Source organism: Hyla sarda, chromosome 11 (genome assembly GCF_029499605.1).
Source record: "Hyla sarda isolate aHylSar1 chromosome 11, aHylSar1.hap1, whole genome shotgun sequence".
Taxonomy (NCBI): domain Eukaryota; kingdom Metazoa; phylum Chordata; class Amphibia; order Anura; family Hylidae; genus Hyla; species Hyla sarda.
The window spans coordinates 11209977-11282065 of record NC_079199.1 but is presented as its reverse complement, the minus strand read 5'-3'; the positions used below and the strand labels follow the sequence as shown (position 1 = coordinate 11282065).

At 42.2% G+C, this 72089-nt stretch overlaps 1 long non-coding RNA gene across 1 annotated transcript; it reads right to left on the bottom strand.

Moving 5' to 3' along the window:
* Nucleotides 1–24879: 24879 nt before the first annotated feature.
* Nucleotides 24880–49970, bottom strand: LOC130295841 (uncharacterized). The gene is made up of 3 exons (XR_008849022.1): nucleotides 49840–49970; nucleotides 49573–49746; nucleotides 24880–25276 (listed from the first exon to the last, which is right to left on the bottom strand). It is a non-coding gene; the product is annotated as an uncharacterized LOC130295841 (long non-coding RNA).
* Nucleotides 49971–72089: the final 22119 nt, after the last annotated feature.

The following is a 72089-nucleotide window of genomic DNA, read 5'->3' as shown; positions in this document are numbered from 1 at the left end:
CATCCTGAATGTAGTCATTAGGTGACTACGTTCAGGTCATTAAAGTGCAGGGAGCCCCCCTGCAGTATGCCACAGTATAAGTTGGCATCCCATTCTTAGCAGGATGCTGATGGATACCAGTGAGGTAAGGAGTAATGCCTAGAGCAACACCATACACCTTCTGGTCACCATAGACATTCACTGGGTCCAATACATAACACCTGGCCCAGTTAATGTGATGAGTGGGATGTGATTCCTACAGCATTCCCCTACTGGCCAACACTGCCTTTTGCTGGCACCATGGCATCCAGTGCAGCAAATGTGGTAAATAAATGGCAATGCAAACAGTACATCAACTCACCTCCTAACACCATAGACATTCACTGGTCTGGGTGCATAGTAACATAGTAACATAGTTCATAAGGTTGAAAAAAGACCAGAGTCCATCAAGTTCAACCTATATCCCTAATGAGTCCCTAATGAGTTGATCCAGAGGAAGGCAAAAAACCCTCATACTAGAGGTAAAAATTCCTTCCCGACTCCAAATATGGCATCAGAATAAATCCCTGGATCCACGTTCTGTCCTATAAATCTAGTATACATAACCTGTAATGTTATTATTCTCCAAAAATGCATCCAGACCCCTTTTGAATTCTTTTACAGAGTTCCCCATGACCACCTCCTCTGGCAGAGAATTCCACAGTTTCACTGCTCTTACAGGAAAGAACCCCCGTCTGTGCTGGTGTAGAAACCTTCTTTCCTCTAGACGTAGAGGATGCCCCCTTGGTATAGATACAGTCCTGGGTATAAATAGATCATGGAGAGATCTCTGTACGGTCCCTGATATATTTATACATAGTTATTAGGTCGCCCCTAAGCCTTCTTTTTTCTAAACTAAATAACCCTAATTCTGATAATCTTTCTGGGTACTGTAGTCCTCCCATTCCCCATATTTCTCTGGTTGGCCGTCTTTGAACCCTCTCCTGCTCCACTATATCTTTCTTGTACACTGGTGCCCAGGACTGTACACAGTATTCTATGTGTGGTCTGACCAGTACTGTGCACAGTATTCCATGTGTGGTCTGGCCAGTACTGTACACAGTATTCTATGTGTGGTCTGACTAGTGATTTGTACAGCGGTAGAATTATTTCCTTGTCGTGGGCATCTATGCCCCTATTGATGCCCCCCATGATTTTATTTGCCTTGGCAGCAGCTGCCCGACACTGGTCACTACAGCTAAATTTACTGTTAACTAAAACTCCCAAGTCCTTTTCCATGTCAGTCGTCCCAAGTGTTCTCCCATTTAATACATAATCCCAGCCCGGATTTTACTTCCCCATGTGCATTACCTTACATTTATTAGTGTTGAACCTCATCTGCCACTTCCCAGCCCAAACCTCCAACCTATTCAGATCCATTTGTAACAGTGCCCTGTCCTCTATTGTATTTACCACTTTACAGAGTTTAGTATAATCTGCAAAGATTGCTACTTAACTATTCAACCCCTCTACAAGGACATTAATAATCTATTTATATATAAAACTCAATGTGTATGTATGTATGTATGTTCCAGCATCACGTCCAAACGGCTAAAGATATTAACATGAAACTTATTGTTAATTATATGTCAACAACAAACATAGATAGGATAGGTGATTTAACCCTTACTCACCCCCATGTGCAAGGGTCGGGGTTTTTGTTTAAAGTCCCATACAAGTCTATGGAAAATATATGTTACTGTATAACTTCCAAACATCTGGAGATATTTTGATAATACTTGGTCACATGTTACTTATATGTCCACTTAAAATATAGGATAGTTAATTTAACCCTTAACTACCCCATATTTGTGAGGGTTGGGGTTTTGTTTAAAGTCCCATGCAAATCAATGGGAAATGTATATTCCCACATAACTTCCGTACGGCTGGAGATGTTTCAATACCTGGTACACATATTACGGGTCAGGATATGAGGACGGGATATGAGGTCGGGATAGGAGGTAAGGATAGGAGGTCGGGATAGGAGGTCGGGATAGGAGGTCGAGATAGGAGGTTGTGATAGGAGGATGGTATAGGAGGACGGGATAGGAGGTCGGGATAGGAGGTCGGGATAGAAGGTCGAGATAGGAGGTCGAGATATGAGGACAGGATATGAGGACGGGATATGTGGTTGGGATATGACTACAATATATGAGGACGGGATATGAAGTCAAAAGTTTCCTCCTTTGTTAATTTTCCTCCCCAACAAGGATTAGGAAGGAAAAACCGGGCAACACCGGGTACTTAGCTAGTTATATTATATAGAACAGGACCCAAGACTGACCCCTGTGGTCCCCACTAGTAACAGTCACCCAATCAGAATAAGTACCATTAATAACCACCCTCTGTTTCCTATCATTGAGCCAGTTACTTACCCACTTACACACATTCTCCCCCAGCCCCATCCTTCTCATTTTATGCACCAACCTTTTATGTGGAATTGTATCAAATGCTTTGGAAAAATCCAGATATATGACATCCAGCGATTCCCCCTGGTCCAGTCTGGAGCTCACCTCCTCATAAAAGCTAATCAGTTTAGTTTGACAGGACCAATCCCTCATAAAGCCATGTTGATATGGGGTCATACATTTATTTTTCTCAAGATATTCCAAAATAGCATCTCTTAGAAAACCCTCAAACAATTTACATACAACGGAGGTTTAACTAACTGGTCTATTATTCCCGTGGTCACCTTTTGACCCATTTTAAAATTTTGGTACCACATTTGCCATGCGCCAGTCCTGGGGAACAGTCCCTGTTACTATAGAGTTTCTGAATATTAAAAATAGGGGTCTGTCTATTACATTACTTAAAGGGGTATTCCGGACAAAAACATTTTATCTGACACACCTCTCTCTCCATTCCCAGGTGTACACATACCCTTTCATATTTGGTGTACTGGTCGTCTGAGCATGGATCCCCAGTGAGGTGAGTTCACCCTCTTCATTTGCCCCTCACCATTTCCCATCTTATTGTTGCCTCTCTCCCCTTCCCTTCTCCCTCTCTTCCTCCCAGCGCCTCTTTCATCCCGCTCTTCTCCCTGCTGGCTTTCCTATCTCCCCAACGACACTCATTGACTATTTGACGGCAGTGATGACCATAGGTTGATGTGACCACTTCTGTGGCTTCCAGATATCATTTCTTCACACACTCGGAATTTCATATTACTGCCTGTAAGACGCTATTGTTAATGTAAAACATCACTGCCGTTATTCCTTCCTGCCTTATTTTTTGATTGTTCAAAGTTGGCGGTTGCAGACCATAATACTGTTTGTACATGAATATTGGAAGCTGGGGGACTCTGTTCTTTACCCCTTATTTCTGTCTTTCTTTGTTTTTGTATTACTTTAAAATGAATAAACTTCTAATAAAAAAATTAAAAAAATGATCCCCTATCCAAAGGATTAGGGGATAAGATGTCTGATTGTGGGTGGTCCGCCACTGGGACCCCCTGCAATCTCCCTGCAGCACCCACATTCTATGTGGGAGCTGTGTCTCCAGTTTCGGAAAACTCTGGGTCACGCCCATCACGCCCCCTCCCATAGACATGAATGGAGGGGACGTGGCGTGACGTCCCGTCCCCAGTCCCGGAAACCCAGAGGTTTCCCAAACTGTAGACGCAGTTCTCGCATAGAATGCGTGTGCTGCAGGGAGATCGTGGGGGGTCCCAGCAACGGGCCCCCTGCGACCAGACATCTTATCCCCTATCCTTTGGATAGGGGATAAAAAAAAAATTACGGAATACCCCTTTAATTCCTTTAGAACATGGGGGTGAATGCCATCTGGACCTGGTGATTTGTCTATTTTGATTTTTCTGTAGGCTGCACTGTACTTCTGCCTGGGTTAGACAGGTGACCTGTACTTCTTCCTGGGTTGGACAGGTGACCTGTACTGGGGAGTTAACCTTATCTCGCTGTATTTCGCCAGGCATTTCATTTTCCTTGGTGAATACAGTGGAGAAGAATTTGTTTAATATATTTGCTTTTTTCTGATCCCCGTCTATAATTTCTTTATCATCATTTTTTAAAGGGCCTGCACTTTAATTTTTAATCTTTTTTCTATTTATATAGTTATAGAACATTTTGGGGTTAGTTTTACTCTCTTTAGCAATGAGTCTTTCTTCCTCTATTTTTTCAGCTTTTATCAGTTTTTTACATATTTTAAATTTTTCTCTATAGTTTTTTAATGCTTCTTCACTGTTGTCCTCTTTTAGTAGTTTAAATGCTTTATTTTTGTCATTTATTGCCCCATAACATTTTTATTCATCCAAATTAGTTTTCTTTTATTCCTGACCCTTTTATTCCCATGAGGGATATATATCTTACAGTGAGAATTTAAGATGTTTTTAAAAGTCTCCAATTTAATGTCAGTATTCTGGTTTTTGAGGACATTATTCCATTTTAGATTGTTAAGGGCTTCTCTGAGTTGATCAAACTTTGCCTTCCTAAAGTTCATTGTTTTTGTGGCCCCTCGAGAGATTCCCTTATTGAAGAACAGGTTATAATGTATTATATTACGATCACTATTTCCTAGGTGTCCTTCTACTTGCACATTAGTTACTCTGTCAGGTCTGTTGGTTAATATTAAGTCTAGTAGGGCGCCCCCTCTGGTCAGGTCTGTTGGTTAATATTAAGTCTAGTAGGGCGCCCCCTCTGGTCGGTCCCTGCACCATTTGGGACAGATAATTGTCTTTAGCTATAGTCAGAAACCAGTTTCCTTTATGAGATTCACAGGTCTCAGTCTCCCAGTTTATATCAGGATAGTTAACGCCCCCTCCCATAGACTTGCATAGCGGGGGCGGGGCATGACATCACACGGGGGCGACGTCACGATTCTCCGGCCCCGTGGTTGACACACGGCAGATTCTGAGCTGGCAGCACAGCGTGCAGCTCCCCGAGGTGGGTGCTAAATGCAAGATTGCGGGGGTCCCCAGCAGCGGGACCCCCGCAGTCAGACATCTTATCCCCTATCCTTTGGATAAGGGATAAGATGTCTTAGGGCCGGAGTACCCCTTTAAAGTCCCCCATTATTATCACTTCATTCTGATTTGCTGCCTTGTTTATTTGCCTCAGTAATTGATCTTCTGCCTCTTCAATTGTGTTTGGTGGCTTATAGCTTATAACCCCTATCAGAATTTTTTTTATTTTTATCTCCATATATTTCTACCCATAATGACTCCATATTATCGTTTCCCTCCCATATATCCTCCCGCAGTGCGGCCTTCAGACTCGATTTCACATACAAACTCCTCCCCCTTTCCGTTTTCTCCGATCCTTCCTGAATAGACTATAACCCTGTATGTTGACCGACCAGTCACAGCTATTGTCCAACCAAGTGTCTGTTATACCCACTATGTCATAATCCTCCTCAGACATCAACCACTTCAGTTCCTCTGTTTTATTGGACAGACTTCTGGCATTAGTCTACATGCAATTCAATAGTGTATGTTTTTTTTCCCCCTATGAATCCTATCTTCCTATAAAACCTTCATATCCCTAACTGTAAAAAAAAAACTGTAAAAAAAAAAAAACAATCAAATATTTCAATTAAACTCCCTGAAATTAAAGTCCCTTAATTTTAAGTCCCTCTCACTTTTATACTTACACTCACTTGTATACTTCACACTTTTGTATACAGACACACAATCATTGGCTCAGACAATCGCATAGTATACTTTCTTTTATAGTTACCAGACACCACCTCTCTCTTCCACTGCCTGGAAGTGAATGCAAAGTACACTGTCCTGTGAATGTTGTTTGTAAGCAATGATCCACTTAGTTTTGCCAATGTAATGAGTGTGCAGTGATTCATTTGGTTTTGTATGCATTGCCATCTGCGAACAGGAGCAGGGACTTCTTCTGTATATATACTTATACAGTTGCAATGTAAAAAGGAGAAATGACTGGAGCACTCACCTCGGAATCCTGCTGTGGGCCAGTTCAAGTTTTCAGATGAGCCCAGGGCAGCATAGGTGCCGAAGACAGCTTCTCAATGGATGTTAGAACTAGCTGGCTCGTTCAGGCTCGAGTATGCAATGTAAGAAGAAGAAAAGACAGGAGCACTCACCGTGGAATCCTGCTGTGATGTTTATTGACAGTCCAGCGGCTGTTTAACGCTGGTAGGCATTTCCTCAGAACCCCGGTCACAGTGGTCACCTGAGGAAATGCCTCCCAGCATGAAACATTCGCTATCTCCTGGGTGCACACTCCTGCCATCTCAGTTCTGCTCTGTGCATGGGTGGTACGTTTTTCATGTATATGGTCTGTCAATAAACATCACAGCAGGATTCCATGGTGAGTGCTGCAGTCATTTCTTCTTCTTACATTGCATACTTGAGCCTGTTGTTTGCCTTGTGTAGCACCTGAAGTGGAAGCAGTATTAATAAATAGTGTTGCTCGCGAATATTCGCAATTCGAATATTATTCGCGAATATCGCATATTCGCGAATTCGCGAATTTCGCGAATATAGCGCTATATATTCGTAATTACGAATATTCGTTTTTTTTTTTTTTGTTTGTTTTTCTTCACAGTACACATCACAGTGATCACCCCTCTCTGCTTCCAGGTTGTGTGGTGTAAAGAAGGCTATAATACTACTGTGTGAGAGTGGCGTGCGAAAATTCGCATATAAGCAAATTAGCATATGTTAATTTTCGCATATGCGAATTTTCTCATATGTTAATTTTCGCATGCGCGAATTTTTGCGTGCGCGAAAATAAAACGAGAATATAACGAATATGCGAATATTCGCGAATATATGACGAATATTCGTCCATATATTCGCGAATATTCGCGAATTCGAATATGGCCTATGCCGCTCAACACTATTAATAAATACCCCATGATCATTGTAAGGGTATCGCTCCCCACAATCACGTGGGCAGTGCCAGGCATCTGTTGCTCTTCTTGAATGTATGCATATAAAGTTATCTGTATGTGTGTGTGTACAGATATATACATACTCTGGCAGACTAACTTTCAGCTAGTTCTAAAACCCAGTGAGAAGCTGTCTTCGGCACCTATGCTGACCTGGGTTCATCTGAAAACCTGGGCTGGCCCAGGAAGTGGAATAAAAAAAAAGGCCCACTGTCAATCTTGCCTTTCATTCCATAAAATCCAGGCCCAAAAATTGGATTTACCAAAAATCTCTAGCAAGATTTCCCAAATCTTACAGCTTCCTTGATGAGATATGCACCTCTTGAATCCTGGTTGCTACATGTGACAAGTACCTTGGTGAAATATAGCGATCCCACGACCATTATTCCTGTCACTGTCTCCCAATATACTGTATATGCATGTGTGTGTAAAGATATGTATATTTTTTACAGAAAAACCTTTGCAAAGTTTATTTATGTTTCCTTTTTTTTGTTTATTCTTTTTTTATTTTATTATAAAAGCTATTGAATTAAAGTTACGGTTACATGTCAGAGTTTGGTATTAAGAGATGGTTTGGTACATGCAGGAATTAAACCTGAGGGCTACGGTAGGTGCAGCACTACATAAATCCATTTAGTATGGAGGCAGATGGACGGCCGGGGGGGGTTGGGGCAGGAAGACAGAAGATTCAAGGAGGGAGTAAAGTGGCAGCATTGACCTGAGGATCATTATCAGAAATCGATAAAAAACGCTCTAATAGGCCCAGTAAGTATCTATTAGTGCAAGTCATGCCTTATCTCAGGAATGGCGACGGTCGGATGACCCCTTTTAATCACGGCTCATGGTAGATTCTGATTGATGATCACAATTACCAGGAGCTCAGGTCTAACATAGGAACATATGATAAGACTTACCGTAATCACCGCCACATATGTGAATGGCTACAGACTGTTATGGGTTATGTCATATCGTATCCAAGGGGGGAAAGAATGTGGTTGGTGGGGATCGGTTTACTCCTTTTCCAAGATCATATATATATTATTATTATTATTATTATTATTATTATTATTATTATTATTGTTAATAATAATAAAAACAAATACATATTTACCATGACCCAATTGACAAATATACTGGAATCTATAATCAAATACAGACACAACTATTGCTTCATAGAACCAAATATCATATCTCAATGTGGTACCTGTAGCTATAACAATGGCTATAGTGTTGCACATACTAGGCAATTTAAAGTAGTTATAGTCTTTTATATAGGAGCAGTATTATAGTAGTTATATTCTTGTATATAGGAGCAGTATTATAGTAATTATATTATTGTATATAAGAGCAGTATTATAGTAGTTATATTCTTGTATATAGGGGCAGTATTATAGTAGTTATATTCTTGTATATAGGAGGCAGTATTATAGTAGCTATATACTTGTATATTGGAGCAGTATTATAGTAGTTAAATTCTTGTATATAGGAGCAGTATTATAGTAGTTATATTCTTGTATATAGGAGCAGTATTATAGTAAGTATATTCTTGAATATAGAAGGCAGTATTATAGTAGTTATATTCTTGTATATAGGAGGCAGTATTATAGTAGTTATATTCTTGTATATAGGAGGCAGTATTATTGTAGTTATATTCTTGTATATAGGAGCAGTATTATAGTAGTTATATTCTTGTATATAGGAGCAGTATTATAGTAGTTATATTCTTGTATATAGGAGCAGTATTATAGTAGTTATATTCTTGTATATAGGAGCAGTATTATAGTAGTTATATTCTTGTATATAGGAGCAGAATTATAGTAGTTATATTCTTTTATATAGGAGCAGTATTATAGTAGTTATATTCTTGTATATAGGAGCAGTATTATAGTAGTTATATTCTTGTATATAGGAGCAGTATTATAGTAGATATATTCCTGTATATAGGAGCAGTATTATAGTAGTTATATTCTTGTATATAGGAGCAGAATTATAGTAGTTATATTCTTGTATATAGGAGCAGTATTATAGTAGTTATATTCTTGTATATAGGAGCAGTATTATAGTGGTTATATTCTTGTATATAGGAGCAGTATTATAATAGTTATTTTCTTGTACATAGGAGCAGTATTATAGTAGTTATATTCTTGTATATTGGAGCAGTATTATAGTAGTTATATTCTTGTATATAGGAGCAGAATTATAGTAGTTATATTCTTGTATATAGGAGCAGTATTATAGTAGTTATATTCTTGTATATAGGGGCAGTATTATAGTAGTTATATTCTTGTATATAGGAGCAGTATTATAGTAGTTATATTCTTGTACATAGGAGCAGTATTATAGCAGTTATATTCTTGTATATAGGAGCAGTATTATAGTAGTTATATTCTTGTATATAGGAGCAGGATTATAATAGTTATATTCTTGTATATAGGAGCAATATTATAGTATATTCTTGTACATAGGGGGCAGTATTATAGTAGTTATATTCTTGTATATAGGAGCAGTATTATAGCAGTTATATTCTTGTACATAGGAGCAGTATTATAGTAGTTATATTCTTGTATATAGGAGCAGTATTATAATAGTTATATTCTTGTATATAGGAGCAGTATTATAGTAGTTATATTCTTGTATATAGGAGCAGTATTATAGTAGTTATATTCTTGTATATAGGAGGCAGTATTATAGTAGTTATATTCTTGTATATAGGAGCAGTATTATAGTAGTTATATTCTTGTATATAGGAGACAGTATTATAGTAGTTATATTCTAGTACATAGGAGGCAGAATAATACTAGTTATATTCATCTACATAGAGGAGAGTCGTATAGTAGATGTACTTTTAGACATAGGAGTCAGTGTTTTTATCTTAGGGATGATTATTATACAAGTTATATCATATGAATTATTCATACACCTAATATGAACTAAAATTATAGCAAGAATTTTGCACATTTTACTGCCAGAAATGAGCCTTTAAACCAAAATAATAATAATTCTTCTTAATTTCCCAGTCCGCCTCATTATAGTCGCTCTCTGATCTCCACTTCAGTATTAAGTGTTTTTGGAATAAACTCTGTTTTGCAAATTTCCACTTCGGCTTTTGTTCTCAGTTTAACCTTGTGTTTATCTGTGAGCGCAATTACCAAAACAAAAAGAAAGATTGAAAATGGAATCGCCGGGTTAGGTAACTAAATGAAGATCCTCTATGGCATGGTTGGATTATGAAAGATTAGACTGAGCTACAAAGTCTTAGTAACCTCTCGGTTTTTACCCTTGAAATAATCTGTTGTGTTTTTAATCTAACAAGGTTCAAAATTCTGTGCTGAAGAATTTCTTAAAATATATTTATAGTGGTCTTGCTTCTGATAGAGAACTAAAAAGAAAACCTACTGGCTGCCTGCCACTAGGGGGAGCTTAGGAGCTTACTGAATACTGTTAATACATTGACCTCAATGATAAGACAGTACACAGTGAACCTCATAGGACTCATAAGAACAGGATCTTGTTCTGTAGAGTCAACTTTTTTAGATGTACTTTCACATGCTATATATACACACAGTGATCCCTCAACTTACCAGATCTCAAAACGTATAAATGGCTGGAAGAGCCGACCAATCAGAATGGGCATTTACTGGTAAAACACCTGTATTACTGAAGCGTATGCACTAAATTCTAGTGATTTACAGCTTCCAGCAGATCTTTCTTTCTTTTATATGTAAGGAATTGCTTTATCTATAATAGTTATCTACTTATTTTTGTTTAATTCTCACTTTTTCCTATTTTTGGATGACATTTTGGTGGCTTCAGAACCAATTACCAGGTTTCCATAGAGTTATTGTCTCAACATACGATGGTTGTCCTTGAACCATTTAATATTGTAACTGGAGGGACCACTGTATACTGTAAGGGGTTTCACTCTGGGATCGTCCTTTGCCAAAGCCAAAGGACATGTTTTTCAGAATAAACCGGCAAACAGCAAGTCCTTTCTCCAATTCTGGCTCCTCGACAGGTTTATTAGACAGGTTGCAAGATAAACTAAAATAAACAAAACATAAAAACAACACCTAGGCCGACAAGCCACTGGGGGGCTTTTCCCTGCCAGTTTAAACACAATAAATCTTGCAGCCTTAAAAGATAAAGTTCACATTTGAACATAAAGTTCCATTCACACAGCCACCTGCTGTATGTTACCAGAGACACACGCTTGCATCCTTTGCAGCCCTTGCTGTGCCCGCCTGGCAATGGACGCGATGTCTCCCCCTCTAACAGCCACTTCTGTCTAAGGGAGAGCCCAGACTACATTGTCTGACTTCCTTTTAAAGATGTACTCCACTGGCCAGCATGGAACTAAATGTTCCGAACACTGTTTTTGCACTGCGAGGGTTGGCTATACCCCTCGTGACGTGACGGCCACGCCCCCTGAATGCAAGTCTATAGGAAGGGGTGTGATGGCTGTCACACCCCCTCCCATATACTTGCATTCAGGGGGCGTGGTTGTGACATCACAAAGGGGGGCGTGGTCGACCCCCGGAGTGCGAAAGCAGCGTTTGGAATATTTAGTTCTTTGCTGGCCTGTGGAGTACCCCTTTAGGGTGCGTTCCCATACGGCGTATATGCAGCGCATTTCACTCTGCGCAAAATTTACGGCAGCAGCTGGAAATAAGCTGCGTATTCCTTGCTCACTATACACACAGGGCTTTCCGGTGGCAGCCCTATGTGTGCAGTGAGTTTTGGAGGCGGAGCCGCGCGTCACAGTCACCCCGGCACATGGCCCCGCCTCTAAAACTCATTTAGGGGGAAAACCCTGTGTGTATAGTGAGCAAGGAATATGCAGCGTATTTCCCACTGTTGCCGTAAATTTTGCGCAGCGTGAAATACGCTGCGTATACGCCATGTGGGAACGCACCCTTAAACAGACTTCCCCTCTCTGCTGCCTCATTGATTAGGCCCCAGGTGGAAGTTTCCTTTCCTTGCCACATTGTAACAATATATATAACACAGGCTCAACCATATACAATTGATAATGGTCACAGCTTCTCTCCTTTCCTCTCGTGCATAGTGAAGAGGTGATGAAAAAAGAGCACTGGTAGGTGGCGCTGTCCACAACAATTTATAGTATCAAAAATTCTGATTGTAGTCTCTCATTGCTTAAAGGGGCACTCCAGTAGAAAACACATGTTTTAATATCAACTGTTGCTAGAAAGTTATACAGATTTGTAATTACTTTTATTTAAAAATCTTAACAGTACATATCAGCTGCTGTATGCTCCAGAAGTTGTGTAGTTCTTTCCAGTCTGACCACAGTACTCTCTGCTGACACCTCTGTCTATGCCAGGAACTGTCCAGAGCAGGAACAAATCCCCATAGCAAACCTCTCCTGCTCTGGACAGTTCCTTACACGGACAGAGGTGGCATCAGAGAGCACTGTGGTCAGACTGGAAAGAACTACACAACTTGCTCTGGAGCATACAGCAGCTGATAAGTACTGGAAGGGTTAGAATATTACCAATCTGTTTAACTTTCTGGCACCAGGTGATTTAAAAACATTTTATTTTTTCACCGGCATTATTTTTAAGGCTGATCACGTGACCCCCCAATTCACTTTGAAAAACTCCAAGAGATGAGCCAACCCAATATGGTGGTACCATTTTTCTATTGGCCAAGCACCATGACGTGACTATTATACCCCTTCCAAAAATATTCTCGGGATCTGGCTTGTGAGGCAAGCGTCCCGCTTCGTGAAATTTCAAGAAGGCTGGTTGAATCGTACCATTGACTAGTGATAATCACGTGGTTATGCAAATCATCTCCCGGGCTCTCTATTTCGAATTTCTCCCGGGAACTTTACTTTGGGGACCTCCGAACTGGAATGTATTTACTCTTAGGATCATCTATTTTTTTTAATTGTTTTTATACTTTTATGCTTTCCCAATTATCTTTCTTGTACCTCCCAATCTATTCCAAGCCTTGATTCTAATTTTTGACCTTGCGGTTCACAAACCGGTGTCCCGAACATAAGATATATAATCATTAAAGGGGTACTCCTCCCACAGACATCTTATCCCCTATCCAAAGGATAGGGGATTAGATGTCTGATCACGGAAGTCCCGCCGCTGGGACCCCCCACGATTTACGTGCAGCTGTATGTTTAGAACGCTGGGTTTGGGGCGGCTAATGACATGACATCATGTCATGCCCCCTCTGTTCATGTCTATGGGAGGGGGCGTGACGGCCGTCACGCCCCCTCCCATAGACATGAATGGAGGGGGATGTGGCATGACTTTGGATAGGGGATAAGATGTCTATGGGCGGAGTACCCCTTCAATGGGTGATCTCCCACAATATTTATGGTACTCGTTGAGATGCTTATCCTCATTACATGTGTTTGAAAAATTACATTTTATTATATATTTTGCAAGGGTGTCATTTTTACTGTGATTTTGGAACATCACAGAAAATTTTTTGTAAATGCAGAAAAAACTTGAAAAGTACAGTAATGATTCAACATGCGAACAAAGGCTAAAAAATTCTAACTTTCATAAAACAGCTTGATTGTGATTATAGGTCAAATCACTTTCACCTCATTCCAATAATGCTCTAAAAATACACTTTAAAGGGGTACTCTGCTAGAAAACAAATTTTTTTTCTTCATATCAACTGGTGCCAGAAAGTTATACAAATTTGTAAATTACTTCTATTAAAAAAAATCTTAATCCTTCCAGAACTTATGAGCTGCTGTATGCTCCAGAGAAAGTTGTGTAGTTCTGACCACAGTGCTCTCTGCTGCCACCTCTGTCCACTACACAACTTCTTCTGGAGCATACAGCAGTTGATAAGTACTGGAAGGATTAAGATTTTATGTAAAATTCAATTACAAACCTGTTTAACTTTCTGGCATCGATTAATTTGAAAAAAAAAAAAAAAAACTGTTTTCCACAGGTGTACCCCTTTAAATATGAAAAAATAAATAAATAGAAACTGCTTGTAGTGTTAACTGACCTCAACTCAACTGAACTCAACTAAAGTCTGGGTGAACTCCATCACCAGCAACTTAATTAGATGACCAGGTGCACTGATCAAGCACCACACCCAATCTCTTGAAGCAGCCAAAGATAGGCCACAGGAACAGATTTTACCAGTACTACACATGCATGGATGTCACGATGCCGGCTGGCAGGTAGTGGATCCTCTGTGCCAGAGAGGGATTGGCGTGGACCGTGCTAGTGGACCGGTTCTAAGCCACTACTGGTTTTCACCAGAGCCCGCCGCAAAGCGGGATGGTCTTGCTGCGGCGGTAGTGACCAGGTCGTATCCACTAGCAACGGCTCACCTCTCTGGCTGCTGAAGATAGGCGCGGTACAAGGGAGTAGGCAAAAGCAAGGTCGGACGTAGCAGAAGGTCGGGGCAGGCAGCAAGGATCGTAGTCAGGGGCAACGGCAGAAGGTCTGGAAACACAGGCAAGGAACACACAAGGAACGCTTTCACTGGCACTAAGGCAACAAGATCCGGCGAGGGAGTGAAGGGGAAGTGAGGTGATATAGGGAAGTGCACAGGTGTAAACACTAATTGGAACCACTGCGCCAATCAGCGGCGCAGTGGCCCTTTAAATCGCAGAGACCCGGCGCGCGCGCGCCCTAGGGAGCGGGGCCGCGCGCGCCGGGACAGAACAGACGGAGAGCGAGTCAGGTAGGGGAGCCGGGGTGCGCATCGCGAGCGGGCGCTACCCGCATCGCGAATCGCATCCCGGCTGGCAGCGGAATCGCAGCGCCCCGGGTCAGAGGACGTGACCGGAGCGCTGCCGCGGGGAGAGTGAAGCGAGCGCTCCGGGGAGGAGCGGGGACCCGGAGCGCTCGGCGTAACAGTACCCCCCCCCTTGGGTCTCCCCCTCTTCTTAGAGCCTGAGAACCTGAGGAGCAGACTTTTGTCTAGGATGTTGTCCTCAGGTTCCCAGGATCTCTCTTCAGGACCACAACCCTCCCAGTCCACTAAAAAAAATTTTTTCCCTCTGACCTTTTTGGCAGCTAAAATTTCTTTGACCGAGAAGATGTCCGAGGAGCCGGAAACAGGAGTGGGAGGAACAGACTTGGGAGAAAAACGGTTGAGGATGAGTGGTTTGAGAAGAGAGACGTGAAAGGCATTAGGGATACGAAGAGAGGGAGGAAGAAGAAGTTTATAAGAGACAGGATTAATTTGACACAAAATTTTGAAAGGACCAAGATAGCGTGGTCCCAACTTGTAGCTAGGGACACGGAAGCGGACATATTTAGCGGAGAGCCATACCTTGTCTCCAGGGGAAAAAACGGGGGGAGCTCTTCTTTTCTTATCCGCGAACTTCTTCATGCGTGATGAAGCCTGTAAGAGAGAATTTTGGGTCTCTCTCCATATGATGGAAAGGTCACGAGAAATTTCATCCACAGCGGGCAGACCAGAGGGCAAGGGAGTAGGGAGGGGGGGAAGAGGGTGACGGCCGTACACCACGAAAAATGGGGATTTGGAGGAAGACTCAGAGACCCTGAAGTTATACGAGAATTCGGCCCATGGGAGGAGATCTGCCCAGTCATCCTGGCGGGAGGAAACAAAATGTCGCAAATAATCACCCAAGATTTGGTTAATCCTTTCTACTTGTCCATTGGACTGGGGATGATATGCAGAAGAAAAATTTAATTTAATCTTGAGTTGTTTACAGAGAGCCCTCCAGAATTTAGACACGAATTGGACGCCTCTATCCGAGACAATCTGCGTAGGCAATCCGTGAAGACGAAAAATGTGTACAAAAAATTGTTTAGCCAACTGAGGCGCAGAAGGAAGACCAGGAAGAGGGATGAAATGTGCCATTTTGGAGAATCGATCAACGACCACCCAAATAACAGTGTTGCCACGGGAAGGGGGTAAATCAGTAATAAAATCCATACCAATCAGAGACCAAGGCTGTTCGGGGACAGGCAGAGGATGAAGAAAACCAGCGGGCTTCTGGCGAGGAGTCTTATCCCGGGCACAGATAGTGCAGGCTCGCACAAAGTCCACAACATCCGTCTCCAGAGTCGGCCACCAATAGAAGCGGGAGATGAGTTGCACAGATTTCTTGATACCCGCATGACCTGCGAGATGGGAGGAGTGACCCCATTTGAGGATTCCGAGGCGTTGGCGAGGAGAAACAAAGGTCTTTCCTGGAGGAGTCTGCCTGATGGAGGCAGGAGAAGTGGAGATCAGGCAGTCAGGTGGAATGATGTGTTGCGGAGAGAGTTCAACTTCTGAGGCATCCGAGGAACGAGAGAGAGCATCGGCCCTAATGTTCTTATCGGCAGGACGAAAGTGAATCTCAAAATTAAATCGGGCAAAGAACAGAGACCACCGGGCCTGGCGAGGATTCAGCCGTTGGGCAGACTGGAGGTAGGAGAGGTTCTTGTGGTCGGTGTAGATAATAACAGGAGAACTTGATCCCTCCAGCAGATGCCTCCATTCCTCAAGTGCTAATTTAATGGCTAGAAGTTCTCGATCCCCGATGGAGTAGTTCCTCTCCGCTGGAGAGAAGGTCCTAGAGAAAAAACCACAAGTGACAGCATGCCCGGAAGAATTTTTTTGTAGAAGAACAGCTCCAGCTCCCACTGAGGAGGCATCAACCTCCAATAGGAAGGGTTTGGAAGGGTCAGGTCTGGAGAGGACGGGAGCCGAAGAAAAGGCAGACTTGAGTCGCTTAAAGGCGTCTTCTGCTTGAGGAGGCCAGGACTTGGGATCAGCATTTTTTTTTGGTTAAAGCCACGATAGGAGCCACAATGGTAGAAAAATGTGGAATAAATTGCCTGTAATAATTGGCGAACCCCAAAAAGCGTTGGATGGCACGGAGTCCGGAGGGGCGTGGCCAATCTAAGACGGCAGAGAGTTTGTCTGGATCCATCTGTAGTCCCTGGCCAGAGACCAAATATCCTAGAAAAGGAAGAGATTGGCATTCAAACAGACATTTCTCAATTTTGGCATAGAGTTGGTTGTCACGAAGTCTCTGAAGAACCATACGGACATGCTGGCGGTGTTCTTCTAGATTGGCAGAAAAAATTAGGATATCGTCCAGATATACAACAACACAGGAGTATAACAGATCACGAAAAATTTCATTGACAAAGTCTTGGAAGACGGCAGGGGCGTTGCACAGTCCAAAGGGCATGACCAGATACTCAAAGTGTCCATCTCTGGTGTTAAATGCCGTTTTCCACTCGTCCCCCTCTCTGATGCGGATGAGGTTATAGGCGCCTCTTAAGTCCAATTTAGTGAAGATGTGGGCACCTTGGAGGCGATCAAAGAGTTCAGAGATGAGGGGTAAGGGGTAGCGGTTCTTAACCGTGATTTTATTAAGACCGCGGTAGTCAATGCAAGGACGTAGGGAGCCATCCTTTTTGGACACAAAGAAAAATCCGGCTCCGGCAGGAGAGGAGGATTTACGGATAAAGCCCTTTTTTAGATTCTCCTGGACGTATTCGGACATGGCAAGAGTCTCTGGGGCAGAGAGAGGATAAATTCTGCCCCGGGGTGGAGTAGTGCCCGGGAGGAGGTCGATAGGGCAATCATAAGGCCTGTGAGGAGGTAGAGTCTCAGCTTGTTTTTTGCAGAACACATCCGCGAAGTCCATATAGGCCTTAGGGAGACCGGTTACTGGAGGAACCACAGAGTTACGGCAAGGGTTACTGGGAACCGGTTTTAGACAGTTCTTGGAACAAGAGGACCCCCAACTCTTGATCTCCCCAGTGGACCAATCCAGGGTAGGGGAATGAAGTTGAAGCCAGGGAAGTCCAAGGAGAATTTCCGAGGTGCAATTGGGGAGGACCAAAAGTTCAATCCTCTCATGATGAGATCCGATGCTCATAAGAAGGGGCTCCGTGCGGAAACGTATGGTACAGTCCAATCTTTCATTATTTACACAATTGATGTAGAGGGGTCTGGCGAGACTGGTCACCGGGATGTTGAACCTGTTGACGAGAGAGGCCAAAATAAAATTTCCTGCAGATCCAGAGTCCAAGAAGGCCACTGTAGAGAAGGAGAAGGCAGAGGCAGACATCCGCACAGGCACAGTAAGACGTGGAGAAGCTGAGTAGACATCAAGGACTGTCTCACCTTTGTGCGGAGTCAGCGTACGTCTTTCCAGGCGGGGAGGACGGATAGGACAATCTCTCAGGAAGTGTTCGGTACTAGCACAGTACAGGCAGAGGTTCTCCATACGGCGTCGTGTCCTCTCTTGAGGTGTCAGGCGAGACCGGTCGACCTGCATAGCCTCCACGGCGGGAGGCACAGGAACAGATTGCAGGGGACCAGAGGAGAGAGGAGCCGAGGAGAAGAAACGCCTCGTGCGAACAGAGTCCATATCTTGGCGGAGTTCCTGACGCCTTTCGGAAAAACGCATGTCAATGCGAGTGGCTAGGTGAATAAGTTCATGTAGATTAGCAGGAATTTCTCGTGCGGCCAGAACATCTTTAATGTTGCTGGATAGGCCTTTTTTGAAGGTCGCGCAGAGGGCCTCATTATTCCAGGACAATTCTGAAGCAAGAGTACGGAATTGTACGGCATACTCGCCAACGGAAGAATTACCCTGGACCAGGTTCAACAGGGCAGTCTCAGCAGAAGAGGCTCGGGCAGGTTCCTCAAAGACACTTCGGATTTCCGAGAAGAAGGAGTGTACAGAGGCAGTGACGGGGTCATTGCGGTCCCAGAGCGGTGTGGCCCATGACAGGGCTTTTCCGGACAGAAGGCTGACTACGAAAGCCACCTTAGACCTTTCAGTGGGAAACAGGTCCGACATCATCTCCAGATGCAGGGAACATTGGGAAAGAAAGCCACGGCAAAACTTAGAGTCCCCATCAAATTTATCCGGCAAGGATAAGCGTATCCCAGGAGCGGCCACTCGCTGCGGAGGAGGTGCAGGAGCTGGCGGAGGAGATGACTGCTGAAGCTGTGGTAGTAACTGTTGTAGCATAACGGTCAGTTGAGACAGCTGTTGGCCTTGTTGCGCTATCTGTTGTGACTGCTGGGCGACCACCGTGGTGAGGTCAGCGACAACTGGCAGAGGAACTTCAGCGGGATCCATGGCCGGATCTACTGTCACGATGCCGGCTGGCAGGTAGTGGATCCTCTGTGCCAGAGAGGGATTGGCGTGGACCGTGCTAGTGGACCGGTTCTAAGCCACTACTGGTTTTCACCAGAGCCCGCCGCAAAGCGGGATGGTCTTGCTGCGGCGGTAGTGACCAGGTCGTATCCACTAGCAACGGCTCACCTCTCTGGCTGCTGAAGATAGGCGCGGTACAAGGGAGTAGGCAAAAGCAAGGTCGGACGTAGCAGAAGGTCGGGGCAGGCAGCAAGGATCGTAGTCAGGGGCAACGGCAGAAGGTCTGGAAACACAGGCAAGGAACACACAAGGAACGCTTTCACTGGCACTAAGGCAACAAGATCCGGCGAGGGAGTGAAGGGGAAGTGAGGTGATATAGGGAAGTGCACAGGTGTAAACACTAATTGGAACCACTGCGCCAATCAGCGGCGCAGTGGCCCTTTAAATCGCAGAGACCCGGCGCGCGCGCGCCCTAGGGAGCGGGGCCGCGCGCGCCGGGACAGAACAGACGGAGAGCGAGTCAGGTAGGGGAGCCGGGGTGCGCATCGCGAGCGGGCGCTACCCGCATCGCGAATCGCATCCCGGCTGGCAGCGGAATCGCAGCGCCCCGGGTCAGAGGACGTGACCGGAGCGCTGCCGCGGGGAGAGTGAAGCGAGCGCTCCGGGGAGGAGCGGGGACCCGGAGCGCTCGGCGTAACAATGGAATTTCTTTCTCTAACTTGTCTGGCCAATCACAGGACATCACTTGCTTCTATCGCCTATACCATGACACAGTGCTGCAGAAAGTGCACTATACTGACCAGGCTGCACTTTTCTGTGGGATGATTAACACAGTAAAATACTATATATTGCAAATTGAGGTTGCTGATGCACTGGGTCTGCAATGTGCTATGTGAGCAGAAAGCAAAAACCAGCTGCAGTGACACAGCAATGAAAGGGTTACATTAGCACTGAACTGCAGTTGGTGCTGAGAAGCTAAAGGGAGGGGTAAATGTGGAGATTACACTGCAGAACTGTGTACATACAGCAGTAGGTACACTGCTATTTAAACAGAGGACAGCTGCCCTAAACTTTATAGGTGGTCAAAGATTTATATATAAAAAAAAAAGCCTTGATTTACCTTTGAGGAACAGTGTTGAACATCTTTAGTAGGTAGACTGGTTCAGGTTGCGGTTACACAGCTCAGACTTTCTCAGGTTCTTTCTTTCCTTTACATAGGAAACTTTTATCCTAATCCATGTGTTACTAGAGACAGATTTTTCCTGACAACAGACAATGGGCAGCAGATTGCAGAGAAATGAGACACCTAGTAGCCAAAATGGTTCTGGGCAGTGCTTTTTGGTTAAGTAATTGATTAGGTATATTGTTTAAAATAACAGTGACCATTTAAATGTAGACAAAAGATCTTGATTGTTCCATCACGTAGCCACGCCCCCCAGTCAATAGACTCCGCCTAGTAGCCAGTTAAATTGTTATTTATTAGGTTTCTTGTTTCTTTCTTTACTTTGTCTAGTATAGGATACAATCATGAAGCGAAGTTCAATTGGTTGAGAAATCTTCCCTAAAATTAGACTTTTAGTACCATTTAAGGCCTGTCCTCTGGGATTCATATTTCTCACTGTATTTTGGTGTTGCCGCCGCCATCGCTGTCGCTTCTCCTGAGCGTCTGTTCTGCAGCACTAACCTCTCTAATTAACATCTGTATCCTGGAATCTGAACATCTGGGACTTTGTTCTACATCAATAATTGCGACTAATTAAAATCTCAAGTGTCTAATTCTTCTAGGCGAGAAGTCCAGAAAGAGAACATCTGTATAATGCGGGAGAAGATGGCGAAAAGGGGGAAAAGAAACGTAACAAGGTGATAATATTATCAGATTTATTATAGGTTTTTTCTTTTATTTTTATCAATTAACCCCTTGATAACACATCCAGATTTTGTGACAACTTTTTTCTGTTTCATTCTTGTCTCCAATGGACCATGGAATAAGAGAGGAGATCTCACAGATCAGTGCAATACAAATGTATACTGCATTGGTGTTTGTAAGCAATCTAGTGATTGCTTATGAAAGTTCCTAATAGGGACAAGAAATGTGTAAAAAGAATTTAAAAATATGAAAAAACAACTAAAACAAACAAAAATTCAAATCACTCCCCTTTTTCCATACATACAAAAAATATGTAAACAGAGCAAAACATATATGTCTGGAATCTCACCACATGTGGAAACTCCCGAACTATTAAAATATAAAATTATTTATCCCGCACAGTGAATGGGGTTAAAAATAAAATAATTCTAGAATTTAAGAATAAAAAGGGAATAAAAAGTCATATGAAGGCAAAACTGGTATAGATCAAAATTATGGATCATGGCCCAAGAAAACAAGCTGTCACACAGCATCATAGATTAAAAAATAAACAAAATAAGGCAATTCAAAGCAATATAATCTATCTATCTATATCTATATAAGGGGTCAGTACTTTCCTCAGGGAGAGGACACCTCTTCAGGTGTATCGGAGATTCAGGTTAGGCGATTTAGCACTCCGCAGGCATTCTGGGTAGGGGAATATGCAAAGCAGCTCATTACACAACCTTTTCAGGTAGTGTTCCCTGGTATCAGCTTAGCTCCTGTTAAGGAATATAAAAAGCTGAACGGGATATATGCCAAGCCAGACTACTCCCCAAAAGGGAGTAGTCTGGCTTGGCATATATCCCATTCAGCTTTTTATATTCCTTAACAGGAGCTAAGCTGATACCAGGGAACACTACCTAAAAAGGTTGGCCTAACCTGAATCTCCGTTACACCTGAAGAGGTGTCCTCTCCCTGAGGAAAGTACTGACCCCTTTTAAAGCCTCAGGCCTCTCACCACAGCCAAGCCAGATCACCCTGCTCTGTACTGACGAGGGGCAAAACCCCCGAAACAGCTGTCTGCAGATGGGTCGAAACTTCCCTTTTGGGGAGTAGTCTGGCTTGGCATATATCCCATTCAGCTTTTTATATTCCTTAACAGGAGCTAAGCTGATACCAGGCAACACTACCTGAAAAGGTTGTGTAACGAGCTGCTTTGCTGCTTTGCATATTCCCCTATATCTATATATATATATATATATATATATATATATATATATATATATATATATATATATATATATATTATAAAATTGTAAAAAATAACATAACATTTCAAAACATAAAAACAAATATATACATTGTGTATCAATATAAATCATACTGACGTGAAGAATACAGATCACATGTTGGGGAACAACTTATAAAAGAACCCCCCCCCCCCCCATATTTTAAAAATTGCCTCCACAAATGACTTTTTTTTTTTCTTTTTAGCATATATTATGGTAAAATGAAAGGTATCATTATAGATTTATTTGTAAAATGAATTATGTCATTACAAAGTACAAATGGTCCAGCAAAAAAAAAACACAAGCCTCATATGGGTCTGTAGATGGGAAAAAAAAATAAAATAAATAAATAAGAGTTATAACACTTCGCAGACGAGGAGGGAAAAAAACGAGAATTAAAAAAATACAAAGAATTACGAGGGAAGGGAATTTCTACTGCTAACACCTCTCCCTATACACCCATGAGCATTTTAAGCATTTCTCTCTACTACTAATACCTCTCACTATACACCCATGAGCATTTCTCTCTACTACTAATACCTCTCACTATACACCCATGAGCATTTCCCTATACTGCTAATACCTCTTCCAATACACCCATGAGCATTTCCCTATACTGCTAATACCTCTTCCTATACACCCATGAGCATTTCCCTATACTGCTAATACCTCTTCCTATACACCCATGAGCGTTTCCCTATATTGCTAATACCTCTTCCTATACACCCATGAGCATTTCCCTATACTGCTAATACCTCTTCCTATACACCCATGAGCATTTCCCTATACTGCTAATACCTCTCCTTATACACCCTTGAGCACTTCCACCTACTGCTAATACTTTTCCCTATACATGGAGAACGGCTTATGAAAGAAACCCCCATATTAAATTTACCTCCACAAATTACGAGAGGTTCAGAGATCCCTTTGAAGAAGCAGCCACAATGTAACAACAACACAGATAGCTCTGCCCTCTCCAATTACGTTTTTAGGATAATTGTGTAATTAAATTTAAAAAAAAGCGTATGTATGCAAGACCACAAGTGAGAGGAACTATAAGGTAAGATTTTTTTTTTCTTACATTTTTGTGTTTTTCTCGGAACCTTCATTATTTTACCTTCTATAAGCTGATTGCTTCTGCAATTTCAACATTTCAAGGAACCCCTGCTGAATACAATTTGGGGATAATTGCACACTTTTCATATAAAAGTGACCTGTAGGGCACACTTAATATTGGTTTAATATTTAATTTTCAAGCTAAGAGTATGTAATCATTTTAATAGTCCAGAAATTTTTTTTAATCACTTTAACCATTTTTTTTTAACTCTTTGCTGCCCAGGGATATATATATACACTCAGACATACATACATACATACATACATACATATACATGCATAGAGACAGCACCTGACACCTCTTTGGGTTTAAGTGTATAGGAGCTCAGGCATTCCCTATCCCCTATGGGTATTGGGGACCTATATAGGCCTTAACTAGTAAAACAAAACCCTAGGGGCAAAAAGTGTGAACTATAATTCTCTAGGATGGGGAGTGTAGTGGTGTAAACCAGGATTATTGTAGAAAGTGTTTCCCAATTTTACTTTTACAATGAGGGAAAATCAGTGCCAAAAAGTTATACATATTTGTAAATTATTTCGATTTAAAAATCTTAACCTTTCCAGTACTTATCAGCTGCTGTATGCTCCAGAGGAAGTTGTGTAGTTCTTTCCAGTCTGACCACAGTGCTCTCTGCTGACACCTCTGTCCATGTCAGGAACTGTCCAGAGTAGGAACACATCCCCACAGCAAACCTCTCCTGCTCTGGACAGTTCCTGACATGGACAGAGGTGGCAGCAGAGAGCACTGTGGCCAGACTGGAAAGAACTACACAACTTCCTCTTGGGAATACAGCAGCTGATAAATACAGGAATGAATAAGATTTGTATATAGAAGTAATTTACAAATCTGTATAACTTTCTGGTACCAGTTAATTTGAAAAAAAAATTAATAAATACATAAATAATAAATAAATAAATATTTCTCCAGAGTAACCCTTTAGGGGCAGAGTCCAACATTGTGGACAATGCTCCCCCATGGTCCGTGCTCTAGAAAAGAATCAAGCACACCGATGACTTTGGAGAAAAAGAGTGGGAGACAGCACCTTGTGACCTTGTGTGACACCATATTATGTAGGTTGTTTTATCCCCCAATGTCTGTTACCCCTAAAGGGTTGGACTCTTACCTTGGATCAATATAATATGAGCCTTTCACCCACAAAATGGGGTATACACAGAAAACAGATTGACCACATTGCAATGGAAAGCCAGCATGTTCCCACTGTGCCACCCAACTGCTTTGACTGTAACCCCAGGAGGTTCAAGTTCAATGGGCACAGTCAGATTCAAAAACTTTTTATATGTTGTACATCTTGGCAAACATTAATCTTTCTAATATACTTCATAAGGAAATTGTATTTCCTTATTCTAGAAATCATGGCAAAGACCACTAGGGGTCCCCATACCATCCAGAACACAATCCGGTTCGGTTACAGCATCATCTTTGTCCTAGCTGAAGCACAAGCAGGGACTAAGTCCCATAAGTTTGTGTGTGTGTGTGTATGGGGGGGGGGGGGGGCACTCCTGTCCTATCAGACTATAGAATGAAAACAGAGAGGAGGTGGTTACAGAGCAGCCTGCACTGATTGGATGAAGAGACCCAGCACAGCAGACTCAAGGAGAAGAATAAGCCATGCAGAGTTAGGACAAGCCCCTCCAGAGCATGGGATGACAAACCAAGTGAGCATCAGAAAGAAGGTATTTGTGAGGGAAATATAGGTGCTGGACACATACAAATTATACGTACATGATTAGGATTAGGTACTGAGTAACATATAACATTTTGTTTTTGTGGGATATGACAGGTTGTCTTTAACCCTTCTTCATTTGTAGTCACCTCTGGAAGTTACTTTAGAAAGTTCTCCCCTTGTACAGTAAGTAGAAAGTTCCTTAGGTCGACTCCAGCTGAGAGTCGATGAAGTTGTGGAGCCGGAATAATTTAGAGCTCTGATCACCAATGTCACATGAATTTATTAGACTCCGGAGACTTGTAAGATTCATTGATTCTCCGCTGATCTTCTCTTTTGTCAGGTTGACCTTTAGAAATAAAAATATATATAACAATGTGACCTTGTCAAGGAAAGATCTGGAATATATCATAATAATAATAAGAAGAAGAAAGTACTCATGTTCCTGGTGATCAAGTATTAAAGGGGAGAGGGATTTATAGCATCAAGATGGCAATAAATCAATGATAATCCATAACCGGAACTTGGAGGAATTTACTGTCATCACCATTGCCACGTCTGGGATGGTTGGTGCCACATCGGAGCGACAATGGGATCTGGGAATTCACAGCTTTTCTACTGAATTCAAGTATTCAATTACATGGAGACAAAAAAAAGAGATACTGCCACCTATGAGATCATCACCTGATCAAGGGATCCCTGGCCCTGTCTAGCCTGCTTAAAGGGGTACTCCGCCCCTGGATAGTGGAAAAGATGTCTGATCGCGGGGGTCTGGTCACTAAGATCTACGGCCCGGTACCCTGGCGTTCATAACATTCATGTTCAGAACGCCAATTTTGGGCGGCCATGGTCGTGACCACAGCTATCACGCCCCCTCCCATAGACATGAATGGAGGGGGCCAGACTCCCCGCGATCAGACAAAGGTCAGGGGATAACATTTCTAGGGGCGAAGCACCCATTTATGGCAATTTGTGGGGAAGACGAAAATGGCCAAATTGACTTAAAGGGGTACTACCGTGCTGACAACTTATCCCCTTATCTAAAGCATAGGGGATAAGTTGCCTGACCGTGCGGGGTCCCGCCGCTGGGGACCCCCACGATCTTGCACGCAGCACCTTAGAGGTTAAACAGCTGGGATACGAGTTGTCTCTGATCCTTGATGGTTTCCTATTGCATAACGGAGATCAGTTCCTAAGCCTGCTCTATATTTCTCCATACATGTTTGACAGATGTGACTAAGGGGTTAATACAGCTGATTTAACTCCTGCCGTGCTACCAGATCCTGTCTAATCTATCAGGCCTGCGGACTGCGCCATAGTAGCTGTCTCCTGGTGATGGGATAAAGGGGTCACACATCTGCATATATGTCAGCCAGCAAAAAGTCCTTATATCTGATGTGAACAAAGGCCGATCCCAGATCGATAGAGAACACATTAACCTTTCCCTCTTTATTTGCTGCTCAGTGATTACACAACGGCGCGGTCACCTGACACAATGAGAACGTTTACCGATTCATTACAATCCGTCTATAAGATCCATCCCAGCACAAAGGCCTGATAGCTCCATACATGGCTAAGATACAGCGCATACACATTGAGGTACATTTGCTATCTGTGTTGTATTGGTGTCACGCGTGTTAATAAAGTTTTGCCTATTTTTGGTCCACTGGATGTACTAAGAGGCGCAAACCTACTACCGCTACTCTCTCAAGGCTGGTACATGTACTGAAAGAGTTTGGTTGCACTCAGGGTGACCCCTATTAACCTGGTATTGGACGTTGCATGAGTCTACCTGACAGCCTATGTTGTTGTACTGAGACACCCCTGAATATTCCCCTGATGACGTCACGCAAAGTGACGGACCGAAATGCGTAGGAACAGTGGTACGGGGTATTGTAGTTATATACCATGTGCATTATATTCTTCTATCATGGACCTTTTATACAGTTTGGTGGAGGGTACATTGTCGGACCATTCCAGGGAACCCTCATTTTGGGCCCCCTGGGAACTCATCACATTGACAAATTAGTGGTGGATTTTTGAGCAAACATTGCCATTTCTGCATAAAAATACAGGAGTTTGCACCGCTGGCGTGGCTTGATAAATGTCCCCCACTGTGCAGTACTGTACACCCAACACATTTATGGTCCTCTGCCTAAAACTGGATTATTAACCTAAAGTAATAAATAGTAACAGTTCATTTGGATTGTGGAAACATGGTTCCATTTTTATTATATATATATATATATAGGAGGAATCCTCTTGATATTCTGTCTTCTATACTCTGGATCAGCTATCTTGACTGCCAGCCCTGGATAGTTTAGGGTGGAGTCTATTGGTTAGGTTCTCTAAAATCCCAGGATTTTCCATTTGAAATCCATCCACTAGGGGTCTCCCTCCTAGTGGCCGGTTGCAGCCTGCTGTGACGTCACTGCTGAATTCAGACTGATCCCGGCTGGGCAATCAGTCTGAATTCAGTCAGCCTGCACTCTCTCCCTTCCTTGTCAATCAGACAAGTGGGAGGGAGCACTATGAACGCCAGGGCTGCGAGCATTGGCTCACTGGCCTCGCGCGCAGCCCGTTCCCACCCCCGCCCGGCATGTACAGCCTGGAGGAAGTGCCGCACTGATGCACCAGGACTGTACATGTCCTTTTGGGGTAAGTCTGATCTGTACATGTCCTTTTGGGGTAAGTCTGATCTGTACATGTCCTTTTGGGGTAAGTCTGATCTGTACATGTCCTTTTGGGGTAAATCTGATCTGTACATGTCCTTTTGGGGTAAGTCTGATCTGTACATGTCCTTTTGGGGTAAGTCTGATCTGTACATGTCCTTTTGGGGTAAGTCTGATCTGTACATGTCCTTTTGGGGTAAGTCTGATCTGAGGTCTTGTCTGCGTTCCGGGATCTCGGCAGAGAATTTTGCACGGCAGGTCCGGCGAAGCTCCTATACTCCTCTTCCATGGATAGCACATGTAGTGAGAAATGGGGAGGAGGAGACTCTTGTGATGCCACGCCCCCTGTGCAGCACGCGGTGTTCGTTTAGTCATGGCGTTCGTCACAGCCACTCCCCTTTTGATGCTATGCCCCCTCAATGCAAGTCTATGGGAGGGGGCGTGGCTGCAGCCACGCCCCCTCCCTTAGACTTGCATTGAGGGGGCGTGGCCATGAAGTCACGACCCCCACTGCCGGCTCCAAGCATTCAGAACAAAATGTTCCAAACGCTGGAGCAGCAGAGTATCCCTTTAAGCTCACACACTCCATCTAGTGGTAGCTGCAGGCGGTCAGAATTGTAGTATTTATCTCCTTGTCTATGCAGGGGATTTGGATTTCCTTGTCTGAAATACTGATCCTGACCCCTAAATGTATTATAAAATTATTCAGCACAGAATTTCATACCCTGAAGGCAGAGATTCAGGTCAGTACCAGCACATCCAGTATAGTGTAAATCAGTTCCTTCAGGAATATACACCCCAGGAATCCTTTCTTCCCTATCGGCGGCCGTGTCATTAGAATCTGAAGGTTACAGGATAGTCAGCCATAGCACTGAGGGTTCCTATTAATTGAGGTGTGCGGAGAAAGTGCAAAACAGCTGACACTGCCAAAAAAGGGTAAAATGTGTCTCTAAAGCAAAACTCTGAACAATTAACATAACAAAGAATAAATTATCTGCCGCTCCCCGCCGCGCAGCGAGGACTCCGAATATGGCAGAAGCTTAATCAGATTTCAGAGAACTTTGGGGCTTATGTGTCGACCTAGAACCAAAAATATGGACAAGTAGGATGGGGCTGGAGACTAGCACCAGGAAGAGAGCAATATCATATATTCAGGAACGGTTTTAGGCTTACCGTGGCCCTAGGCAAAATCAAAAGAGGGGCCCCAAAAGTCGTAATAGTGCACTAACCAGATTTGCACATTTTTGGTCACTTCAAATACCATAAAACATATCTAAAAAGCTATTGAAAAGTCCCATCAAAACAAAAATGATGTCGATGAAAACTACAAATCAAAGTGCAAAACATGACCCTTATACATAACAATAAAAGAGTTATAGGGATCGGAATAGTACAATTTTATATTTTTGTATAGTTCCCCCACATTAGGTGCAGTATATTTCCCCCACATTAGGTGCAGTACGGACATTAGGTTGGCAGTATAGTTCCCCCACATTTGGTGCAGTATAGTTCCCCCACATTAGGTGCAGTACAGTTCCCCCCCACATTTGGTGCAGTACAGTTCCCCCACATTAGGTGCAGTATGGACATTAGGTGCAGTATAGTTCTACCACATTAGGTGCAGTATAGTTCTCCCCACATTAGGTGCAGTATAGTTCTCCCCACATTAGGTGCAGTATAGTCCCCGCACATTAGGTGCAGTATAGTTCTCCCACATTAGGTCCAGTATAGTTCCCCCCACATTAGGTGCAGTATAGTTCCCCCACATTAAGTGCAGTATAACTCCCCACATTAGGTGCAGTATAACTCCCCACATTAGGTGCAGTATAACTCCCCACATTAGGTGCAGTATAGTTCTCCACACATTAGGTGCAGTATAGTTCTCCCCACATTAGGTGCAGTATAGTTCTCCACACATTAGGTGCAGTATAGTTCTCCCCACATTAGGTGCAGTATAGTTCCCCTCATTAGGTGCAGTATAGTTCTCCCCACATTAGGTGCAGTATAGTTCCCCCCACATTAGGTGCAGTATAGTTCCCCCACAGACATACAGCCTTCAGCTATATACAGTGTATGGCTGGAGGCTGTATGTCTGTGTACTGCCCCACTTCAGTGTTCCGACCACCGATTCTTTTAAAGTCAACGCAGGGGCTGCTGCAGAAAGGTAGCCGAGACATCCTTGTGTCCCGGAAAGATCTTTCGGGACACAGGGATGTCCAGAATATGATGGGGGCCCCCTGCGGGCTGCTCAGTGCCAACCACGGATATATGCAGGGCCTTAACGCCGGCCCTGCATATATTACCGACACTCCCACTCTGCACTTAGATAATTCATAACTTTTTAACACATGCACACCCCATATACTAAGACAAAATCCTTGTAGTGCCGCACACTGTGCACCTGAATGTAATAGCCCCATACTGTACACTGCACCGCTGAATATAATAGCCCCATACTGTATACTGCACCGCTGAATATAATAGCCCCATACTGTACACTGCACCGCTGAATATAATAGCACCATACTGTACACTGCACCACTGAATATAATAGCACCATACTGTACACTGCACCGCTGAATATAATAGCACCATACTGTACACTACACCGCTGAATATAATAGCACCATACTGTACACTGCACCACTGAATATAATAGCACCATACTGTACACTGCACCGCTGAATATAATAGCACCATACTGTACACTGCACCGCTGAATATAATAGCCCCATACTGTACACTGCACCGCTGAATATAATAGCACCATACTGTACACTGCACCGCTGAATATAATAGCACCATACTGTACACTGCACCGCTGAATATAATAGCCCCATACTGTACACTGCACCGCTGAATATAATAGCACCATACTGTACACTGCACCGCTGAATATAATAGCACCATACTGTACACTGCACCGCTGAATATAATAGCACCATACTGTACACTGCACCGCTGAATATAATAGCACCATACTGTACACTGCACCGCTGAATATAATAGCGCCATACTGTACACTGCACCACTGAATATAATAGCACCATACTGTACACTGCACCGCTGAATATAATAGCACCATACTGTACACTGCACCGCTGAATATAATAGCACCATACTGTACACTGCACCGCTGAATATAATAGCACCATACTGTACACTGCACCGCTGAATGTAATAGCCCCATACTGCACACTGCACCGCTGAATATTATAGCACCATACTGTACACTGCACCGCTGAATATAATAGCACCATACTGTACACTGCACCGCTGAATGTAATAGCCCCATACTGTACACTGCACCGCTGAATATAATAGCACCATACTGTATACTGCACCGCTGAATATAATAGCACCATACTGTACACTGCACCGCTGAATATAATAGCACCATACTGTACACTGCACCGCTGAATGTAATAGCCCCATACTGTACACTGTGTACCACTGAATATAATATCACCATACTGTACACTGCACCGCTGAATATAAAAGCCCCATACTGTACACTGCACCGCTGAATATAATAGCCCCATACTGTACACTGCACCGCTGAATATAATATCACCATACTGTACACTGCACCGCTGAATATAAAAGCCCCATACTGTACACTGCACCGCTGAATATAATAGCACCATACTGTACACTGCACCGCTGAATATAATAGCGCCATACTGTACACTGCACCGCTGAATATAATAGCCCCATACTGTACACTGCACCGCTGAATATAATAGCACCATACTGTACACTGCACCGCTGAATATAATAGCCCCATACTGTACACTGCACCGCTGAATATAATAGCGCCATACTGTACACTGCACCACTGAATATAATAGCGCCATACTGTACACTGCACCGCTGAATATAATAGCACCATACTGTATACTGCACCGCTGAATATAATAGCACCATACTGTACACTGCACCGCTGAATATAATAGCCCCATACTGTACACTGCACCGCTGAATATAATAGCACCATACTGTACACTGCACCGCTGAATATAATAGCACCATACTGTACACTGCACCGCTGAATATAATAGCACCATACTGTACACTGCACCGCTGAATATAATATCACCATACTGTACACTGCACCGCTGAATATAAAAGCCCCATACTGTACACTGCACCGCTGAATATAATAGCACCATACTGTACACTGCACCGCTGAATATAATATCACCATACTGTACACTGCACCGCTGAATATAAAAGCCCCATACTGTACACTGCACCGCTGAATATAATAGCACCATACTGTACACTGCACCGCTGAATATAATAGCGCCATACTGTACACTGCACCGCTGAATATAATAGCCCCATACTGTACACTGCACCGCTGAATATAATAGCACCATACTGTACACTGCACCGCTGAATATAATAGCCCCATACTGTACACTGCACCGCTGAATATAATAGCGCCATACTGTACACTGCACCACTGAATATAATAGCGCCATACTGTACACTGCACCGCTGAATATAATAGCACCATACTGTATACTGCACCGCTGAATATAATAGCACCATACTGTACACTGCACCGCTGAATATAATAGCACCATACTGTACACTGCACCGCTGAATGTAATAGCCCCATACTGTACACTGTGTACCACTGAATATAATATCACCATACTGTACACTGCACCGCTGAATATAAAAGCCCCATACTGTACACTGCACCGCTGAATATAATAGCCCCATACTGTACACTGCACCGCTGAATATAATATCACCATACTGTACACTGCACCGCTGAATATAAAAGCCCCATACTGTACACTGCACCGCTGAATATAATAGCACCATACTGTACACTGCACCGCTGAATATAATAGCGCCATACTGTACACTGCACCGCTGAATATAATAGCCCCATACTGTACACTGCACCGCTGAATATAATAGCACCATACTGTACACTGCACCGCTGAATATAATAGCCCCATACTGTACACTGCACCGCTGAATATAATAGCGCCATACTGTACACTGCACCACTGAATATAATAGCGCCATACTGTACACTGCACCGCTGAATATAATAGCACCATACTGTGCACTGCACCGCTGAATATAATAGCACCATACTGTACACTGCAAATCCCCATAGCAAACCTCTCTTGCTCTGGACAGTTCCTGACATGGACAGAGGTGTTAGCAGAGAGCACTGTGGTTATCCTGGATAGAACTACACAACTTCCTGTGGAGCATACAGCAGCTGATACCTACTGGAAGGATTAAGATTTTTATATAGAAGTAATTTACAAATATGTAGAACTTTCTGGCAGCAGTTGATTTAAAAAGAATAATAGTTTTCCACCGGAGTACCCCTTTAAGTTCACCTGCATTAGATACAATTAGGAAAATTAACTATTCACCATCGGGGATCCTAAAAATAAAAAGGGCATTTAAAATTGAAAGTTTTCTTCCTAAAATTTACTTAACAATTTGTCTCTCAATATGGGCACAGTGCCAACGCAGCATGGATTAGAGTCATTTCTGACAGTCTGGGATCCATTGTAACCACCACAGTCTGTTCTATGGGTTATCAGTAGTGGATCCATAGCGTTTACTCTGCGCGGCTGAATCGGCACAGAAAGGGCAAGGAGCTTGGCAGGGAATAAACCAGTCTTGCTCAACCAGGGTGCCTCCAGCTGTTGCAAAACCACATCTCCCAGCATGCCTTTGTAGTTTTGCAACAGTTGGAGGCACCCTGGTTGGGCAACTACAATTTCCAGCATGCCCGGGCAGCCTTTACCTCTACATGTTGGGAGTTTTGCTACACCTGGATTGGAAAACTGCAATTCCAAGGCTGCGAAGTTTTGTAGTTTTGCAACAGCTGGAGGCATTCTTGTTGGGAAACTACGATTCCCTGCATACCCAGACAGCCAAAAGAATGCTGGGAGTTGTAGTTTTGCAACAGCTAGAGGCGTTATGATTGGGAAACTACGATTCCCAGCATGCTGGGACTGCCAAAATATGTCTGGTCATGCTGGGAGTTGTAGTTTTGCAACACCTGGTTAGGAAACTACAATTCCCAGCATGAGTACCAGTTGTACTCAGATGGTGGCCCTCCAGCTGTTGCAAAACTACTACTCCTAGCATGCCCAGACAGCCTTTGGCTGTCTGGTCATGCCTGGAGTTGTAGATTTGCAACACCTGGTTGGGAAACTACAATTCCCAGCATGCCCGGACGGCCTTTGGCTCTCTGGGCATGCTGTAAGTTATAGTTTTGCAACAGCTTGAGGCACCCTGATTTGGAAACTACAATTCCCAGCATGCCCAGACAGCCTTTGGCTGTCCGGGGATGCTGGGAGTTGTAGTTTTGCAACAGCTGGAGGCACCCTGGTTGGGAAACACTGATTCAGACTGACTGTCCCTTCCCCATCTGTTGCTGGTAATGCTGCGCACATCCTGCCACCTCTCACCTGCACTCGCTCTGTTCTTGCTGACGTCCCTCGCCCGTCCCCGGTGAATAGTTTGCCGCTTCCTGATATTGTCTTTTTTATTGTCTCTCTCGCAGTAGCTCCGAATTATTTGCAGGCCCCAGTACGCGATTTCTCCTGCAGTTTTGTTTGTGCTTTGCAGATGTAAAGGTTGAGCTTAATATACTGTCTCCATCCCCAGGTGGGCACTTAAAGTGATAGCGCTGAATTCTATCTACTTTTTGGAAACAATCATTTTATGCACATGAAGGAGCCGCTTCTATTATTTTTTTTTCTTTTTTCTTTTTTTGGTCATGTAAGTCGTCTAGGAAAACTAAGATTTAGAAAAAAAAATTGAAAAAAAAAAAAAGCAGAAATGACTTCAGTATGGTGGAAGGGGACTAAATTGTAACCCGAGGTAGAGCTCCACTTTAATATTTTGCTTAAAGGGGTACTCCGCCTCAAGACATCTTATCCCTATCCAAAGGATAGGGGATAATATGTCTGATCATGGTTGTCCAGTGGATGGGGACCCCCGTGATCTCAGGGCTGGCACTGCGGCTTCCATATTCGTGATGTAAAGCCACGCCCCCTCCATTCATGTCTATGGGAGGGGGAATGACGGCTATAACATAGCCGCTATAACATAGACATGAATGTAGGAGGTGTGACAGCTGTGGTCACCTGTCATCCAACACGGAGTGGAGTTCACTTTGTGCAGTGGATGACTTGTGTGCCGCACCGGAGATTGCGGGGGTCCCAACAGCGACTCCCCGCTGATAGGGGATAAGATGTCAGGGGCAGAGTACCCCTTTAATATATGACTTGTTATTGGGTATCCATTGCACCTTAACCTACCCATTGATGGTATACAGGTTGCCTGTAATCAATTCACTAACCCGAGCTCCAGCGCTGTTTCTGCCTCCTCCCCTCGACGCTCAGCAGCATCTCTGGTAGCCGTGTCAACAGGACTATTGTCAAGTGATGATGCTTTCCAAACACCTGGAGGGGGGGGGGGGCGGGGGGGGAAAGGCTAGGCATATCAGCATAGCCCCCAGTTGAGTTGAGCGAGCTTTCCTCGCCAGGCTAGCCAAACTTTAGGTAAGTGTTTGGTTCACAGCAAACTGGCAGTGAAAGAGTTGTGCAGCGCAACTTAACTGTTTTGTCCCAGTAAATCTGCTGGTTTACTGTGACATCTTGCTGTGCTAAGTGCTATGAGCTGCCCCAGAAAGGAGGAGTTCATTAGCACTGCTGAGTACCACTAGTTAACTCCTTGGGGGGGTGTATGCAGGTGTAGGCAGCCATCTGTATAGCTGTGTAATGTATACAGTAAAGAGAGTGATACAGAGAGAGAGAGAGAGAGAGAGAGAGAGAGAGAGAGAGAGAGAGAGAGAGAGAGAGAGAGAGAGAGAGAGAGAGAGAGAGAGAGAGAGAGAGAGATATTTACCATCTCGTCCAGCAGTAAAACTGCTATAAAAGCATTGTGATGTCCCAGTACAGGACATGGTCCTGCACTACACTTAGGCCCTGTCAGGTTGAGTCCCTCACTGATCTGGGGCTCTACTGCAGTGTCTCCCCTGCTGTGACTATACTGTCATTCATTGTAATAGAATTGTAGTCAGTGTTTTAATGTATAGTTACTAGAAAGGACCTGTGAGATGTCACATGTTATGTTTATGTTGTCACATGTTACCCAGAGGGCACCAGCTTGACACATGACCCACAGCTTGATTAATGAGCTTTGGCTCAGCCCCCCTCTATATAAGGGGGCGGCCATTACAATTCACTTTTTTGCTCTTAGCTCTTATGCTCCCTGCTGAGGAACAGCAAACACCAGAGATCTCAGGGCTAGTGACCAGTACCTGGAAGTCATCCAATCTACAGTCATTCCAGTAAGTCAAGTCTAAGTCTGCTGTCACTACTACCTATAGTCAAGTCCAGCCTAAAGTCAGGATTCCAAAGTCCATTACAAGTCTAATTGGTCCCAGCAGGCTGTGAGGTCTTTCTGGGTTCCTGGTCACCTCTCTGGGATTCTGGCCAAGCTGTGAAGATAATTCCATCTATGTGACCTCAGTAAAGCCTCCGTTAAACCATAACCTGGTTGTGGACTCTCCTTTCATTGACGAGCTATTGGAATAGCGGAGATACCGTTCGTGTGGTTCCAGTACCCAAAAACACTCTGGCGTCATGAACAATAGGGGTTAACAACACCTTGCCCTTGGGGTTAATACCATCTAGCCCCTCCACCTACACTGCTACACTCCGTGGTCCCGCCATACACCGTGGGTCACTACAGCCTCATTTAGAGGGGCAGTGACCAATTATCCATTCATCTGGCTCAAAAAGCTGTGCGATTCCAACTTATCTGTATTATATTGGATTTGTACCAGAAGTTCACTAATGTTGTTTTAGAGAATTATAGGGGGAGATTTATCAAAACCTGTCCAGAGGAAAAGTTGCTGAGTTGCCCATAGCAACCAATCAGTTTGCTTCTTTCATTTTTTAAAAGGCCTCTGAAAAAGGAAGAAGTGATCTGATTGGTTGCCATGGACAACTCTCTGGACAGAGACTTGCATTGAGGGGGCGGGACATCATGAGGGGGCGGGGCTATGACATCACGAGCTCCCAGCACTGGCTCTAGGGTTTGGAATACTTTGTTCCAAACGCTGAGCAGCGGATCACCCCTTTAAGCGCAAAAATATTATAACTAACTCACCCAAGAGTAATAGAAGAATAGCAGGTAGTTACCTACAGAGGGGAGGAGCCTCTGTAAGGGGGAGGGGCCATATTAAGAGGGAGGAGCCTAGAGATAATTTTCTTATGTTATTTAGAGATGCCCTAGAATATTCTCAGTAAATTCAACGCCTCTTGTTAAAGTGTAGACGTTCCTCAGGATCAATCATATTTCCAACAATGGTTCCACATTGATCTTTTCTAGACGAGAAAATTCTTCAAATTCATTAAATTCCCCCGTACAGTATAATCCTCGGCATAATGGGAATGAATGTCGGATAATTCTTCAGCTCTTTCTATTGTGTATATACAGTGGATCACAGTATATACAGGATTCCAGATGCATTGGATGTAAAAGTGTCTGTAGTCTTTAACCCCCTGAGGACCAACTTATTTATCTATTTATAAAAAACAATTGTATGTTTTTTTTTTTGCTTTTATATAAAAGAGCAAAGCCTTATTTTTACGTTTTCCATTTTGATTATTTTTCTGTGTCATGTGTGTTTTCATTGTCTTTATAACAGCATTTTATGTCCCATATACCGTACTTGTTTCTTCAGTTTAATTTTCTTTATTCTGTGGGTAAGTAGGATTATACTTATAGTGATATCGAACTTAGAGAGTTTCTGTTGTGATTTAGTATTTTAATAAATAAATAAAAACACACATAAATAAAAAATATATATAATATAAATATAAAACTAGCTTTGCATCGCACTATTCTAAAACCTTTATCATATGACATTTTTATTTTCCCCTTTTTGGAGATAATTTTAGCGAGGGGAAATCTATAGTTTTTTTGTTTGTTTTTATTGATACTATTTTGGGGTAGATGGGTTTTTTTGATCATCTTTACTGTGCCGGAAAAGTAATTAACTATTTTAATAGTTTGGACTTACAGATGACATCACACAATATATATATATATTTTTTTATATGATACTTTTGAAGGTTGTCCGGGTATGTCGGGAGTTGTAGTTTTGAAACAGCTGGAGACACCCTGGTTGGGAAACACTACTTTAGATTTATCCACATGCAGGGGCTCGACTTCTATCCAAATAGACTCCTTAAGGCTCGGTCGGTGCCGCCAATATGTGATAACAAATTAGAATCAGAATTGTCAATAAGGGAAAATATCTGCACTAATTAGTTTTGGGGACTTGATTACATGTATTACATTCATCCCAGAAGGGACCAGAATATGTACTGTAGTTCTTTGTTCCAGTTTCATTCCTCATTCCAACGTGTTTCCCCCCATCTGGTCTTTATGGTTTCATCAGAGAATGTAGAAAAATAAGTGTCACAAAAAATATTCCTTTCAGGCAAATACAATAAATAAGAATCCCAGAAATAGCGCCTGTTGCTGGAGAGGTGAACCAAAAGCCGATATCAACGCCTGCCAATGCATATGTTGGATGTAGATTTGGTGGAACCATTTAACTTTTAGCCAGTTGACATCCCCTAGCAAGTACAATATTAGGCTTCCTGCTTGTAAATACCTACTTTCAATACCACGATTCCTAATGTTCCGTGCCATATGAGTATCTACACTGTACTGATACTGATACTGTTTGTCTTAAAGGGGTACTCAGCCCCTGGCATCTTATCCCCTATCCAAAGGATAGGGGATAAGATGTTAGATCACCATGGTCCCGCTGCTGGGGACCCTGGGGATCGCTGCTGCAGCACCCCGCCATCATTACTGCACAGAGCGAGTTCGCTCTGTGCTTAATGACTGGCGATACAGGGGCCGGAGCAGCGTGACGTCATGGCTCCACCCCTCATGACATCACGGCCCGTCCTCTTAATGCAAGTCTATGGCATGGGGCGTGACGACCGCCACGCCCCCTCCCATAGACATGTATTGACGGGGGCGGGCCGTGAGGTCACGAGGGGCGGAGCCATGACGTAACGATGCTCCGGCCCCTGTATTGCCCGTCATTATGTGCAGAGCGATCTCGCTCTGCACAGTAATGATAGCGGGGTGCTGCAGCAGCGATCCCCGGGGTCCCCAGCAGCGGGACCCCGGCGATCTGACATCTTATCCTCTATCCTTTGGATAAGGGAAAAGATACAAGGGGCGGAGTACCCCTATAAACCTTGGACATTGGTAAAGTGACCGCAGTCACTTGTGTTTCGGTGAATTGTTGAGTGGTCATATATAGGAGTGTGTAGTTTTGGGCCAAATGCCATTGCCATTGGTGAAGTGTACGTACATACATGTACTTAAAGGGGTATTCCATGCAAAACCTTTCTTTTTATATATATATCAACTGGCTCCGGAAAGTTAAACAGATTTGTAAATTACTTCTATTAAAAAATCTTAATCCTTCCAATAGTTATCAGCTTCTGAAGTTTTCTATCTAACTGCTCAATGATGATGTCACATCCCAGGAGCTGTGCATGATGGGAGAATATCCCCATAGGAACTGCACAGCTCCCGGGACGTGAGTCATCAGAGAGCAGTTAGACAGAAAACAACAACTCAACTTCAGAAGCTAATAACTATTGGAAGGATTAAGATTTTTTAATAGAAGTAATTTACAAATCTAATATTGAACAGCGGAATATTGGGGCTCAAGGTCAAGGATTTGAGGACACAGGTGTATATACAATAATTATTTGATTTATTCTAATAAAATAAAAGGCTGAACAGTACAACCAATAACACACAGGGCCCTTGTGTAATTATGGTAATAACTGAAATAATTAAGCAAATAATATATCTAAAAATAATTATAAAATTAAAATAATATTAATGATAATAATAAGACCACCTAAAATATAAATATAGATATAGATATAAATGATAATAATCTATAGCAGTAATGGCAGTTTGAAAGTTTCAATAATTGGTTAATCCTGCAATGAAAACATCCCAAAAATTGTCCAACAGTCATTGATTTAGTCACTAGCAACTGTACTGTTGTCTCCTATAGCAACAGTATGAGGAACCACTGACAGCGTTCTGTGTGGTCTCATATAATAGATTTTAAATAAAAATAATCAGCCGCTTTGTTTCCAAATGGGTGATACAGGATGGTAAAAGACACAAGATGTAGCCGGCATGCATAAACAGAGTGTCTTTCAACAGTTAATAGTTGCTACTAATTGTAGCCAGTTATGCAGCAAGAGATACTTGTAACAAGAGATGCTTGTATGGCAGGAGATACTTTCATGCTCACCGCTCCGCTGGTTACGGCAGGGACAGGATCACCGCTCTGACATCGGTCTGTGTGAGGCAGGTATCGGGTTCTGTATGAGATACTGCGATTAGTGTTGCTCACGAATATTCGCAATTCGAATATTATTCGCGAATATCGCATATTCGCGAATTCGCGAATTTCGCGAATATAGCGCTATATATTCGTAATTACGAATATTCGTTTTTTTTTTTGTTTTTTTTTCTTCACAGTACACATCACAGTGATCACCCCTCTCTGCTTCCAGCTTGTGTGGTGTAAAGAAGGCTGTAATACTACTGTGTGAGACTGGCGTGCGTAAATTCGCATATGCGAAAATTAGCATATGCTAATTTTCGCATATGCGAATTTGCGCGTATGCTAATTTTGTATGTGCTAATATTCACATATGTTAAATTTCGCATACGCGAATATTCGTATATGCGAAAATATAACGAGAATATAACGAATATGCGAATATTCGCGAATATATGACGAATATTCGTCCATATATTCGCGAATATTCGCGAATTCGAATATGGCCTATGCCGCTCAACACTAACTGCGATCTCCCAGGCAGTCTTTTTACTTTCACTTTGAAGTTAGATGTAAGCTCGCTATATACTGTAATTAACCATCAACAAGGCATCACTGCTATTCAGAATATTCTCAATTCTAAATCAGACTTGATACCTAGCCAGATAAAGTTTATTTTAGATGGGATTCAATTCATTCTTTCTCATAATTATTTTGCTTTTGAATCTGAGTATTATCTACAAATAAACGGAACAGCCATGGGCACGACATCCGCCCCCAGCTATGCCAATCTGTTTATGGCAGATTGGGAAACTAGCACCATCGACCCACAGCTGGGGGCGAGTCTGGTGACATGGCATAGATATATTGACAATATATTTTTTGTCTGGAGAGGTTCTAGAATGGCACTTGATAATTTTATAAAATCTCTTAATGTCAATAATTTTAATCTAAAATTCATACCTAAGATTAGCCAAGTTTCAGTTGAATTTTTAGATTTACTTATTACGGCCAAAGAAGAGAGTTTGGTTTGTAGCACATTTCGCAAATCAGTTGCTAAAAACAGTTTTATTTTGCTCACTAGTTGCCATCTCCCCCGATGGCTCACCAATGTTCCTACAAGTCAATTCCGTCGCCTTAAAAGAAATTGCACAAAAAACGAACAATTTGAACTTGAGGCAGAAGAACTCACACAACAATTCTTAGATAAAAAATACCCGCCAGAAAAATTCAAACAATCATTTGAAAAAATCTGCAGACTAGATAGATCTACTTTCTTCCAACTTAAAAACCCAGAACCTTTGAATAACACTACTACATATAGTGCCAAACTAATCATGCCTTATAATACGCAACACCGAAAAGTCGAGAACATTATTAAAAAATATTGGCCCCTCATCCAACAAGATAAAACCATAGGGAATTTAATCCCAAATAGACCCCCTATAGTATACACCAGAGCCCCCAATCTTGGTATAAAAATAGCACCAACTATACGACCCAACAAATAAGTGAAAAATTCTGAATCCACCATACTGGACCTTAAAGGCCTTTTTAGATGTGGACAATGTCCCAATTGTAAGGCTACCAATTTTGAAAAAAGAACTACATTAATCGAGTCCACTGCAAATGATTTAAGTTTTAATATTAGAGAATTTTTAAATTGTGCCAGCAGGGGAGTGATCTATTTAATCCAATGTCCGTGCAATAAACAATATGTCGGACGTACTTCCCGAGCATTAAAAATACGTATCTTGGAGCATAGATACAACATTAAAAAACAGAACAAAAAGCACTCCCTGTCGGCACATTTTAAACTATTTCATCAAGGCAATCCTAACAATCTTAAATACGTAGCACTCTAGATTATTCCAGACTGGCGAGGTGGCAACTTTATAAGTAAAATGTCGAGAGCAGAATCACGGAAAATATTTGAATTTGGTTCCCTGGCCCCCAAAGGTTTAAATAATGATATTGAATTATTTGGTTTCCTGGATTAATTTTATGGTTGGATCCCTTTGGACGGTCCATCGTGTGTCTGGCTGTACTATCAGCACCACGACAGACCCTTCATCGGGCTCTCTCCTTTACCGTCCGCCTATTAATAATTTTAATAATTTCAATAATTTTTATCTTATATAGTATTATTGCTTTTATTGATATGTTATTTATTGGGATTTTACATGGATTCAATACATTATTTATCTCATTTTTATATAGATTATATGAATTTTTATATATATATTTAATTTTATATGTGTATATTTTATGCATTTGTAGATATATATTACATTGGTTTTGTTTAGTGTTGAGTAGTGTATTCGTCATATATTCGCTAAATTCGCATATTCGCGTTTTATTTTCGCATATGCGAAAATGAGTGTATACAAAAAGTAACATAAGCGAAAATTCGCATGTGCACAAATTCGTATATATGAAAATTAGCATATGCAAATTTTCGTATATGCGAAAATTCGCACGCCAGTCTCACACAGTGGTATTAGAGTCTTCTTTACACCACACAAGCTGGAAGCAGAGAGGGATGATCACTGTGATGTGTACTGTGATAAAAAAAAAACTAATGTTCGTAATTACGAATATACAGTGCTAAATTCGCGAATATTCGCGAATATGCGATATTCGCGAATAAAATTCGCATTGCGAATATTCGCAAGCAACACTACTAGTGTTGAGCGGCATAGGCCATATAGGCCATATTCGCATATTCATAATATTCCTAATATTCTTGTTTTATTTTCGCAGAAAAGGAGAAACTTCGCGTATGCAAACATTTACATATGCGAAGATTAGCATAAGCGAAAATTCGCATATGCGAACATCAGCATATGCTAATTTTCACATAAATGAAAATTCGCATGTGCTAATTTTCGCATATGCGAAAATTCGCACACCGGTCTCACACAGTAGTATTAGAGCCTTCTTTACACCACACAAGCTGGAAGCAGAGAGGGATGATCACTGTGATGTGTACTGTGAAGAAAAAAATAAAAAATAAAAACGAATATTCGTAATTACGAATATATAGTGCTATATTCGCGAATATTCGCGAATATGCGATATTCGCGAATAAAATTCGCATTGCGAATATTCGCGAGCAACACTATTACCAACTGGCTCCAGAAAGTTAAACAGATTTGTAAATTACTTCTATTAAAAAATCTTAATCCTTTCAGTAGTTATGAGCTTCTGAAGTTATGGTTGTTCTTTTCTGTCTAAGTGCTCTCTGATGACACGTGTCTCGGGAACCGCCCAGTTTAGAAGAGGTTTGCTATGGGGATTTGCTTCTAAACTGGGCGGTTCCCGAGACACGTGTCATCAGACATCACTTAGACAGAAAAGAACAACCTTAACTTCCGAAGCTCATAAGTACTGAAAGGATTAAGATTTTTTAATAGAAGTAATTTACAAATCTGTTTAACTTTCTGGAGCCAGTTGATATATATAAAAAAGTTTTTTCCTGGAATACCCCTTTAACTGTTGAAAGACACACTGTTTATGCATGCTACATCTTGTGTCTTTTACCATCCTGTATCACCCATTTGGAAACAAAGCAGCTGATTATTTTTATTTAAAATCTATTATATGAGACCACACAGAACGCTGTCAGTGGTTCCTCATACTGTTGCTATAGGAGACAACAGCACAGTTGCTAGTGACTAAATCAATGACTGTTGGACAATTTTTTGGATGTTTTCATTGCAGGATTAACCAATTATTGAAACTTTCAAACTGCCATTGCTGCCATAGATTATTATCATTTATATCTATATCTATATTTATATTTTAGGTGGTCTTATTATTATTATTATTTTAATTTTATAATTATTTTTATATATATTATTTGCTCAATTATTTCAGTTATTACCATAATTACACAAGGGCCCTGTGTGTTATTGGTTGTACTGTTCAGCATTTTATTTTATTAGAATAAATCAAATAATTATTGTATATACGCCTGTGTCCTCAAATCCTTGAGCCCCAATATTCCGCTGTTCAATATTATCTTTATTTTCTTGGTACACCGTGGGTAGAGGTGTACAAATTGGGCAGCCCAGGTCTATCTTGGTTGTAGTTAGAGCCACTCCACTTCTCTCTTTTTTTAATTTACAAATCTGTTTAACTTTCCGGAGCCAGTTGATATATAAAAAAAAGTTTTGGCCTGGAATACCCCTTTAAAAGGGTATTCTGCACTTATGCTCTATCCAAAGGATAGGGGATAAGATGTCCCACTGCAGGGGGTCCTGCGGCTAGAACCCACCACAATCTTCGTGCAGCACCCCTGCCACACCCGGCCTTCTGAACAGAATGTTTAGAAAGCTGGGTTTTGGAGGCTGGAGATGTGACATTGCACCACGCAACCCTCGTGATGTCACACCACGCCCCCAAAATGCGTTGTCCCTTAATAAACCTACATTTTATTATTTTCTAACCTCGTCTGCCATCTAACGTCTTCTGTTAACCCTTTCACTCCCACAATAGGAGGGGCGCCATTTGTAGACGCCCATTTTCCTCGTGTGGCTCCGGGAGGCCTCTCCGGTCAACTGAGTCTCTCTATTATGACTCCATTCCTGTGTATTGTAGAATTAAAGGGGTACTCCAGTGGAAAACAAATGTTTTGAAATCAACTGTTGCCAGAAAGTTAAACAGATTTGAAAATGACTTCTATTAAAAAAAATCCTAATCCTTCTAGTACTTATCAGCTGCTGTATGCTCCAGAGGAAGTGGTGTAGTTCTTTTCTGTCTGACCACAGTGCTCTCTACTGCCACCTCTGTCCATGTCAGGAACTGTCCAGAGTAGACACAAATCCCCATAGCGAACCTCTCCTGCTCTGGACAGTTCCTGATATGGACAGAGGTGTCAGCAGAGAGCACTGTGGTCAGACTGGAAAGAACTACACAACATTCTGTGGAGCATACAGCAGCTGATAAGTACTGGATGGAAAAAGATTTTAATATAGAAATAATTTACAAATCTGTTGAAATTTCTGGAACCAGTTGATTTGAAAACTTTTTTTCCAACGGAGTACCCCTTTACAGTTAAACCTGATTCATTTCATGAGAGCGCCTTTAAAGGGGTACTCCACTGCCTCAGCATTCGGAACAGCGTTTGGGCGCCGGGGCTCGTGAAATCACGACCACGCCCCCTTGTGACATCACGCCGCGACCACTCAATACAAGTCTGTGGCATGGCTTGCATTGAGGGGGCATGGCGTGACATCATAAGGGGGTGTGGCCGGGACATCTTGCCCCTTTGTGCCCTCAGTCAGCGTTAGGAACAAAATCGCTGAGGCAGTGGAGTACCCCTTTAAATAAAATCACTTTATACATATGAGCCGATTTCCCTGTCTTTCTCTTATTTTGCGAAATTACTTAAAATCCCTTTAAAAATCTCACGTTTGGCAACAAGGTTAAATGAAAGTTTGTGAACCGCGGCTATCCTTGAATCTTCCACCAAATGATATTGCTTCCCTCTTCAGTGATTAGGATAGATCTGAGTGAAAATGAGTTCTGAAGCTATTAATTCCTGTAATAGAATGTCTGCCGGATTAGTGACATGTGAACCTTCTCGCGCTGCATATATCAAAGCAACTACTCTCTTTGTTCACATTCTTCGTCTGCCGTGACTGAGTCAGTGACACTTTGATTGGACATAATGCATATATTTACCAAATGAGATAAGACGGGGAATCCGGGCTCAGATTCCCCAGCTTCCGCCTTTCTTCTCCTTATTTCGACTTTTTAATTTTTTTTTTAAATTCTGATTAAATTTAGATAATGGCGGTGAATTTCTTAATTAAATCGTTTCCCCAACAACTTGCAAAGCAAAGTGTTTCTAAAACAAGTGGCTGCTAATGTCCAGAAACAGCACCACCCTGGTCAATAGGTTGTGTCTGGTATTGCGGAGGGAAAAACAGCAAAAATTAGACCACCAGTGTGGCGCCTACACCCAAAAAATTGACTTATCCAGAAGATTAAATCAAATGGCGTCTATTGGATAAGGTGCAAATTAAGTTGCACCATATCCAATAAACACCATTTGATTTTATCTTCTGACTATGTCCAATTTTTTGGGTGTAGGCGCCACACTGGTGATCTAATTTTTGCAGTTTTTTCCTCAATTTCACCTCACCGAGACTTTGAAGTAACGGCTACAGGGTAATGCAGGTGTTGTGCCCTCAGCACAACACCATCTGGTAAGGAGATTAACCCCTTACGCAACACTACTACTTAAAGGGGTACTCTGGTGTAAAACTTTTTTTTTTTTTTTTTTTTTAAATCAACTGGTCCCAGAAAGTTAAACAGATTTGTAAATTACTTCTATTAAAAAAAATCTTAATCCTTTTAGTACTTTTTAGCAGATGGAAATTCTTTACTTTTTTTATTTCTTTTTTGTGTTGTCCACAGTGCTCTCTGCTGACCCCTCTGTCCGTGTCAGGAACTGTCCAGAGCAGGAGAGGTTTGCTATGGGGATTTTCTCCTGCCCTGGACAGTTCCTGATACGGACAGAGGTGACAGCAGAGAGCACTGTGGTGTGAAAAGAATTCCAGAAAGAAATGCAACTTCCTGTGGAGCATACAGCAGCTGAAAAGTACTGGAAGGATTAAGATTTTTAAATAGAAGTAATTTAGAAATCTATTTAACTTTGTGGCACCAGTTGTTTAAAAAAATAAAAAGTTTTTCCACCGGATTACCCATTTAACACTAAGCTATTGCTCTCACGTATATATTCAGACTTTCTAAATGATCAGAATACAAGAATCTCACTGTACTGGGCTCAAACATAACACAAAGAGGCAAGTTAGTGTATAGAAATGGTGCAGTCGGCACTACTAATCCCAGCGCTCACCTAGCTTCCCGAGGACTGCACTCTCAAATTCCCTTGCTGTGGAAAATGCTGCGGCGATCAGTGACTTAAAGGGGTACTCTGCCTCTAGACATCTTATACCCTATCCAAAGTATAGGAGATAAAATGTCTGATCGCGGCGATCTCTACTACGGCACCGCAGTCATCCGGTGCACCTAGCAAACGCCCCCCCCCCCCCCCCCCCCCCCCCCATCGTGTCGTCATGCCCTCCCTCTCAATGCAAGTCTATGGTGGGAGGGGAGTGTGGCATGCCCCCTCCCATAAACTTGCATTGAGGGTGTGTGGCCGTGATGTAACGAGCCTCCAATGCCACAGCCAGAGTTCTAAACAGACGCCGGGTGCTGCAGGGAGATCGTGGGGGTCCCCAGCGGCGGGACCCCCCCGGGATCAAACTTCTGATCCCCTATCCTTTAGGTAGGAGATAAGATGTTTAGGGATGGAGTACCCCTTTAAGAAGACAGCTTGCATACAACGGAATCATGTAGAAAGTATCAATTACGGCACTCACAAGTATTCCAAACGTGCTTGAACTTTTATTCCGTGCCACAGGACGATAGTCCTGTGGCACGGAATAAAGGTTCAAGCACGTTTGGAATACTTGTGAGTGTCGTAATTGATACTTTCTACATGATTCAGTCATAACACAAAGAGGAATGAAATCTCTTCGTAAAATTGTATCCATACGTGCGCGTCCGTAAAATCCCGCGCCATAACCTGTGCGGCAGCCAAAGCCGAGATTAAACGTCTTCAAAACAAGAAAAAAAAAGAAAAAGGTCAATGACAAGTGATGCTTCTATTTCCCGATGACAACATGTAAAATGTCGCGTCTCCGCAGGTTTACAATCTTAATAAAGTTCTGCATGAAAAATTGATTTGCTATGTAAATTTACAAGAAATGACGAGTCAGGTTATAATAATGATGAAAAATAGAAAACATGAATTTCCACAGGGGCCGAACATGGAGAGAAGAAGCAAGAAAACTCTTCACGATTCATTGATCTGATCATATTATACACGTCTGGTATGGAGACAAAAGGGAGGTTGGGAGGAGGGGGCAGTTTTATAGTAGTTATATTCTTGTATATAGGAGGCAGTATTATAGTAGTTATATTCTTGTATATAGGAGGCAGTATTATAGTAGTTATATTCTTGTATATAGGAGCAGTATTATAGCAGTTATATTCTTGTATATAGGAGCAGTATTATAGTAGTTATATTCTTTGTATAAGAGCCAGTATTATAGTAGTTATATTCTTGTATATAGGAGCAGTATTATAGTAGTTATATTCTTGTATATAGGAGCAGTATTATAGTAGTTATATTCTTGTATATAGGAGCAGTATTATAGTAGTTATATTCTTGTATATAGGAGGCAGTATTATAGTAGTTATATTCTTGTATATAGGAGCAGTATTATAGTAGTTATATTGTTGTATATAGGAGGCAGTATTATAGTAGTTATATTCTTGTATATAGGAGCAGTATTATAGTAGATATATTCTTGTATATAGGAGCAGTATTATAGTAGTTATATTCTTGTATATAGGAGTAGTATTATAGTAGTTATATTCTTGTATATAGGAGGCAGTATTATAGTAGATATATTCTTGTATATAGGAGCAGTATTATAGTAGTTATATTCTTGTATATAGGAGCAGTGTTATAGTAGTTATATTCTTGTATATAGGGGCAGTATTATAGTAGTTATATTCTTGTATATAGGAGCAGTATTATAGTAGTTATATTATTGTATATAGGAGCAGTATTATAGAAGTTATATTCTTGTATATAGGAGCAGTATTATAGTAGTTATATTCTTGTATATAGTAGGCAGTATTATGTAGTTATATTCTTGTACATAGGAGCAGTATTATAGTATTTATATTCTTGTATATAGGAGGCAGTATTATAGTAGTTATATTCTTGTATATAGGAGGCAGTATTATAGTAGGTATATTCTTGTATATAGGAGCAGTATTATAGTAGTTATATTCTTGTACATAGGAGCAGTATTATAGTAGTTATATTCTGGTGTATAGGAGCAGTATTATAGCAGTTCTATTCTTGTATATAGGAGCAGTATTATAGGAGTTATATTCTGGTATATAGGAGAAGTATTATAGCAGTTCTATTCTTGTATATAGGAGGCAGTATTATAGTAGTTATATTCTTGTATATAGGAGCAGTATTATAGTAGTTATATTCTTGTATATAGGAGCAGTATTATAGTAGTTATATTCTTGTATATAGGAGCAGTATTATACCGTAGTAGTTATATTCTTGTATATAGGAGCAGTATTATAGTAGTTATATTCTTGCATATAGGAGCAGTATTATAGTAGTTATATTCTTGTATATAGGAGCAGTATTATACCGTAGTAGTTATATTCTTGTATATAGGAGCAGTATTATAGTGTTTATATACAGTAATACCAAAGTAATTCTTTTATGCACAGATCCAGTATTACAATTGTTCTATTTTGCTTTCTCTTACCTTTTTGGATATTAACGTAAGAACAATTCACAGATTTTTGTTTCTCATTGTAGGCATGGGGACATAATAGAGGACAGTGGTCACGGTATTGAACCTTGTCACCAATAAGTAAATAACAAGGCAGATAGGATACACGCACCACATAACCTTATGGACAGGAATATAATAAGAAAATTGAAATCACCTCTGTCCTCCGGCTTCAGGTCTGTCACATCAGGAGCGTGCGCAGAGCCCGCCAGCCAATCAAAAACCAATCTATTGCGCCGGTCGTCCCTTTGCTTGGCCTTGCCACTTTTGATTGCTGTTCAATGAACCCGTGAAAAGCTGACGATTCTTTCTAAAAGTAGTGTGAAGTGCGCTAAAAAGAGGTGGATATGCCAATCTTACAAAGTCATCTTAATTGCTTTTACAGCTGGAGCGGAATACTTGAATCCCTGTATATAATACCCACCAGCCCAGTCAGTCGATAATCCCAGTGAAATTGGTCTATTTGCCACCAATTCTTCACGCTTCATTTAAAGACAGATGTCCGTTTTCAGTAGGAATATTTTCTTTTTCCTGTACCTTTTCAGCTGATTTTTAATTCCCGTTTTCTAATGTGAAGACGATGGAAACAAAAATTAAAATGAAAAAATTTGTTTTCGCTCAAAAATTATCAAGCTTTAAAAAATAAAAATAAAACTAAGCTGCAATAATAATATTGCAGATATTATAAAAAAATAATAGTGCAGATATTATAAAAAAATTAATAAAACAATAATAGTGCAGATATTATAAAAACAAAAAATAAAACAATAATAATAGTGCAAATATTATAAAATAAATAAAACAATAATAATAGTGCAGATATTAAAAAAATAAAACAATAATAATAATGCACATATTATAAAATAAATAAATAAAATAAATAAATAAAACAATCGTAATAGTGCAGATATTATTAATAAATAAAGCAATGATAATAGTGCAGATATTATTAAAACAAAAAAAAAAATAAAACAGTAATAAAAGTGCAGATATTATAAAAATAAATAAAACAACAATAATAATAGCGCTGATATTATAAAAAATAAATAAAACAATAATAATAGTGCAGATATTATAAAATAAATAAATTAAAAAAAGTGCAGATACTAAAAAATAAAACAATAATAATAATGCAGATATTATAAAATAAATAAATAAAATAAATAAATAAATAAATAAAACAATCGTAATAGTGCAGATATTATTAATAAATAAAACAAAGATAATAGTGCAGATATTATTAAAACAAAAAAATAAAACAGTAATAAAAGTACAGATATTATAAAATTAAATAAAACAATAATAATAGTGCAGATATAAAAAAATAAAACAATAATAATAATAATGCAGATATTATAAAAAATAAAACAATAATAATAGAGCAGATATTATAAAATAAATAAATAAAACAATAATAATAGTGCAGATATTGTTAAAAAAATAAACAATAATAATAATAATGATATTATCAAAAAACAAAACAATAATAATTGTGCAGATATTAAATAAATAAAACAATAATAATTTAATAGTGCAGACCTTACAAAAATAAATACGACTTTATAAAGGATTTCTATACTTTAGAATGGTTGACCTATAAAAAGTTGCACATTTAAAGGTCTATAGTATTTCCTAATAGAGAGGTACGATATACTAAAGACCTAACTGCATAATAACACAGCAGTGTCTTGTGGAGTATACAGAGAGCAGATACCATGCACACCCAATAAACACTGCTGTATGCACAAGGCCTTATACCAGTATTTCCAAACCAGGTGCCTCCAGCTGTTGCAAAACTACAACTCCTAGCAAAATTTTTTATTTTAACACATTTTTAGATAACATGTAGTAAACAGTACTATAAGACATATGGAAAAGTATCAGGGAACGAAAAAGATGACTTTTGCCCATTTATGGTACGCTTCCTCCTTTGGAGCTAGTCTGGAACCTAAAAACAGTCGGTAATCTTACACAATTTCATTAACTTCCACTAACATTAACTCTTAGAGGACACAACAATTTTCCATTTAAATTTTTTCTCCTCTCCTTTTAATAGCCGTTTTAATAGTCTTTCAATTTACCACTTAGGCTGGGTTCACATATGTCCGGCATAGGTGAACTCAGCCTAAAGCTAGGTTCCCCTGTCCGGTGCCCTCCGGCATGTCCAACCATCCGGCGTCAAAATTGAGACGCTGGATGATTGTGAACTGTCCCATTCAAATGAATGGGATCAGTTCTAGCATCAGTTTCATGCATGCCGGAGGGAAACTGTGCCGGACAACTGATATATGTGAACCCAGACTCATACCAGGGCTTATTTTTGCGCCACCAAGTGTACTTTGTAATGACATCACTCGTTTTACCACAAATTCTACAGTGAAGCCAAAAATCAATTTTTTGTTGGACAAAATTGAAAAATAACTGTGATTTTTCAACTTTTGGGGGGATTCGTTTCTACACAGTCCTTTTTATAGTTGAAATGAAATGTTATATTTATTCTGTAGGTCAATAAATATAACAATGCCCAATTTCTATAAGTTTTGTTTTATATCACTTTTTGTAAGAAAGGTGCTTACCATGGTCCTATTCTGACTCCTGTAATTTTTTTTTTCAGTATACAGGGCTGTATGGGGGCTCATTTTATGGTGACATAATCTGTTGCTTTTATTGATATTAGTATATTAATGCTATATTTTAATAGTTCAGGCATTTCCACATACGGTGATACCAAAAATTATTTTTGTTTTGATTATTTTATTTTAAAAATCTGAAAATGGGAGGAGGGGGGGGGGGGGGGTGATTTGAACTTTTATAGAACTTATTCACATTTATTAACATTTTTTAAATTATTTTATTCACTACAATTTAGTCCCCATAGGAGATTATTATGTGTAGTCTTATGATGGCTTACACAGTTCCGTGCTATTCTATAGCAAAGCCTTGATCAGTGTTATCCACACTCTGCCGGCGCTGACTTGATGGCACTAAGCAGGGCAACAGGCCGCCGTCCGTCAACTTATCAGTTGATAATCACACTATGGAGATCCCAATCAGCCTTCCTAATATACCAATATAATTTGATGCCTGATGAAGCTGCGGATGCAGTGAAACGCGTTGCATGCTGGGAGAATAAACTACCCTTGCTTTTATCCACCTTGATTGTCTTGTGATCTGCGCCTCTCAAATCCGGCACCCTTGTTGAAGTCTATCTCTGCATTGCCTCTTGCTCAGCCGGCTTGGCTGCGGACACTTTATGTGCTCACCATTGTTGTGTATGGGGGTACACAACAACATCAGGTGAGCCTCCTTATCAGTATACACTATTCCACCTCACAGGTCTCTCTTTTATTACACCATGGAGCACTGTATCCTTTGTCTTTTCTAGCTCCTAATATACCGGCACCTATATTACAACTTTTAGATGCCACGGTAAACTAAAGCGTCAATTACGGACATTGGCAATCATGTAAGATAGAATACTTTGCTGTTTTTGTCTGCCAAACCATCGGTGGTGGCCAAAAGCAGGCTGAGATATCCAGAAAGCCATATGGGGTGCAAAGCTTGAGGAACCTAGGACTTAGATCGTAAAGGGGTACTCTTCCCCTAGACATCTTATCCCCTATTCAAAGGATAGGGGATAAGCTGTCTGAATGCGGGGGTCCCCCGCTGGGGACCCCGCGATCTCCTTGCTGCACCCGGCATTTTTGTAGAGCGGTGGGTGTAGCACCGGAGGCTCGTGACGTCACAGCCACGTCACGCCCCCTCCCATAGACTTGCATTGAGGGGGCATGGCCATGACGTCACGAGCCTCCGCCCCGCATCAACAGTCATCTGGAACAGAGAGAAGGGCCGGAGATTTGAGCTTTGCTTTTAATTGTGTGGATATAGTTTACCCTGACTTTACAGAAATTGTATAGACATGATGACACCTTTGGAAAAGTCAATACAATGGTAAAACTTTTGCGCTTCTAGAATCTTCGGAAAAGCCTGTTCTCAAAAAACACTGGTTTGTCCCATTATTTAGGTTGAATTCTGGCAAGATATTATAAATGGTCCCTGTCAAGTCGAACAAAAATGGAAAACAACAGGTCCGGCCAGGTTTGTGTTTCCAATTCTGAGACATTTGCAGCTTTTTGAGCTAACACTTTATTTTATATAATTTAGAACACGACAATGACTATTATATTCCTGGCCACTCTGCCCGGCGCAGTTAAAAGTAAAGCAGAGAATTGGTCTTTGTTGAAGAGAAAATAATCATAGTGCCGCCGTTCTAAATGTCAACAGAGGTGCGTCGAGGACATTTACAAAAAAAACGAGAAAAAAACAAAACACAAAAACAAAATAAAACTGAAATGTGACCCCTCTGCCAAAAAGATAACAAAAACAGAAAAATAATCCATGTTTAAGGATCTTTTCTGTTCATGAACTCAAAGGCCATGTCTGTAATTACAATGCTGGGACCAGTGTGTGGCCTTCAATGTGAAAAAGCACAATTAAAATGTCAAAAACCTTAAAATTCATGTAAAAAGTAGCAATTATGAGAACAAATGTGAAATGTTACTAAGCATTCGAAATATGGAAGAAAGAAACAATTCAGAATCGAACACCGAAGATACAGTATGAAGGGGGAAGAATGTTGTAGGAGACAAGACAGGCAGATAGAAAGGATGCAAAGGCATTGTGTGAGGGAGACTAGATAGAAAGGGTACACAGTGATTGTGTGAGGAAGACTAGATAGAAAGGGTACACAGTGATTGTGTGAGGAAGACTAGATAGAAAGGGTACACAGTGATTGTGTGAGGAAGCCTAGATAGAAAGGGTACACAGTGATTGTGTGAGGGAGCCTAGATAGAAAGGGTACACAGTGATTGTGTGAGGGAGCCTAGATAGAAAGGGTACACAGTGATTGTGTGAGGGAGCCTAGATAGAAAGGATACACAGTCATTGTGTGAGGGAGCCTAGATAGAAAGGATGCACATTCATTGTGTGAGGGAGCCTAGATAGAAAGGAGAATAAGTGGGAAAAAAAACCCTCTTTAGGCGCTGCTTCTCCCAATGGATACACTCGAGTCAGATAGTCGATTAAAAGATTATTTTTATTTAGACCAATGACGCGTTTCAGGTATTAACCCTTAACCTCTTCAGGACACAGGGCGTATGGATACGCCCTGCATTCCGAGTCCTTAAGGACCGAGGGCGTATCCATACGCCCGTGGGAAATTCGGTCCCCACTGCTAGCCGATTGGGGACCGGAGCCGGATGCCTGCTGAAATCATTCAGCAGGCACCCTTGCACATCGCCGAGGGGGGTCCTGAGACCCCCCCATGTCGGCGATCGGAGAAAATCGCATGTCAATTCAGACATGCGCTTTTCTCCAATTCCGGGCTGATCGGGTCTCTGGTGACCCGATCACCCGGAAAATAGGGCTGATCGGAGTTGTCAGCAACAACCCCGATCAGCCTAAAGGATTGGAGTGAGATCGCAAAGCTGCGATCTACTCCTATCCCCTGCCATTACTCAGAACGGAGTTCTGACCAATGGCAGCGCAGGTCCGGGGTTTGCCATGGCAACCCCCCGTTCTGCCCGTCCCTGGATGTCGAGGGGCTCTGGGAAGAAGATGGAGGCCGTACCTGCAGGAGAAGATGCCTGGGGACCTGGGATCTTCGCTGGAGCCTGCAGCATCCTGATCAGGTAAGGAATCGACGGTGGGGGGGGGGGGGGGGGGGGTAGGGTAGGTTGGGGGGGAATTGAAAGTGAAAGTAAATCGATCTTTACTGTGGCAACCACTAGGGGGGCCAAACTGCAACCCCCAGCATGCCCAGACAGCCAAAGGCTGTCTGGGGATGCTGGGAGTTGTAGTTTTGCAACATCTGGAGGGTCACAGTTTGGAGACCACTGTTACAGTGGTGCCCAAACAGTAGCCCTCCAGATGTTGCCAAACTACAACTCTCAACATGCCTCGACTGCCCAGGCATGCTGGGAGTTGTAGTTCTGTAACATATGTCCCTTCAGATTTAGCAATTTTCATGAAATTTTTGAAAATTGCTGCTCTACTTTGAAGCCCTCTAATTTTTTTCAAAAAGCAAAAGTATGTCCATTTTATGATGCCAACCTAAAGTGGACATATTGTATTTGTGAAGAAAAATAAAATGTATTTGGAATATCCATATCCCTTACAATTAGAGAGCTTCAAAGTTAGAAAAATGCAAAATTTTCAAAATTTTCATGACATTTTGGGATTTTTCACCAAAAAAGGATGCAATTTACGCCGAAAATTTACCACCAAAATAAAGTAGAATATTTTCCACTTATTCGACTGTATGCACCTGGATAGCCCTGCACCTGCTTCCACTTCCCTACAGCTTTGCAGCCCCCCCCCCCGGATACCTCCATTCATCTGTACCCCTTTCATCGAAGTGATATGCGCATAAAGGAGGCACAGGCATTGTATGAGGAAGCCTAGATAGAAAGGGTACACAGTCATTGTATGAGGGAGCCTAGATAGAAAGGGTACACAGTCATTGTATGAGGAAGCCTAGATAGAAAGGGTACACAGTCATTGTATGAGGGAGCCTAGATAGAAAGGGTACACAGTCATTGTATGAGGGAGCCTAGATAGAAAGGGTACACAGTCATTGTATGAGGGAGCCTAGATAGAAAGGGTGCACAGTCATTGAATGAGGGAGCCTAGATAGAAAGGGTACACAGCCATTGTATGAGGGAGCCTAGATAGAAAGGGTGCACATTCATTGTATGAGGAAGCCTAGATAGAAAGGGTACACAGTCATTGTGTGAGGGAGCCTAGATAGAAAGGGTAAACAGTCATTGTATGAGGAAGCCTAGATAGAAAGGGTACACAGTCATTGTGTGAGGGAGCCTAGATAGAAAGGGTACACAGTCATTGTGTGAGGGAGCCTAGATAGAAAGGGTGCACAGTCATTTAATGAGGGAGCCTAGATAGAAAGGGTACACAGTCATTGTATGAGGGAGCCTAGATAGAAAGGGTGCACATTCATTGTATGAGGAAGCCTAGATAGAAAGGGTATACAGTCATTGTATGAGGGAGCCTAGATAGAAAGGGTGCACAGTCATTGAATGAGGGAGCCTAGATGGAAAGGATGCACAGGCATTGTATGAGGGAGCCTAGATAGAAAGGATGCACAGGCATTGTATGAGGGAGCCTAGATAGAAAGGGTACACAGTCATTGTATAAGGGAGACTAGATAGAAAGGGTATGCAGCCATTGTATGAGGGAGCCTAGATAGAAAGGATGCACATTCATTGTATAAGGAAGCCTAGATAGAAATGGTACACAGTCATTGTATGAGGGAGCCTAGATAGAAAGGGTACACAGTCATTGTATGAGGGAGCCTAGATAGAAAGGATGCACATTAATTGTATGAGGAAGCCTAGATAGAAAGGGTACAAAGTCATTGTATGAGGGAGCCTAGATAGAAAGGGTACACAGCCATTGTATGAGGAAGCCTAGATAGAAAGGGTACAAAGTCATTGTATGAGGGAGCCTAGATAGAAAGGGTACACAGTCATTGTATGAGGGAGCCTAGATAGAAAGGGTATGCAGCCACTGTATGAGGGAGCCTAGATAGAAAGGGTACACAGTCATTGTATGAGGGAGACTAGATAGAAAGGGTACACAGTCATTTTATGAGGGAGCCTAGATAGAAAGGGTACACAGTCATTGTATGAGGGAGACTAGATAGAAAGGGTACACTGTCATTTTATGAGGGAGCCTAGATAGAAAGGGTACACAGTCATTGTATGAGGGAGCCTAGATAGAAAGGGTACACAGTGATTGTATGAGGGAGCCTAGATAGAAAGGATACACAGGGTGTGCAAGGAAGTGATGATAGAAAGGGTGCTTAGTCATTGTGCGAGGGAGTAAAAAGAAAAACAAATAAAACCAAGAAAGAAAGAAAGAATGCAGACCTTGTGCAAGTGAGTGACGATAAAAAGGGTGCACAGTTATTGGAGCCAGGATAGAAAGGATACACAAGCATTGTGTGAGAGAGATAATATTGAAAGGACACACAATTAATGTGCAAAGGAGCCAAGTTAGAAAAGGTCCACAATCATTGATCTAGGGAGCCAAGACAGAAAGGATGCACAGTTATTGTAGAAGGTCCCAAGACAGAAAAGGTGTACGGGCTCTATGTGAAGGAGCCAAGATAGAAAGGATCAAGAAATAGATGACCCCAGACGTTCTCCCTGCTACACAGGCACACACATCAGGACTTAACATCAGCTATATTGTTGGACCTGAAGAAGGCGCAGGTTTGTGCGTAAACAAATTGTCCTATTACTTTTCTCATTAAAGTCAATTTTTGTCCTGTGCATCGTCTGGGGTCATCTATTTCGTGTCCATCCAGCAGCGCCTCTGTCAACCCTGTTTTTCCTCTCTCATTGCTTTGTTATTCAGTCTCTGGTAGTTGCCAATAGTGTTGAGCGCGAATATTCAAAATGCTAATTTTGACCACAAATATTGGCACTTCGCTATTTTGCGAATATTTTGAATATAGCAATATATATTCGTGATGACAAATATTCTTTTTTTTTTCCTTCACGGTACACATCACAACAATGATGTGTACTGTGCAAAAAAAGGTGACCATCCCTCCCTGCTTCCAGTTTGTGGTCCAAAGAAGGCTCCAATAATATTTACTGTGTGAGTCGGTGTGGAGCACGCGAATATTCGCATATTCACATATACAAAATTTTTGAATATCGGCACTTCCAGAGGACACTGATCACCCCTTCACTATATAAGATTCTTTTTTAAAGCAAATCAAATTATATATTGACTGAGATGGGGTAGGTGTTAGATGGGGTAGGTTAGTTTAGTAGATAGGTTCTAGTGTAGGGTATAGTGTTAGTTAGTTGAAAGATATAATCGCACATGCGCACTATACAAATTTCATTAATATTTTCGTATGGAAAAAAAAAGTGAACGAGCATAGCGAATATGCAAATGTTGGGAACATAGGATGAATATTCCTCCTTATAATCGCAAAATATCGCAAATTCTAATGTGGCCCCTGCCGCTCATCGCTTGTTGCCAATTTGGGTCTGAGTGCAGCAGCTTTTCCTACCATTTATGCCTACAGTAGCACAACTCCCAAAGGTTAGTATTTCACATTTGGGGTGGTGATTGGCACACACATTTACTGAAAATCTACACAAGGGAGCGCCCCCCGTCTTTTGTTTTTGTTTCCCCATTCAAGATAGAAAGGATGTGCAGGTATTGTATGATGTAGCCAAGATAGAAAGGATGCACTAAAAGGAAAAGTCAGGATAAAATTGGTGAGACAGGGTTGATTTAAAGGGAACCAATCATCAGATTTGACCATAAATAACTCTTGGCAGCATGTTATATACTGTATACAGTAACCCCCCGACCTACGATGGCCCCGACATATGATAAAATCGGCATACGATGGCCTCTCTTATATGTCGGGGCCATCGCATTAACTGCTATCCGACAGCGCAAAATGCTTAAGCTGCTGTCGGATAGCAGTTTAAGCATCCCTGGCAGGTTCGCTTACCTATTCCCGCTGCTCCGGGTCCACTTCGCGATCCTCCGGTGTCTTGCGCATCTTCTCCAGGGTCCGGGCCTTGCTTTCCGGCGTCGTTATTACATCACTACGCACGCCGCGACGGCGCAGCAGCGTAATAATGTCACCAGAAAGCGAGGCCCGGACCCTGCAGAAGATGCGCAAGACACCGGAGGATCGCGAAGAAGACACCGGAGCAGTGGGACAGCATCGGGAGCCCCTGGAACAGCAGCGGGAGCGATGAGGACCTGGTGCGGAGCGGCGGGGACAGGTAATTACAGCTTCCTATACTTTACATTGCACGGATCCCTCAATATACGATGGATTCGACAAACGATGGGTCGTTTGGAACGAATTACCATCGTATGTTGAGGGACCACTGTATAGTAAAATCTGTATCCTCACCATCCCCGGGGGAAATTTTTGCCTCTATGTATGGTGAAGATATGAAGTTATAAAGTCCCTCCGGCCACCCGGCAAGTATTCCCCTGGGTGGGGGCTTATACTTACCTGCACCCATCGCTCCGGCCATTGTCCCGCCCCCTCAGCTTGATTGACGGCTACCATCACCACTCTGCTCCATTTATTTAGCGAGCAGAGTGATGATGCGATCTGTCAATCAAGCTGAGGGGGGCGGGACCACTGCTGGAGCGATAAGGAGCGATAAGTGCTGGTAAGTATAAGTCCCCGCCCAGGAGACTACTTGCGGGGCAGCCGGGGGGGGGGGGGGGGGGAGCGAGGGTGGGGACTTTATTGTAGCAGAGCTGGATGTGGATCCTCTAACCTGTGTGGCTGATGACACGGACCGTATCGGGGAGCAGAGTCTAAGGTGCCGCTAGTCTTCACCAGAGCCCGCCGCAAGGCAGTATGGGCTTGTTGCAGCAGGCGACACCCAGGTCGCTACCCCCAACACGGCTCGCTGGGCAAGGCGAGGTACCAAAGGATAAGGCAGTAGCGTAGTCAAAAGTAGAAGAAGGTCAAGGCAGGCGGCAAAGGTGCGGAGTCAAATAACACATCGGGAAGGTCTGGAAACACGGGTAAGGCAAACAGGCTAAATGGAATGCTTAATCTCAGGCTAGGGGCACTGAAGATCCGTCAGGGAAGTGTGGGAGTTGCAGGGACTTTATAGAGTAGGGTCAGGTTTAATAACTAATTATGGGCGTACTGGCCCTTTAAATTTCAGAGCTCCGAAAACAACTTATATATTGTATGGAAAAGGTTATAAAAGAGGTCAAAGCCCCTGAGGGGGCACAATTTAATACTAAGGTAGGATACACATATTTATGGTCATGTGTTGGTTCCCCATTCCTTTCACAAAGGGAAAGAAAGGCAAAAAACACAGGGGGGCTCCCTGGTATAGTACGTCGGGGACCAATGAACCTGTCACCACACCTATTGTGCTGAATTAACCTTGTCAAGTTGTGCTATATGATAGGTGCAACTCTATGTAAAGCGTAGATTTAGTAAGTCCACAGTGTTCTGCTCAAGGGCCCTATCCGCATAGCATGGGGTGTGGAACAAAGCATGGATAAATGGAAGGAAAGAAAATGGGTCCTAGATGAGCGCTGCTGTCTATATCCCACAAAACAACTCTTAGGTCAACACAGTTGCAACCAGCATAGGATTTTTCTGTATGTAAAATAATGGACAACGCGTTTCAGCGCTCTGCTGCCGTGAAAAAACGACTTATTTCTAACGGTTCTGATCTCAGCAAAACATGTGCTACTGTGGAACGTCGACACAGTCCTGCTCTCAGCAAAACATGTGCTACTGTGGCGCATGCGCCACAGTAGCACATGTTTTGCTGAGAGCAGGATGCCAGAAATTTACTTTTTTTGGACCTGAGGAAGGTGCAAGAGTGTGCCGAAATGTGTCGCCCATTGTTTTACATACCAAATAATCCCATGCTCATTGCAACTGTGGTGACCTAAGAGTTGTTTTGTGGGATATAGACAGCAGCATTCATCTAGGACCCATTTTTCCCCTTCCATTTATCCATTCCTTTGAATGAGCTCCATGTAATACCCCATTTCTCCTGTAGTGGCCGCTGAAAGAGTAAAGAGAAGCCACCAGCAGGCATCGAGGCAGCTACAGCGGATCACAAGGGATTTCGGCTACAGTAGTGTTGCCTTGCCAAGTTCTTAAGACTCACCAACATTCTGGGGCTTTTCAGTTTCTCCATTCGAATAGATTGGGGCAGAATTCCAATCTTGGACTGCTGGTGGACCTTGAGGACTCGGTTGTGGACATCTGAGCTACAGAACCCCAGGGACCAGCTGATCACCAGTGATTCTTCATTTGTCTATATGTATGAGCCCTTGAAACTTTATTAACATAAGACAATACAGATCCTTTAAAGGGGTACTCCCGTGGCGCAGTGTTCTGAACATTTTGTTAAGAACGCTTGGAGCTGGCGACCTTGATCGTGACCTCACACCTTGTCCTCGTGAAGTGACGTCACACCCTCTCCATTCATGTCCATGGCAGAAGGACGTGTTGGACTTCCCACCCCCTACCAAAGACAGGAATGGAGGGGGCGTGGCATGGCATCATGAGGCTGGGCATGGCCGTGACATCACGATCACTGCCGCAAGCATTTGTTTAGAACCGCTGGGGCTGCCACTGGTACCCCCTTGATCAGACATCTTATCTCCTATACTTTGGATAGGAGATAGGATGTCTAGCAGCGGAGAATCCCTTTAACAACCTTGTCCCAAGTTTCCATTTTTTTTAGGAGAAAGCAGCAATTGATAAATGATTGTTAAATGATCATATTCTGGTCTTTTCTCAAAAATCTAGCTTTTTAACGAATCCTTTGAGACTTTCTATAAGGTTTCGATGAGATAACATCATCCCGATGTTGTCTCATGGAACGTCGACGACGTCATTGAACAACGTAATAAATCTTGGCCCCCAGACGTCCGTCTTTTCGCAGACGTCCCATCTCCGCGGCTCTGAAGCTTGTTGAATATGAAAAATGGGGTAAAGGAAATTTGTCAATGTAGAGTGAATGCCTCCGAACACCACTTGGGAGGAAGCGTAGCCAGGCTTCAATTCTTCGCTCGCTCCTTCAGTATTTTTCGAGACAGTGGGTGATTTATAGGTAGACCGAGTACAGTCCCATAAATTACGAAGCCTCTGCTCATGATGTATAACGCCATAAATTACATTCTAAGAGGCAATATGGCGTTTTAAACTGCTTTTAAATCCGGCTTTTTTTTCTCGCCCGATGATGAAGAGACGCCGGCTCCTCGGCCAATTCGTTTTTAAAACTTTGACAAGTTGCTTAATAGAAGGAAAGTTAGGTCGGAGAGGAATTAATATGCAGGAAATACTCCGCGTGTTTCAATGATGCTTAATTATAAAACCTCTCTGGAGCCGCACCCTCTGAAACCCGTGTGAGGGTGCATTTTAATATTGCAAATTTATGTGGCCCTCGCTGCATTCATTGCTAAAACATCTGACTCTTTGAATACTTTATATATCAGCATTTTATTTATTTGACAGCAATTGAGGTGCAGTTTACCCAGGATAAGTTTTTGTGTGACTTTTTCCCATCTGAATAGTGACCTGATGCAGGGCCATATTTCTATAACATGACACATAAGGGCCTGTGCCTAAGGCGGCAGGAAGGAGGAGGCAGAACTTTAAAGGGGTATTCCGGGTTTATACATCTTATCCCCTGTCCAAAAGATAGGGGATAAGATGTATTATCGCAGAGATTCTGCCGCTGGGAAGCCCCGCAATCTTGGTGCAGCCCCCGGTATTCTGTGCCAGGTGCTGCCTCCGAGACAGGTATATGACATCACGTCCACGTCCCCTAGTGATGTCACACCACACCCCCTCCATTCATGTCTATGGGAGGGGGCGTGACGGTCGTCACGCCCCCTCCCATAGACATGAATGGAGAGGGTGTGTCGTGACGTCACTAGGGGCGTGGAAGTGACGTCACGTCCCCGCCTCAGTGGCAGCACCCAGCACCGAGTGGTGGGACCCCTGGATACGGGATAACATGTATAAACCCGGAATACCGATTTAAAGAAATAGAAAAAAAAACATTTATTTGGATTCTTAGTCTGAGGGGAGGAGACTAGGAGGTCATATTTAACATATTCACAGGAGGATGTTTGAGATGCTGCACAGCTGATGGGTCAGTAGATCCAGTGAGGTAACGTTGACTTTTGGAACATAGGGGTCCACTCTAAATGCAGTTGTGACTAGTGATGAGCGGCATTGCCCATATTCGAATTCGCGATATTTCTCGAATATATAGACGAATATTCATCCTATATTCCTGAATTTCGCGTACTTGTTATATTTGCATATGTGAATATTCGCATATTCGCGTATTCGAGGAAGAAAACAGTGAGGGGGGGGGGGGGCAACTTTACTATTGGTTGCTAGGGATGTTGTTGATAATCTCTGACAAGTGTACTTGCTCATTCTAATTGGCCCACAAGTGAAAAAGAAGGAATATGCGCATATTCACATATGCACATACGAGGGATAAAAATCGAATATTCGCAATTTCAAATATATAGCGAATATATTCGCAATATTTGCGAATTTTTGATATTTGCGATAAAAATTCAATATTCGAATATTCGCACCCAATACTAATTTCGACTGCATTTACAGTGTGGGCCGATAACATTCATGGCTGCTGTTCTACTGAGGGCACATCTTAGGAGAGCTTCTGGGACCCGATGCAAAATCTGCAACAGAGCACCATATGCCAATTATATTACTGGTCTCTTATGGGACAGATGTGCCTTGGGGGTCCCCTTAGACACCAGGACCCCAGTAAGACTGCTACCTCGTTACCCTCATAGTTACACCCCTGTCCTTCAGCCTTTCTCTGTCCCAAAAAAGCAACAGCTTCCACCCCCGATCCCTAATGCCTCATACCAGGAGGAGGAAGACGCTGCCCACCTTATAGGAATCTAGGCAGGTATGGTGTGTAACTACTAGTTTTAATGTCACGTATGGGCAGGGAATAAGTGTGGTCCTACACTCACCCACAGCCCCTGCCCTGCCTATTACGAATTAAAGGGGTACTCCGGTGAAAACCTTATTTCTTTTAAATCAATTGGTGGCAGAAAGTTAAACATATTTGTAAATTACTTCTATTAAAAAATCTTAATCCTTCCAGTACTTATTAGCTGCTGAATGCTACAGAGGAAATTCCTTTCTTTTTGGAACACTGATGACATCACGAGCACAGTGCTCTCTGCTGACATCTATGTCCATTTTAGCAATCGTGCATAGCAGATGTATGCTAAGGGCAGCATGGTGGCTCAGTGGTTAGCACTGCTGTCTTGCAGTGCTGGGGACTTGGGTTCAAATCCCACTAAGAACAACAATAAATAAAGCGTTATTATTATTATAATAACATCAGCAGAGAGAACTGTGCTCATGATGTCATCAGAGAGCATTCCAAAAAGAAAAGAATTTCCTCTGTAGTATTCAGCAGCTAATAAGTACAGGAAGGATTAAGATTTTTTAATAGAAGTAATTTACAATTATGTTTAACTTTCTGCCACCAGTTGATTTAAAAGAAAAAAGGTTTTCACCGGAGTGCCCCTTTAACTTTAAAGAAAACCTGTCAGCTTTCTTTCCCTGCACTAACCAATTGTACTGGCTGGTAGTGCGGGGGACGCTGATCAGTTTGATCCTTACCGTGCCCGGATCCGCCGCGCCGTTCGGCCGTAATCTCCTATTTTCAGTATATGCAAATGAGGTGCTAACTGGCACTCTGACGTCAGTGCCGCTGGCCGCAGCGCGTGTTCGCTCCGGGTCTGATTACTGTTGATCACGGGGACGGAGCGTTGTGACGTCACGGCTCCGCCCCCGTGTGACGTCCCCCTCAATGTAAGCCTATGGGAGGGGGCGTGACAGCTGTGACAGAGACCCCCGCGATCAGGCATTTGGATAGGGGATAAGATATCTTAGCGCCGGAGTACCCCTTTAACAAATATACAAACCTTCCAGGATATCCTAGTACAGAAGGAAGATTTTGGGTCCACTTCTTCCACTGATAGAGGCAGTTTGGACTTGTTACTTCTCCTGCCTCCATTGGTTGGCAGGATCATGTGACCAAAGCATCATTCATCTGTATACAAGAAGCGAGTGTGATAAGACCTCAGTATATGCAATTAATGTACTGCAATGTGTATAAATACTTTTGCAGAGCAGTCTCCTGTACCTTATGTATACCAATGCCAGTGTTTCCCTACTGGTGTGCCTCCAGCTCATGCAAAACTACAATTCCCAGCATGCCCGGACAGCCGAAGCATTGAACTACAACTCCCAGCATGGAGGCTGTCAGGGCATGATGAGGATTGTAGTTTGGCAACTGGTTGGGGAACAGGGTTCTTGGTGACATTTAGCAATAAACCATTGACCCCAGAAGCTGAATAAGCTGGAACATTGTGTTAGTTTAATATAATGTACCCAGTGCGCATACGATTGGGGCCATGAATAATGCAGCCTCCTCCGCTGTCAGGGCTACGGGATAATTGAACCTCTTGTCTTTCCTATTATAAAATTATAAATAAAACATTCGCCTTACCTGGGCCTCTTTTTACATACCCATTAGGATTTGGTCTATTAAATCCAATTTGGAACATTTTACAGACAATTTTTTTTGCAGCTATATATATATATATATATATATATATATATATATATATATGTGACACAGGCCCGGGCATACACATGGGCACTAACACAGGTAATGGCATAGATGGGAGTAAAGCTTTTGCACACCGTGTTTCCCAACCACTGTGCCTCCAGCTGTTGCAAAACTACAACTCCCAGCATGCCCTGATGGCTGCTTCCCAACATGTGGCTCTCCACATGTCAAAAAAACTACAACTCACATCAAGCTCCATTGCAAAACTACAAGTCCCAGTATGCCAATTTAGATTTTTTTTTTTTTTTTTTTACAGCTGCAAACACAGGCGAAAATGTACTGAACATGGCCTTAATGTTACATTTTTATGATTTATTAATTTACATGTTGTTTATTTATTTATTCTTTTGAGTTTATCTTTTGTTAGTTATTTATTATATTTTATATAATTATTAATAGATAGCTAGATGATAGATAGATAGATATGAGATAGATAGATAGATAGATAGATAGATATGAGATAGATAGATAGATATGAGATAGATAGATAGATATGAGATAGATAGATATGAGATAGATAGATATGAGATAGATAGATAGATAGATAGATATGAGATAGATAGATAGATAGATAGATAGATAGATAGATAGATATGAGATAGATAGATAGATATGAGATAGATAGATAGATAGATATGAGATAGATAGATATGAGATAGATAGATATGAGATAGATAGATATGAGATGGATAGATAGATATGAGATAGATAGATATGAGATAGATAGATATAAGATAGATAAATATAAGATAGATAGATATGAGATACAGACAAATAATAAGTCAGCCAGCACTTTAGTTGATACCAAACTATTATATGGACCTGGCCTACAGGTGCACGCTACTAGGCTAGATATACAGTCCAAGCTATTTGACCGCCGGCGGAGACAAATTTGCGAGCTAAGTGCCTCACTATCTCATAGTTTCACATTTGCATCTATTACACCATAGCTGTATAGTCTCCATGTTTTATCTGCATGTTCATGTTTCACCTATATCCTTGTGCTGGCAGTGTGCTGCTGTATTCTTCTGTTGCTAGATATGAGAGAGATATGAGATAGATAGATATGAGATAGATAGATAGATATGAGATAGATAGATATGAGATAGATAGATAGATATGAGATAGATAAACAGATAGATAGATATGAGATAGTTAAACAGATAGATAGATATGAGATAGATAAACAGATAGATAGATATGAGATAGATAAATAGATAGATAGATATGAGATAGATAGATATAAGATAGATATATAGATATGAGATAGATAGATAAACAGATAGATATGAGATAGATAGATATGAGAGATAGATAGATAAATATATATATATATATATATATGAGATAGATAGATAGATAGATATGAGATAGATAGATATATAGATTTGAGATAGATAGATAAATAGGAGAGAGATACATGATAGATAGATGATAGATAGATGTGAGATAGATAGATGATAGATAGATGTGAGATAGATAGATATGAGATAGATATGAGATAGATACATGATAGATATGAGATAGATAGATAGATATGAGATAGATATGAGATAGATACATGATAGATATGAGATAGATAGATAGATATGAGATAGATATGAGATAGATATAAGATAGATAGATATAAGATAGATAAATAGATATGAGATAGATAGATATGAGATAGATAGACAGATAGATATGAGATAAATAGATATGAGATAGATAGATATGAGATAGATAGATGATAGATAGATAGATATGCGATAGATAGATAGATAGATATGAGATAGATATGAGATAGATAATTATAGATATATATAGATAGATATGAGATAGATATGAGATAGATAATTATAGATATAGATAGATAGATATGAGATAGATAGATAGATATGAGATAGATATGAGATAGATAATTATAGATATAGATAGATAGATAGAGAGATAGATATGATAGATATGAGCTGTCCGGGCATGCTGGGAGTTTTAGTTTTGCAACAGCTGGAGGCACACTGCTTGAAAAACACTGGTCCATGTCATAGAAGATATTGTGTGAAATGATGGGGGAATCATCCGTTGCGATCACTCACGGTGCACACGTACTAATCGTCCTTCCCACAGACAAGTCATTTATGTAAACCGAAGTCATTTTCATCCGCACAAAGGTTTTAGTTCTTTCGCTATCAAATCCTAAAATAAGCGCTTGGCATTATTGCCCGTATTGTTGTTGTTGTTTCGATGGCCTATTTAGGGCATTATGAAAATGTTCACAGCCCCAGTAGATAGAAAATTGTTTTTTTACTGATAAACACTCAGACAAATGAAATTGCTTTTCTTGTTCTCGAAATGTATTTAATAAAGGGAGAAGTTCACAGGCGCCAAAATAAACAAAAAATATAACCCTTGGATACCGTATGCAAAATATATAACCTCGAGCCAGGAGTCTGCAGTCACTTTCAGGGAAATCATTGTATATTTAATGTATTTTGGGGGTGTCCACTTATATCCATGTGGCCCCTTACCCTTGTTACCTCCTGCGTCCAGCAGGGTGCTACCCTGGAGCCGGGGTAAATATCTGCAGCAGTGGCTTCTAGGCCCAGGGCAAGGATTTTCGTCTACAGTTCCCCCCAGTTTAGTAGATGACCCCAGTGAGTAAGTAGGGAATACTTCAGGGAAATAGGTAGGGAATCGACCAGGTAGCTAGGTAGGAAAAATGTCCGCCCCCCCCCCCCCCCACCAATTGTGGATGCCCCCAGTACATAGGTTCCCCCCTGAGGTACAGGCTCTGGCACAAGACTTCTTCAGCAAGGGAAATGAGCAGGGGTCAAGTCCTGGGAAAAAAAGTGTGGGAACTCACCCAAGATTTCCATTTAAAGGGAAACAAGACATCTTATACCCTATCCAAAGAATAGGGGACAAGATGACTGATCCCAGGGTTCCTGCCGCTGGGGACCCCCATGTTCTCCCTGCTGCTCCCGGCGTTCGTTTAGAGCATTGGGTGCAGTGCCGGAGGCTCGTGATGTCAGGGTCATGGCACCTCAATACAAGTCTATGGGAGGCGGTGTAAAGGCTGTCACGCCCCCTCCCATAGACTTGCATTCAGGGGGCATTACTGTGAGGTCACGTGCCTCTGTCCTGCATCACCAATCATCCGGCACAAAGCAAAGTTTGCTCCGTGCACCAGATGTCTGGGGTGCCACAGCCGAGATTGCGGGGGTCCCTTTGGATATGGGATAATATGTCTGGGGGCAGAGTACCCTTTTAAGGGCTGGTCCAGCAGGACACCTAATGGGAACTGCATTCCTGCTGTGGAAAAAGTGCAGGAAGTCTGTTCCCATGATTTCCTGCAGTACCTGAGCCCTGGAAATGAGATGATGTCATTACCCCCGGCTTGCAGTGGAAGCGCTGAAGAATAGGAGCAAGGATTAGTGCTGTTCCCTGTTCCCATACAGTACTATGAGTACTACATCGTACGCATCTCCACTCATTTTATTTTCCTTGGGGAGGGCTCTCATCTGAATCCCCTGCCAGTGACTGGAGATTCCGATTTTTCCGCCCCTTTACCGCCAGCGCCCTAAGACAGCTGCCTAAGCTGCTTTATGGCAGCGCTGGCCCTGGTGCCTTCACCCAGTGGAGCATCCAGGGTATGGGTGTTGGGCCCTATTGGCTACCAAGTGAAAAAAACCAAAAAACTTTAACTCACCTTCCTACGTTGCCCCGTTGCACTGATATCGATGTTCCATTCTCCGATCCCCGACTTCTTCCTCTTCCTGTAAGTCGAAGAGTCATGTGACGCTCAACGTATCACCAGCAGCAGCAGCCATAGGGGCTGTTTATATTGTTGTGTTGTTGTATCAGAAGAAAACTAAGATCTCAGAAAGCAAATTGATCTTCTATTTCCACACCTTCCTTCTGCTGCAAGAAAGATATGTATTCATTTTAAAAAATATATAGCTGGGAGCAGACGTATTGGAAATTCTGTTTTTGCACCATTGGATTTATGGGCAGCGCAGTGAATGTTCTCTATCAGAGGTGTAACAAGTAGCTCCTGGGCCCCAGTGCAGCAACTATAAAGGGGCCGAGCATAGACGGTTTAGGATCCAGGCACAAAACCTGTTACTGCTCCCAAAAAGGTTTAATTTTTGAAACATTGCTTCTCCAGATACTCCTGTATGCATAGAAACACCGGCAGGCATCTGCCTTCTAAAAGGGATTATTTTTGGACATTCATTTTAGAAAGTATTAAAGGACATCTGCAGCGATAACAACTTATCCCCTATCCGAAAGATAGGGGATAAGTGTTTGATGGCTGGTATCTGATTGCTGGGACCCCCTGCGATCTCCCAAATGGGCCCCGGCATTTCCACTCTGTGAGAGTCGGTGGTATGCCCCCTCCACACGCCCTCCCCATACATCCCTGCCTCTCCCATAGTACTTTATGGAGGAGGTGTGTCGGCCACAGCATCATGCTGTGGCCGACATGCCTCCTGCACGGGATTCATACTCCTACTACTGTTGCCATCAGCTATTGAAAAAGGGAACCTGGCTCCCTGAAATGCGTCTAGCCGGCCACTCTATTATCGCAAACACCCCAATACACCCCACTTACTTTGCGTAACAACGTGAGACTCATCTGGGACATTGATCCTCCAGATTGAAACAAGGAGCACCTTTCACTGGCACCACGGGTAAGAGTTACTTGGTACCGGGTCGGACTGACCGGCAGGTACAATCGGATGTCGTCCGAGGGCCCGCCGCCGCTACTGAGGATCCAGGACACTCATCCCAGATCCCCAGAATACACGCACATACAGGAGAAGGTGTCCCCTCTGTCTGGGCCGCATCTGCAGCTTACACAGAGGACATGTGACCTCCGCTCCCACGCAGCACGCAGTACATGCGCCAATGATGGCCCCTGCTGCTGAGGAGATCGCTGCGTGGGACACCAGGTGAGCATATTTTTTTTTTCTCTGCCTATACCTATGGGGAAGAGAGGGAGGGGGGGGTAACTCTGCCTATACCTATGGGAAAAAGGGGGGAGAACTATACCTATGGGAAAGGGGGGAGTAATCATAGTTTTGCTATGATCCGTTGCTCCCACTATGAAGGGTTCTCTGAGATCGGTATCTCTGTTTTAGACACAATCTATCACAAGATGGAAATAAAGATGGAGAATGTATGAACCCTCTAGAGCGGTAACCTGCAACCTGCAGTTCTCCAACATGGCGCCATTGATATGCACCCTGAGGAAACTTTTCCAAAACTCTCTGCGGGGCAGAGACTGAGCATGGATTTACAGTCACCATGAATAAGGAACTGGCAGGTTTAGCAGGTTCCTGGGGCATTGGCAAGACTGGCCTGTATAGGTGCCTCTTGAAGGTCATGTGGACTCACTGTATGGACAGGTTTGGCTTTGGACCATGTTGAGGAGCAGAGTCTAAGTATTGTCTAGGTCCCTGGTCTCCAAACTGTGGGCCAGCAGATGATGCACCAGATGTTGTTGACCTCCAGATGGTCCGAACTGTGCACTTGCAAAACTACATCTCCTATCAGGCCCGGACAGCCGTTGGCTTTCCGGGCATGCTAGGAGTTGTAGTTTTGCAAGTCCACAGTCTGAAGACCACTGCTCATGGTTTTCACCCTTCATCCCACTCCAGGATGCTGAAGCGGGACACCAGGTTGCTTCTCAAGCATGGTCCTAGTGTAAGTAACAGCTGGCCCAGTAGACCAGGAGGCACTGGTCCAGGGGGTGAGACAAAAAAAGCATAGTCAGCGACATGGTCAAACACAGAAGAGTCAGCCTGGTACACAGGGATCAGGCAAAGGTGTAGTCAAGGTCCAAGCAAGAAGATGCTTTGGCCGGTGGCACAGGGTCTGGGTCAACAATCTGGGTAAGTCACAAAAGAGATGGTTTGGTAGAGGAAGGGTCTTGTAGAGAAGCAATCCTGAAGGTAGGCATGGGCCAGTTTACTAATAACAGACTCGGAGTCCACGCTATCAATGGACCCTAAACTCTCAGAGAAGAATGACTAATGGGATTTTTAGGGAATAGATTAGGGATGCACTGGTCATTCATTTCCTAAAGAGTGGGTATGAGAGCCCTAAGGGCCACACCATGAAGGGTAGGTGGCCAAAAACACAATGGGGGAGATTTATCAAAACCTGTGCAGAGGAAAAGTTGCCCAGTTGCCCATAGCAACCAATCAGATCGCTTCTTTCATTTTTAACAAGGCCTGTGCAAAATGAAAGAAGCGATCTGATTGGATGCTATGGGCAACTGGACAACTTTTCCTCTGTCCAGGTTTTGATAAATCTCCCCCAATGTGTTTTTGGCCAATTAGGTGACACTTTTATTTCCACACTCTGTTATCTCTGGCTATTGTAGAATGCAGTATCCTCTTAGACACTGACTGTGAGGGAGTGTATT